The 69,653-nt window shown below is 43.2% G+C and overlaps 5 protein-coding genes and 1 long non-coding RNA gene across 9 annotated transcripts in view; 3 read left to right on the top strand and 3 right to left on the bottom strand.

The window, feature by feature from the left end:
- Positions 1 to 1,950, top strand: part of LOC101158320 (methylmalonate-semialdehyde dehydrogenase [acylating], mitochondrial) — an 8,987-nt gene extending 7,037 nt beyond the window's left edge. The window contains exons 11-12 of the mRNA XM_004083326.3: positions 989 to 1,087; positions 1,161 to 1,950. Coding sequence (XP_004083374.1) covers positions 989 to 1,087; positions 1,161 to 1,265 — 204 coding nt within the window. The 3' untranslated portion in view covers positions 1,266 to 1,950. The remainder of the gene's footprint in view (positions 1 to 988; positions 1,088 to 1,160) is intronic.
- A 737-nt stretch (positions 1,951 to 2,687) lies between these two features.
- On the top strand, positions 2,688 to 8,825 carry LOC101158069 (ectonucleoside triphosphate diphosphohydrolase 5). 2 transcript variants are annotated; one of them, XM_004083325.4, is made up of 14 exons: positions 2,688 to 2,783; positions 4,691 to 4,917; positions 4,987 to 5,066; positions 5,157 to 5,300; positions 5,394 to 5,469; positions 5,788 to 5,823; positions 5,969 to 6,057; positions 6,147 to 6,229; positions 7,119 to 7,180; positions 7,257 to 7,358; positions 7,451 to 7,594; positions 7,670 to 7,726; positions 7,806 to 7,921; positions 8,568 to 8,825. In XM_004083325.4, exons 2-14 carry the CDS (start codon positions 4,701 to 4,703, stop codon positions 8,649 to 8,651), a joined length of 1,290 nt encoding a protein of 429 aa, XP_004083373.1. In that variant the 5' UTR covers positions 2,688 to 2,783; positions 4,691 to 4,700; the 3' UTR covers positions 8,652 to 8,825. The 2 variants fall into 2 exon arrangements, with proteins under 2 accessions (XP_004083373.1, XP_011489709.1); XM_011491407.3 differs by lacking the exon at positions 2,688 to 2,783 and adding an exon at positions 2,810 to 4,610.
- Positions 8,702 to 16,290, bottom strand: LOC101157825 (zinc finger protein 410). Of its 3 annotated transcripts, XM_011491402.3 has the most exons (12): positions 16,000 to 16,290; positions 15,837 to 15,907; positions 15,713 to 15,764; positions 15,496 to 15,628; positions 13,893 to 14,072; positions 13,342 to 13,563; positions 11,102 to 11,261; positions 10,843 to 11,024; positions 9,803 to 9,892; positions 9,535 to 9,717; positions 9,225 to 9,344; positions 8,971 to 9,096 (listed from the first exon to the last, which is right to left on the bottom strand). In XM_011491402.3, exons 3-12 carry the CDS (start codon positions 15,743 to 15,745, stop codon positions 8,996 to 8,998), a joined length of 1,404 nt encoding a protein of 467 aa, XP_011489704.1. In that variant the 5' UTR covers positions 15,746 to 15,764; positions 15,837 to 15,907; positions 16,000 to 16,290; the 3' UTR covers positions 8,971 to 8,995. The 3 variants fall into 3 exon arrangements, with proteins under 3 accessions (XP_023808575.1, XP_011489704.1, XP_011489706.1); XM_023952807.1 differs by having other exon boundaries at positions 8,702 to 9,096; positions 15,837 to 16,290; XM_011491404.3 differs by having other exon boundaries at positions 9,595 to 9,717; positions 15,837 to 16,290.
- LOC105357133 lies at positions 14,072 to 15,841 on the top strand. Its single transcript, XR_911160.3, has 2 exons — positions 14,072 to 15,384; positions 15,458 to 15,841. It is a non-coding gene; the product is annotated as an uncharacterized LOC105357133 (long non-coding RNA).
- Positions 16,291 to 17,813: 1,523 nt separating the features above from the next.
- On the bottom strand, positions 17,814 to 21,777 carry LOC101170972 (CLOCK-interacting pacemaker). Its single transcript, XM_004083376.4, has 4 exons — positions 21,624 to 21,777; positions 21,023 to 21,133; positions 20,765 to 20,943; positions 17,814 to 20,005 (listed from the first exon to the last, which is right to left on the bottom strand). The coding sequence occupies exons 2-4, from the start codon at positions 21,129 to 21,131 to the stop codon at positions 19,169 to 19,171; spliced, it is 1,125 nt and encodes a 374-aa protein (XP_004083424.1). The 5' UTR covers positions 21,132 to 21,133; positions 21,624 to 21,777; the 3' UTR covers positions 17,814 to 19,168.
- A 7,405-nt stretch (positions 21,778 to 29,182) lies between these two features.
- On the bottom strand, positions 29,183 to 69,158 carry LOC101157583 (endothelin-1-like). Its single transcript, XM_004083323.4, has 4 exons — positions 68,268 to 69,158; positions 47,967 to 48,120; positions 31,852 to 31,962; positions 29,183 to 31,774 (listed from the first exon to the last, which is right to left on the bottom strand). Exons 1-4 carry the CDS (start codon positions 68,320 to 68,322, stop codon positions 31,672 to 31,674), a joined length of 423 nt encoding a protein of 140 aa, XP_004083371.1. The 5' UTR covers positions 68,323 to 69,158; the 3' UTR covers positions 29,183 to 31,671.
- Positions 69,159 to 69,653: the final 495 nt, after the last annotated feature.

Raw genomic sequence — 69,653 nt, 5'->3', positions numbered from 1 at the left:
TGGGAGATGTAGTGAAATAACAACTGCCGAATGCAGACAGACTCTCTTCTCTGAGCGTTATTGTTTTGTTCACTGTTTCCACGGTCTGATACCAGATTCTGTGGAAAGCTACACCGCTAAAGACGAGCTTTAGCTGCTATTTTTGTTGGAACTGTGAGACTTTATGAGCAGAATCAGAACAAGGAAGTGAAGACTTTAACCACTTCTGATTGGTCAGACTGATGGCGTGTGATTAAGCCTCCAAGAATGATTGGTGGAGACAGTTAAAGGGGCGGGACTTTTCCGAAAACAGCTTTAGCTGCAGCTAAATCGCGGTACCGTCATTCTTATCAAAATGTCTTTAATAGAATCCAATAAAAACAAAGAAAAAAGTATTTTACGATCTTTCATATTCCTAACTACTCAGTGTTTTATCAGGAGATGGAAAATGTTTTTAGTTCAGTTAATGAGGGCAATTTCCTGCGGCACACTGGTTGAAAAACACTGGTCTAAACCCCACTAGACCTTTTTTCTTCAATGATTTGTGATCTTCACTGGTGTCCATGGATTACATGAAATCTCTCCACCTTTATCCACCTTTGTCATGGTAGGGAGAACACGTCAATGTAAGGGTGGATAGCACATAGGATAGCACAAGGGTTCTGGACTGGACTGAGCCTCACTCAGTGTGAAGTACTGTTTGTGCCGCTCTGCCTGCATCACCCAGAGTTATATCTGAACCTGATCTTCTGATCCTGTTTTGTCTCTGATTCTGTTTGCCTGTCGGCTCTCACCTGGATCCTGACTACCCCAGTCTCTTATTTGATGCTCCAAAGCTTGTTATTGCCTGCCTGACCCTGATTCAGCTTTGTGGACTTTTAGCTGAGCTAATAAACCTGCCGTCTGCTTGTTCTTGTGACAGCGCCTTACAGTGCAGAAAGTACTATATGTAAGTTGTTACAAACACGTATTATAAGTGAAAACAGGTTAAACTGATTCTTCCGTGCAGATTGGTGTGAACGTCCCCATCCCGGTTCCTCTCCCCATGTTTTCCTTCACCGGTTCCAGAGGCTCGTTCAGAGGAGACACCAACTTCTACGGCAAACAGGTGAGGAAATGAAAAAAGGCAGCAAGGAGGAACGTCTGTTCAAACCCCTCTGACCTTCTGCCGCCTCCAACAGGGCATCCAGTTCTACACTCAGATCAAGACCGTAACCTCGCAGTGGAAGGCCGAGGACGCCACAGTGAGCAGCCCAGCCGTTACCATGCCAACCATGGGACGCTAAGCTAAAAATGACTTCTTATGTAAGCCTTAAAAAGAAAAAAAAAAGCCTGAAGAGGGAGAATGGATGTACGTAGGAGACTGTTTGAATCTTTCGTAGTAGCAGAAACATGGAAGGATGTGGTTGAGTCTTCCATGGAGAACTTGTTTTTCTGTCTTGATCTAAACCGACCGGGACGACACGGGGAGTCGTCGATGTGTTTTATCCCGTTTTTCACTTCATCGTGGAAGCAGAACGTCTTCCACAAGCTTCTACTGAGGTTCAGGAATCTTCATCAGATTGTTCTGCTGAAGGATGGGATGTCATCTGCTTTTGTTTAAAGGAGGAAAGAAACATGGGAAGGTTGAAGCCTCAGCGAGACGGTCTGCTGGGTCCTGGAGAAGGGTTTACCTTTCTCCATGTGTCTGAGGCCTGCTCCACCTTTTGGTTAGGGAATTATCTTCCAAGAAGTCGTTAGGGTCCTCAAGTGTTCCTGTCGAAGGGTTTTAGGTGGTGTTTTCTCCAATACATTGAACAATCTCCAGAAAAGACGGTTCTTTTTTCCCATGGTGGTAAGATCTCTGGAAAGGTTCCCCTTCCGCTCTGAGGGGTGGGGAATCAGAGCTCCTTCCTGTGAGACGATGCTGTGAGGATTCTTCAGCTGCTCGCCGTTTAATAAAGATCACAAATTGAGTGAACTGAACTGTGACTCGCGTCCAACTCGTTCTTTCGCACTTTTGCCCATTAAGATAAGGACTTTGCTCTTTAGTTGACTGAGAGGTTAGAGGTGGAAATCTGCTGGAAATGAGCTCAGAAGACGTCAACAGACATCTCTCAGCTGGTCTGAACCCACCGAGAATGGAGGGAAGGAGCAGTTTGTCTGTGTTCCTGCAGGGTCCCTGCTTTGGTGCTGCTCAGAAAAACATCACAAAATGTCAGGAATGATTTAATTAGCTGCACTTTAGCTGGAAATGTTTTTCTTTTTGATTGGCAGGTGGGTGGGCTTTAATTTAAAGTAGGCGGAGCTAACTAGGTCTGGATAGTCATTCCACTTCAGGTTAGGTTTTCTAGACATCTATAGCCAGTGTTGGGAGTAACTCAATACAAAAGTAATGTGTTACAGTTACATTACAGTAGTATTACTAATTTTTTGAACTCTTCACAACATATTGGGTAACGGATTACTTTTGAAAAAGAGTAATGTGCTACAACCTATAAAACAGTTGATCACAGAGATTATTTTAAAGGTCAAAGGTCATACACAAAACAAAAAAAAACATGATTAAAAAATGTAAAATTGTTAAGTATCAATTTTTTTTAATAAACTAAATTCTTCATTGGTTTTAGTAGAATTCCTTCATAAAAAGACGAGAAATGCTTTGATTTAAGATGTTCAAAAATAGAGGGCGGGGCGTGTCTGGTGGGCCAATGGGATGGCCAGTAGCTGCCCCCCTCCCATCCCCCTTTACCCAGCTAGCCTAGCCGTGGATGACGTTACCTCTCGTCATCACCAGTGGGAGGAGCTTGCTGTCGGACACCATGGTGAGCTACGTTCTTTTGTTGCCGGTGTTTCCCGCGTCAGAAGCCGCTTTTATGCAGCGTGTCCCGGTCAGAATCGGGAGTTTTACCCCGTAAGGAGGCTGAAGGCCGCCGCAAGCTCGCGGTGTGACGTCACGGCTAACATTAGCACGTGAAAAGTCCCCGGTTAGCATCAGTAGCCGCTAACATCCAGCTCTCGCGGTTTAACCCATCATTGTGCGGTATTTTTAACCCGGGTTAAAGAGACAAACGGGCCGGGACTTAGGTTGTGCTGAAACACACTTTTTGTAAATTAGACGTTAAATTCAACAAAGCAAGTTAACAGTATTAAACAGGATTTCCAGCTGTTTTCAGTGACGTCACCTAAAAAAAGCTATTCCAAGAAATTTCTACATTGATATATAACCTGCTTATACTTTTTAGTATTTGCTCTACCTTTATTTTTACTTTTAGAATCAACAAATAATATATATGTTATTATTGCGCCACATTCTCCTTAAATTATAATATTCAAGTAAGTTTCGATTTATTATTTGTTTGTTTGCGTCTGGAATGTTTTTCATGATGAAGCTTTTTTTTATTGACCTTCGTTTGCTCCTTTCAGCCAGCATTCAGGGTTTTCTGGAGAATTGTATCCCTAAAGTCTCTTTAACGCCTCTGTCAGAATGAATCAGTCAGTATTGATGACAAAGAGGTTCCATTTATATTTATGTGATCCGCCTGTATGATGGAGGGTCAGGGTCACCATAAAAACAAACAAATAAATAGAAATATGGGAATACAGTCGTAAAACTGTAAGAAAAAAGTCACAATCTTTGAAAATAAACTTCTAAAAATATGAGTAAAACAGTCAATTTTGACAAGAATGAAGTTATAATTTTGTAATCTGAGAATTTAATAGATTATAGACATACATTTCTAAGAAAATAGAAAACTTTATTTTCCTTTTTCTCATAATTTTACAAGTTTATTCTTTCTTTCTACTTTTACGGCTTTGTTGTCATTAGCTGGTTGTTATTTGCACACATGCACCCACGCACAAAAACTGCACATTGCTGCATCACCTTCACGTATTTTAACCCTCATTTCATGTCTCTTCCTTCTCAAATTCATGAGTTTCTTCTTTTAAAAGTAAGACCTTTTTCTTATGATGTTACGATTTCATTCTTGTAAATGTTTGACTTTTATCTTAATGAGTTTATGCTTGTAAAATTGCGACATTTTCCTCATACTTTTATATATTTTTCTTTATGGTGGTCCTAATAATTATTAAGCTAAATGTTTTTAATGTACATCATGGAAAAAAAAGCAACGAGCGATAAAAAAGATAAATTACAGCAAAACCAAATGGAATGTGTGTTTTTTTTTTTTTTTGCATTCCTATCATTTATTTGAAAGGATTTCTGTTAAATATGCAGATGACGCCCCGTTAATGTAAACCATTTAAAAATCGAGGTCATTTAAGGTCAGGACTGATGGAGCAGAACCGCAGGTCCCGGTTCTCCAGCAGGTGAACCAAAGGGGATTCTGGGAGCTGTCTACTTCCTGGCACTTCAGTGCTGCAAAGTTTCTGGGAATTTCTCCTCCGTTTGGCTGAGCTTCAGAATATTTAGTAATGATGGGCGAGACGTGTTGAGACATTATGGGATGTTTGAGCGTGAGATGATCGCACTGAAGCTCACCGCATCAACCCACATGTTTGCGTAAACGTTTGACCCGTCGACTCAGCAAACGCAGGGGCTTTTTTTGGGACGTGCTGCGCGCCGGGACCCCGGGGCGGGGCCAAACACGGAGGCATAAATAGGTTGAGTTCTCCTCGCCGGCCACATGGTAATTTAGCAGCTTCAAACACTCATTATCGGCGTGACGGAGGTGGAACGACCTGAACCGGCTTTCTTTGACACCTGTAGAGCTGCAGACATGAAGCTCGCCGCCTCCCCGCTCCTCCTGCTGGTCCTGCTGGCCGCTGCGGGCCAGAACCAAGCCCAGCTCGGGCGCTCCCTCCTGGACCTGTCCAGCTTCCTGCCCGCCCTCAGCAGACCCGCCAACCACAGCCGCATCTTCCACGCAGTGATGTTCGATGCTGGGAGCACGGGGACGCGCATCCACGTGTACACCTTCATCCAGGGGGACTCGGGTAAAAGAGGACGACCCGTTTTTGAGGTGAGCTCTGCAGACGCCTCTCTCACTGTCCCACGTGTTTCAGAGCCGCTTCCTGTTCTGGACAATGAGATGTTCCACTCCGTGAAGCCCGGTCTGTCGGCGTACGCCGACGCCCCCGAAGTGGTGAGTCCAGTGCTGGCCGTTAGAAACGCAGCCTTCCTCTGCCGTGAGGAAGACGAGGCCGGATGGGAGCTGATTGTTGGGTTTGAACAGGCCGGCCACACGGTCAGGATGTTGCTGAAGGTGGCGAAGAAGACGGTGCCTCGTGTGGACTGGAAGAGGACGCCGCTGGTGCTCCGAGCCACGGCGGGACTGCGGCTGCTCCCCGCAGAGCGGGCGCAGGCTCTCCTGGACCAGGTCTGTTCTGGCCCGTGGCGGAGGTCCAAGCATCCACCTGCAGGGGGCGCCTCTGAGGGAGTTTGTCACATTTTCCCCTCTCTCTGCCGCCAGATCCAGCTCGTCTTTGACGAATCTCCGTTCTTTGTCCCCGACGACGGCGTGAGCATCATGAACGGCACAGACGAAGGTACCGCGGCGGTCACCGTAACGCCCCTTACTCGCCCTGGCAGGAGGGGTCAAAACGTAAAACAGGAACAACGGCGTCAGTGTGCTTCGCTGTTTCTATAAAGACCTCGACTTAATGAAGGCGTTTAACTCAATTGCTGCAGATTAAGATGTTTTTTTTAATGCCGACACCTAAAATAATGAAGGCTTTTCACCACAGAGTCATTTTCAGCCTAAAGGCCAGTAATTATCTGGTGACAAATGCTACGTCTGGCGCGCTGCAGCATTAAGGGTTTAGCTTTGTCCTCTTAAAATGACCTCTGTGTGTCGACATTTACAGGAATCCTGGCCTGGGTGTCTCTGAACTTCCTGACAGGTGAGTACAGTCCTTGCTTTCACCTGGAAAGAGTTCTCTGTGATCCTCCTCTGACCGAACACTAAAACGCTCCTGGAGGAGGTGCATCATCCCAGTGCGCTGCACTCTCTGGATTAAAAGGGAAAGTGTTTTTTTGTTTTTTAAGGTCATCTGAAAGCACAATCCAAGAAAACGGTGGGGATTCTGGATCTAGGAGGCGGATCCACACAGATCACCTTCCTGCCCACAGTCAGGGTCGGCGCTTTGTCTCAACACACAACCGTTTCTGCACAGGTCTGGATGTCAAACCAGTTCTGACGTGGTTTCAAACTCTTCTTCTGCAGAAAACCATTGAAGATGCTCCTGCTGCAGATTTTGTTGCCAGGTTGGACTTTCTGAACACGACGTTTGAACTTTACTCTCACAGGTAACTCTCCCAGGGTACCACACACCTGGTACCCTGGGAAAACGAAGTTTAGACACAGTAATCGACCCCACCCATAAAATGATGACATCACAGCGGGAGAAACCGTCAACAAGAATGAAACCCACCAACGAAACCAGAACACACGTGTCAGGGATAGCCAAAGGGGGGTTTTGTAATTATTATGGGATGGCCAAAGGTCATTTTGTGTGTAATTTGCAGATGTTTACATTTTTGGCTAATGTGGAGAAAAGAAATGCATTGATTGAGAGATCGTGCTTTTGTTGACCCTTGACCTCAGGAGGAGGCCGCCCTCTTAATATTCCCATAAAAAAAAAAAAAAAACACCGGTATTTTATCCTACAAAGGTAAAGTCCTTTTATTGATTTGCAGCTGTCGCCTCATCTTTGGGCGTTAGCGTAGCGAGCTTACAAATGTAACGTGTCGCACATTTCTTCAATCAGAATATTGTGAAAATGTAATTTTCGACTCCTTAGCTCAAGATGAACGAATTCATATAACATACAAAAGGAACGTATTAAGAATGTGGGCGTGGCTAATAAAAACCTCCGTTGTCAAGGTAATCCAAAAATGTACTTTTGCAGATTCTTCTAAAAATGACATCGATCTGTTCGTCACCCACAGGCGACCAAAAAAGTAAATGGTTGCTATGGAGATAAAACCAACAGAAAAGGTGCCATTTTGAAAAAAAAAAATCTTTTTCTTGATGGATTTTTATTGGGTGGCAAAGGCAAGGGGGAGGAGTCAGAGAGGCTTCTAAGTGGACATTAAAAGAAGAAACTCTATGACATCATGAAATAAGGTCTGGTTGTTCTTATACGAGATGTTCTAGTCTGCAGTACTTCTGTGTTTTTTTTTTATTTTGGTCCAGTTATCTGGGAAGCGGGATCATGGCGGCGCGGCTCTCCACGCTGGGCGCTCTGACCACAGACGGTAGGAGGGCGTCGGCCGTCTTCGCGCCGGTCGGACAGTCTGATGCGCGAGATGCTTTACGTCTGTGTTCCCACAGAGTCGGAGTGGCGCGTTTTCCGGAGCTCCTGCCTCCCCGGCAAGTTCAGGGATGAATGGAGCTTCGGAGGGCTGGTCTACCGAGTGAGCGGAGAGCCGGGCGGTGAGATCCTGTCAATCTCCTGACAGATTTGTTCCTTCTTTATGGTAAAAAAGCACAAAAAGGGACTTTAGTAAACACACTCTCCCCTTCAGGCCCAGAGGGATACAAACCTTGTTATCAGGAAGTCCTGAAGGCGGTGAAGGGGATCATCCATCAGCCATACCAGCTGGAAAGCGGCGGCGTTTTCTACGCCTTCTCTTATTACTACGACAGAGCCGTGGACGCCGGCCTCATCGGTTAGTGTCCACGCCTCCGTGCTGTGAAAGCGCTGAAAACGAGTGAACGTAAAACGAGTCCCATCATTGCTGCAGATGGACTGACAGGAGGGACGGTGCAGGTCAGAGACTTCCGGAAGAGAGCCAAAGAGGGTGAGATGGGAATAGGACCCGCAACCCCCGCCATCACCTGAAAGGCGTGACCTGACGGACGTCTCTTCCTCCTCTCCAGTCTGCAGCGACATGACCAAGAACCCCCCCGCCAGCCCCTTCCTGTGCATGGACCTGACCTACATCACCTGTCTGCTGAAGGACGGCTTCGGCTTCAAGGATAGCGCCGCCCTGCAGGTGAGGCTCCGCCCAACGGCCGTAAAGTGTCGCCATGGTCTCGACAAAAAGAAGTTCCGGTCGTGTATCTTAAGCGTTCTGTATCACCGCACTGGCCAAACTTTAGCTTCGTCATCGTGAGAGGTGAACGTTCTCTCTGATGCTTTATATAAACACATCGTGATCATCAGCATAGATGTCGCTTTTCTTTGCTGCGCCGGCTGAGAAATAGTCCGCTTTCCGTGGAAAAAAAGGGATCCCAACCGTAAAAATAACAAGAATGAAGTACTAAAAAAACTGGTTAAATATTTGTTTCTTTTGTAAGTGACCATTGGCCTTCGTAGTGTGCATTATCAGAATTAACGCACAATGCACAGTCCGTCGGCCATTAACCCTTACATATTACGTAAATGCTCAAAGAGATCCGGTAGTTCCAAGAACGCCAACCCTGGAGCTGAGTCAAAATGGGGGCGATGCAGTTACAGCAGCTGCTCTGTTGGAGGCGCTGTTTACATGAAGTCTTTCCACCTTTATCCACCTTTGTCATGGTAGGGAGAACACGTCAATGGAAGGGGGGGGGGGGTCATAGGATAGCACAAGGGTTGAACTCAGAAAATTGACCACAAATGTGAAAATCTTTTTCAAATCATTTTCTATTTCCTTCTAGTTGACCAAGAAGGTGAACAACGTGGAGGCCAGCTGGGCTCTTGGCGCCGCTTTGGACCGTTTCCACGAGCTGAAGATCCACTGAGAAGATGCTGAGTCATGTGGTTTGTCTTTAAGGAATGGTCAAGGCTGAACTCGTTATTTATAGTATTTATACACAAAACTGGCAGTTTTTCTCATAGCATCTATATACACACTGTGTGTCTGGTACAGTTAAATGTCATTGAGGTTTTTCTTCATCGATTACGTTTCTCTTAAACCCGTCATCCGTTTTTCTTTGGAAGTTTTTCACCAAAACCTGGAGGGGGGGGGGGGGGGTGTTTTTGTACAAACTCGCCAAAATAAAAGCACCCAAATATGTACAGATGTTTGTAAAACGTTCCGAATCCATCCAGCGGGGGGGAGGGGTTAATCACGATGCGGGCGGGGCTACAGCAGAGCAACCACGTCCTCGGCGTAAGCGTGGCCCTCGGCGGTCATCGCCACCAGTTCGTGCGGCTGAGAGAGGACCACCACGGAGTCTGCAGAACCTGCAGGAGGAGGAGCAGAATCAAACCTCTGTCGAATCTACGTTTGCGGCGGACTCTACACCATTTGGCCGCCGAGCTGGAAGTCGCCGCGCGGGTCGACAACACGCCGGGTTTCAAAAATGGCTCACCTGGCGATCTCAGCATGGCGTGATGAAGACTCATGGCTTCCACCGGTGTTGCCATGGCGACCATACCGCCTCCATTCTCACCGTCTGCCTCCAGCAGGCTGCTTTGTGTCAGAGCCTCTCCTGTGGGTTTCAAACCAGACGTTAGCGCCTCCAAAGCAGCGAGGCAGGAGGTTGTGTGGTTGTGTTAACACACACACACAACCGACACAAAAAGAGGCTGCCGTTCCCGATCAGAGCTGTGATCATCTTCACGTCCAAACTCTGATTAGGAATCAGTCTTGACGGTTGGAGATGCTGAACCCAGGATCACCTGAGCTCCAACCAGCAGCTCCTCTGCAGGTGTCGGACACTGACTGAGTGAGACAGGAACCTGTTTCTCTGCCGCCGCCGTCGCCAAGCCCCTCCTCCCCGTGCCTTTTCCTCATGTGGACGTTTCTGCTTCCCGACTGAGAGAAGGTCTTCCCGCAGATCCCGCACAGGTGAGGCTTCTCACCTGTGGGGGCAAAACACAGACGGACTAAACAAACCCGATGGAGGGCGGAGGCGGGGGTGCAGGTGTAAAACGCGGCGCCGCTCACCAGAATGCACCAGCATGTGTTTTCTGAGGCTGGAGTACTCGGCGAAGGACCGCCCACATCCGTCGGTCTCGCACAGAAACGGCTTCTCTCCTGCAGAAACACAACTGTTGCTGCACAAATCATCGCAAACGAACGTAATACTTTCACCTCAACCTTGTGTCGGCGAGTTTCTGTACGAATGTGGCGTTAAAAATAAATAACTGTCGTCAGACGATGAGGTAGACGATCCTTCTTAGCGGCTTAAGGGGGAAACGACAGCTTTGGTGCAGCGTCCGACCTCGTCTGAGGTTTGTAAACCTATAAACTTGGTTTGTCTCCATTTCTAAACTACAGGGTAGATTTGGAACAGCATTAGCGTGGCGAGCTCGCCAAGGTGGCGTTTTTTTCCATTAATCGCACTTTTTTTTGAACCAGAATCTTCTGAAAATGGAATTTATCAAGCGCTGCCTCAAGCTGAACAAAACGATACGACAGACATACTAGGAAAGTGGGCGTGGTCAATAAACTGGCTGAGTTTCGTCTCCTCCTGACGACCCAAACGGTCGACCCAAACGTGCAGTGGAAACGTTTGAACGTTTTTATGGTAAATGGCGTATACTTGTATAGCGCCTTTCTTCCTACAAGGACAAAGCGCTTTACAGTCACAGACCCATTCACTCACACATTCACACACTGATGGCGGCTCCGCTGCCAAACACAGGCGCCCGCCTACCACCAGAGGCAATTATTTATTATTATTAATAAATTATTATTTCATCTGAACACTTTCAATATTTGTTGTAAAACAAAAACTTTTTGTCCTCAATTTTCACAGTAAAAAAATGACATGGAATACCTGGAATTGTGTTTTAAGGTAGAGTTTCAGTAAAAGTGAAAGAAGCTGGAATTGTACTAAAAATATACGAGTATATCTGCAAAAAATGAAAGTGTTCAGAACCGCTCAGAAAGGCCGGAACGTCCGTTTTCTGTTCATGGAGGATCCTAAACCCTCACCGGGGATCAGCCAGAGGCCTGCCGCTGCCCGGCTGCCTCTTCTTCACCTGTGTGTATGCGTCTGTGGTTCTTCAGGTTCCCCGCCGTGGTGAACTTCTTCCCACAGTTCTTCTCCTTGCAGATGAAGGGCTTCTCTCCGTTGTGGGTCCTCATGTGGACCTGCAGCCTCTGCAGCACGTAGAAGCTCTTCCCGCAGCCTTCAGCGCTGCACCTGAACATGCGGTCGTTCCTGAAACGGCCCAAAGGTCACGTTTCTCCCCTGACTGTGTAGAAACTCTGACTTTAAATGTCACGGGGGGGGGGCACCTGTGCGTTTTGAGGTGGTACTTGAGGTGGGCCGGCCAGGTGAACGTCCTGCAGCAGCCCTCGAACGAGCAGCGCAGGATCTGCTTGCCCAGCGGGAGGCTGGTACGAGACGGCGCCTCCTGCTTGTCCCCGTCTGCCAGCAGACTGTGCGTGTGGTCGCCTAGGTAACCGTAAAGGGAGGGGGATTTGTGCAGTAATCAATGGGATGGAGCGAGGTGGCCAGCCTCTGGAGGCTGACGCCGTAAAATCAGCGGCTCCGGGCTGCAGGAAGGAGAAAACAATGCGGAGCTGAATGCAATCACCGCCTTTGAACCCGGTCGGCGCCCCGCTTCCAACGCCTTCAACCGCCGCCAGCCGGCCCTTCAGTGTGGGAGCAGCTGCCCGGCCCCTCGCCGCTGGAGGGACGGCGTGTAATCTAATGGGGTGGGGTGGGGGGGTTCAGCTGCTGCAGCCTGAAATCAAGCAGTTTCACTCCAGACTAAGTCTTGTTTATTTGCAACTTGAATCCTTTTACAAATGGCTTTTTCTACACAGAAGCAGCTTGTAGAACCAAACTCGTGTTCCTAAAGAGGTCTGGAAGGTCCTGGTGCTTCCAGAACCACGTAGAAGCATCAGATCAGGATCCACTACAGGGAAATACCTCACACAAATGAACGATGGTTCTTTAAACGCCTTCCAGATAAACAAAAGCTGACGTCAAAGTTTGGAAATGATTATGGGATGGCCATTTCACGGCACAGCGTGGCGATTTTCACATTTTCATCATAACACTTCACACGCCATCAGGTTAGGTCTGCAACCACAATCGAAGTCCCATTGACCTTTGACCTTTGGAAGAGGCTGTCTTGAATATATCAATAGCAGTAATAATCAATGTGAACCTCTATGGATTTCAATCTTTCACCCCTGACGCCACTTTGTCAGATTTTGAACAGCGTTAGCGTGGCGAGTTCACAAAAGTGGCGTTCTCCTGTTGCTCCCACTTTTCATTTCTCAAATTTTTTTAAATGCCATCAACCTGTTGAGAACTATGGAAACATTTCTGTAGCATCATTAAAAATAAAAGTCAATAATAGAAATGCGTTTTCATTTTCTTTTATGTCATAAAATGAGCGGAAAGGGAAAAAAACATTTTAAGGATTGATTTTTTTATTTTATTTTTGAGTCATTTGATGCATTGTGAAAATCAAAAAGCATTTGTCCATTTTAATTGTCAATTTAAATATTTCTAATTCAATTTTCTGCACATTTACTAGAAAACATTTGAAAATGAAATTTCAAATACTACTTTATCATTTTAATGGAGTGACAGAATGAGCGCTGTTGAAGAAGAAAATTGATTTTTCTTAATAATTTTGAGTCAACAAACGCAGAATTTCTGGTATTGACTTATTTTTAATTATGCTACAGAAATGCTTCCATATGGAATATTTACCAAAAAAATAGGTTTTTCCATTAATTTGTCTGGTGAAGCCAGTGAAAGTGGGTATAAGGGATCTAAACAGAAATCTACATGTATGTTTTCATTTATACTGCGTTTTTGAGCTGCTTTACATGTAAGCTGTTGTTATGAGGATCAAACGGAGAAACGGCTTTAATCAGGACAGGAACGCCGCTTTCCAAACCTCGGGCTGCATTTCCACTCAGAACTCGTACAGAGATCAGAAATGTACCCGGGAGTCGGAGGCGCCTGAACCGTCGGGGAGAAATGAACGGAGGAAGGGAAGCAGCCTGCAGAGGAAATGCCGGACGGTTGGCGGTGCTGGAAGTTCACGGCCGTTACAGATCAAAGCAGCCGCTTCGCGGTGAGATAAGAGGAATGCACGGGTCTGTAAATAAACACACCGGCGTGCAGAGACGGCGTGCAGGCGGGTGAACCATAAAACATCCAGCTGCTTTTCCTGCTTTCACAGCTCTCCTAACCGCCGTCCTGCTCGCTGCGCACGGCGTCAATCCAGGCTTCCACAAATCCTCGGCTGCAAACGCTGTAATCTTTCCGTTTGCTCCAACAGACAAAAGTACAAATTCACTCTGACTGGGAGCCTCCTGATGACAACCAGCTGGAGTCGCGCCTCATTAAACGGCGTTTCATCTCCTCCCTGACCTCATTTCCAGCCCGTCTTTAATGTCTGATTAAGAAGATCTTCACAGAACACGGCGGCCTTCCGGCTCTTCATCTCTCACTGCGGGAAACCTCAGTTTGACGGAAAGCGCCGGGATTTTCACCGGCCGTCACTCACCGTTGCCGACGCCTGCAGCTCTGCTGTCCTGGCTCGCTCTAGCATCTTTGGCCAGCTGTGCCCGCGTGGCGGCAATCAGGCTGTCGTGGGCGAGTTCCTGCACCCGCAGATACCAGGGAGCGTTGCCGTCCACGCCGTAGTCCCCCGGGGAGACGCCCTCGTCTTCATCCTCCTCGCCTCCGTCTGTGGTGAAGAGCAGAGACTCCTCAGAGGCTGTGATGCCTGAGAGGAGAAGGAAAGTGGATAATTTAACAGGAACAAACACCTCCACACTTCTGCCCAAAAAGACCCAAACGAGGTTCTGACTGATCTTCTCCTTTCTGGGTTTTCCTCCAGATTCTGCTGGGAACCCCTCAGCTGACAAACGTTCCTCTCAGTGCAGCAAACCAAACGCTGAAGCTGTCGTCTAGGTTTTAAACTGGAAACAGGGCTGTCAGCCAGAAAACCGAGGCTTTCTCCTGCTCCCAGGGATCAACCTGGACCGGAAGAGCCAGAACCGACTACGCCGCGACGCCAAAGCCACGAGCGCCGTCGGTTTAGCGTTGGCTCACCTTTAGCGAGGTTCAGCAGAACGTAGGAGCTGCTGTCCGGCTGCTGCAGGTCGTGCAGAATGGCTGGAGGGCTGGGCGAGGTCCGCGGTTGAGAGTGCACGACCAGCGCGCTCGGCTCGGACTGGCACCCGAACCCCGACAGGGAGACGGGGGTCCCAGACTCATGGCCTAAACCTCCGTCTGAGGACACAGAGAAGCGTTAGGTGGAGACGGTTCATGGTGATCGCCTCCTGGAAAAGACGCCGTCACTGATTTCTGTCCAGGCGCCGCTCCACAGACGGACCGAGGACATCTTTGGCAGCTCCCCGACTGAGCATAAATAAAAAAAACTTGACTAATTTTGTAAAAATGTTTTACTGAAGGTTTTATGATAAATTTCTTTGTGTGAATGCAAGCTTTTATATTTCCAGTCTATTGTTCGTTTATTTACTTATTCATATTCATATTTGGCCAAAAAAGAGGGGGGGGGGCAGAATCGTGCAGAGTTTCATCTTTTTAAATAAAATATTTCTTTTGTATGTTTCTGTTTGGTTATTAAAAGCATCTGAACGATCCTGAGAGATTCCAAAACATTTTCCACATCCAAACTTCACTTTTCTGAATCCTTTTCATCCCATCTGTTAAGAAAATCACTACAGCTGCAGACCGTGTCCAATAATCACTTTAGACTTTAACGCAAACACGTTTTCTTGTCAGGATAAAGGTTTGGAAATGGAAAAAGGCCACCGTCTCTTTTTAATTTGTTTAAGCTGATTTAAGCTTTAAAATTAGAATTTCATTTCCTGTCATGAGGACTTATGTTTAATATGTTCTTGTATTACGGTTCTCTTCATGAAAGAAATAATCAGAACAGATTGATAATATTAAGTTACAACAATGTTCTCAAAAATATGTTCATTATTTTCTCACTAAGTCATTAAAAGTTAGAGAAATGTTGTTTCTTAGAAAACAATTCAAATGAGCGGTTTTTGGTAGTTGACTCACTCGTGTTCAAGTTAGCATATTTTATTATTTTAACTTTGGCCTCAAAGAGGTTTTTCTATTAACTTTAAAAAAAAAACTTTTTCTTATTTGAACATTTATTCTTTTAAAAAAAAGATATTTTTCATGTCAAACATTATAAAACTAATGAAAATCTGCTTGATTTTAGCCAAATTCTAATTTCCATCTACAGGATCCTGGCAGGGTCATGTTGAAGAAATCAAACAGATTTTCGGAGGAAGAAAAAACAAAAGATTATAAAACACAAGTGTAAAAAAAAGAAAAATACAGGATAAAACTAAATCAAATGGAACACTTTAAAACCATCGTCAGTTGAGTAATAATGTCTTTTAAAGACGACTAAACTTGGACTTTCTTTGAATGTAGATGCTGTTCCAGAAAGTAAGGAGAATGAAGGGGGGGCCACAGTCACTCTGGAAGGTTTCTGCTGGCAGTCGGCTAACGACTAAATATACCGGATGGGATCCCTGCATGTGTCTGTCCCCCTCTGGTCCGTCAGCACCAACAGAACGGTCAGCGGTGGACCAATTCAGAGGGCCGGTAACAGTTGGTGCTCTATGCAGGTCTTCCCTGGGGGGTTCTGCGGCAGACCGATGCTGACCTGTGAGCTCCAGAGGAGCGCAGAGGGGGCCCTCAGCCGGAGCCAGAGGAGGCAGGCAGGGGTGTTTGGACTCCGACTCCTCCAGACTCTGCACCAGCCGGATGGAGGCGTTCTGGACAAACTGCACCAGCAGCTGCAGGGGACGTGATGCAGAGCAGAACCCGGATTTAGTTAAAGCCGGTCAGTCTGAATCTGGGAAACGGAGCCAAAGGTTTACCTCTGGTTTGGAGTCCAGCTCATCAGAAAGCATGGGTCACCCGGAGTGAAACCTGGAGGATGGAAAGTAAAGATTACGTTGTGTTTTTGAAGCGTTATGATGACATAATAAATAACAACCAAACCTTGAGTCTGAGCTGCTGAATGTGACGGTCTGTGCGGGTCAGGAACTGCTGGTCATTTTTCGGAGTCCAACCCGAACTCAGCTAACGAAAATAAACGGAAACTTTGAAGTGTGCACACTTTAATCACAGTTTAAATTCTAAATAAAGCATGGAAGGTGGATACGTTGTCAAAAACTACATGGAAATGTGGTTTAGACTTTGCGGATAAAAAGATGCGATCATTACTGGCTAGCTTTGCTAGCAAAGTTACCAACATAAAAGTCCCCCCGACACGGGTTTTCCGCGAAAACCTTGTCTTTGGCTATAAACTCTACGTAAATATGAATCATTTAAATACCAAAAACGTGACCTCAAACTCTCTTAAAAATGTCCCGAAACTACAAAGAACCGTGGGAGAAACCTAGCTTGACTCAAAACAAGCAGCTCTGTTCTACGGAATCTTATTTGGGTCAAAATTCCGTCGCTTCCGCGTTTTGATATGCGATGGTAATGGAGTACCAGCGTCGTCTAGCGGTCAAACTTGGGAACTAAAAATATTAAATCTTGAAATAATGAATAATTAGCCTTGTTTAGTTTAAATAAATAAAAAAATCTAAAGAATATTCTTAAAGTACAAGTATGGATTGAGGAAGAGAGAACTTTTAATTCAAAAAAAGTGTCTATTTTTCAGACAACTGTCTGACCTAAAAAGCAGGTTTGCAGCTCCGAAATGAAAATGCACATGGCTGCTCCTGCAGTACGAGTCCCTCTGGATTCTTCGCAGCAGCTCGATGAGGAAGTTTCCTTCAAACTAAACCAGGACATCCCACTGAGGTTTTCAGGCTCCAGGAGCACGTCAGTTGTCTCGGGTTGGACAGAGCAGTTCTGGTGACAAAACTTTCTCTGGAATTTCACATCCTGACGTGTGAAAACGTGAAATTGATTTAAGCTGCTTAGGCCTCAGAAAATTCCCTTTATATGGAGGGAAAAATCCAGCTGAGGAGGTCAGAGGTCACTAAAAGATACAGTTGACCACTGAATTTTACTACAACCTCTGAAATCTTGGGTTGGTTTTTCTGGCACAGTTCTTGACTGGTTTTATTTTTATTTATCGGACAAGTTTTTTGATGATTTCATCAGCAATTCTGGCTCATCCAAGGTGAAAATGACGTGGCGTTCCCCAGGGTTCGGTACCGGGACCTCTATTATTTCCAATTTAAAGGCACCGGGGGAGATAATATGCCGACATAACCTTAATTTTCATTTTTATGCCGGTGATAATCAACTTGACTTATCCTTTAAACCTGGTGACCATGGTCTTTTAAAGAATCTCAATAGCTGCATTGCTGATATTAAAACCTGGATGGCCGAAGATTTCTGCAGTTGAATATGGACAAAACTGATGTAATTATTTTTGAGGCCCGAAATGGTGAGGCTCAGAAACTGGAGTCTCTGTCTAACTATGTTTCTACAAGCTGCAGAAATCTGCGGGTTAAATTTGATGCCGATTTGAATTTGGAGACACGTTAAATCTTGTTTCTGGCAAATGCATAGATTCTACAGGATAAGCCCTTCCTATCGAAGAAATGTCTACAGATGGTGATTCACGCTTTGATTTTTTCCCCATTTGGACTATTGTAACGCACTAACATGCCCTTCACAGCAGACTGTGCATCAACTCCAGTTAGTCCAAAATGCTGCCGCCAGACTCCTAACCAAAACCAGAATGAGATCGTATCACTCCAGTTTCAGCGTCTCTGCATCGGCTCCCAGTTTACAATAGATTTTAATGATTGCTTTTTTTTCTGATTGTGCGGAATGTTTTAAAGGAAAAAGAAAAGCAGGCCATGTGACGGCGTCGGCCTGCAGAGCCGCCGTTCGCCATGAGGCGGTGGTGCAGTGCAGCAGAGAATGACGACCAGCGCCCCCCCCCCCCTGCATGAATCGCAGCATCCATTCAGGTCCGTGTCCACAGGTCTCAGAGGTTTCAGATCAAACTTCAAATTACAAACCGTTTATTCACAAGACCAAACTACATTTCATGTCCAGAACAATCACGACGACACCTTTTCAGGTGATGATGAACCCGCACTTCTCTTCTCTGAACTTTTACACTTGAGCTGCTGAACAAACCACAGAAAGCGAATCTGTGCCGATCATGAAGACCAAACGCGTAAAACACCACTGACATCACAGATGACGTCATAGCTGCCGTTCCAGAGTCATTCCTTTTAGTGCAAATGTTGAAAAACAAACATCCACTTTGGATTTTAAGGCCATGATTCATAATAAAACATAAAAAAATGAACAATGGTAATAATGTATTTAAAACAACAGCGTTCTGTTTTGAAGTGTAAATAAAGTTTTGATAGAAGACGTTAAAGTTGATGCACAAACAGTCCTTAAAACGTGACGTAAAAAAAAACCAACACAAACATTTACCGCGTGTAAAGAAAAAAATGAATGACAGAAATGTTAGGCTTTAAAAACGTCTACATTAAAAGAGCAGTAAAAAAAATAAAACCCTTTTTTTATGATATGAACTATTGCTAAGCCAAAGGAAGCATCAGCTGCTGCTGAATCCATGTTCGTCCGTCTGTGGACACATCCTTCAGAAATTGGCTTTTTGGAATGATTTCATATAAAAAATCTGACTGGAAACTAGAATACACATAAAATCAGACAATGTTTTAATAACAAAACCCTTTTCTGCTTCTTCACAACTTGCATTCAGCATGAAAAAGGTCTCAGGACTTGTACTTATTGAGCAGGAACAGGAATGGAAGACCTGTGATGCGGTTCAGGTCCTTGAGAACCGCTTCAGCCGCATGACCAAAGGATTTACAATTTTTAAATTATTGCGGTGCTTTGCTGCACAGGAGGACAGAAACAGCAGCGCAGCAGGAAGATCCTGTAACGGGTCTGGTCTCCTGGCATAGATGGGGGGGCAGAACAGGCATTTATGGTGGAAAGAAAACAACCTCCTGTGTTTGGTCAGAGATCTCCACTCCTGCAGGATTCCTCTTCTTTCCAGAGGTTCCAGTCAATCCCAACGTTTCCTGTAAATGTACATCCAGCTGCTTTCTGGAGCCTCTCGAGTTTGTTGTAGGCAAAAATCGTCAAAATGTCTCAGACGGTCTGCAGTTCGATGCCTCTGTGAGAAGCCTTGGGTGTCAGGGCCACCAGCAGCTGAATGTAGGTCACTCCTCACTGCCAGCGGGGGCGGGAGCGTGCTGCGGGGCTAATTACTTCCAGCCCATCTGTCTGTGCACACACCCCGGTCCTGCCCCGGTGGTCCTTTCCCTCTAAGTGTGAGGGATTCCTGCCACACCGTCACAGCTCTGATCAGCTCTTTAGCCCATATGAACGGCCTTCTCCCGCTCCTCCTCCTGGAGGCTGGCCTGCAGCTGAAGACGCAAGCTGGCGTCGCCGCTCTGCAAAGCGCGGAGGAAGAGGTCCGTCTGCTCCCTAAGGCGGTCCAGGTCGCTTTGGGTGTGCCGGTTCTGCCGGAGGAGCTCCTTGGTGCGCAGAGTGATGTCCAGCAGGCCGGACTTGCTCAGGATGTTGTAGGTGTTGCAGAAGCGCTTCCTCTTTGCGTCTGAATCACAGTCACTTAGGCTGCATTGATCGGAGTCGTTGTTTTCCCCGGAGCTCGGACGTAGACGGGAAAGGGCGGGGTCTTTGGAGCCAGTGGTGGGGGTCAGAACATCAGTCGATATGACAGCTGATGAAGGCTTCTCCCTTCTCGGACTGCTGCTGGTTTCTGTGGTTTGGAAGGACGGCCTGCTCTGGTGCAGAGGAGACGTGGTACCGGGCGTAGCAGGACGACCGGGCGTGGTCGAGTCAGAGATGCTGCCACACAGAGTCTTCTCTCTCTGACCGGCCTCCCACTGGTTGGAGTTCAAGGAGCTACTGCTCCTCCCTGACCCCGAGGAAGAGGAAGCAGCTCCTCTCCCGGAAGAACCACTGGAGTCACGTGGATATGGGGCGATCTTGGGGTAGGATTTCAGAATGGGGAGGTACTTCTTGGAGCGTTTGCGTCTTGAAGTGCACTCTTTGGAAGCGGAGGAGGTTTGGCCAGAGACCACAGGCTGGATGAACACGAACGGAGGCTGCTGCACCACCGGCTGCACCACCTTTACTGTGGGATTTACGCCCCAAGGCTTCATAGCTGGAGGATTATCCGCAGGCTGAGGAGACAAAAACGAGACCTTCAGAAACAGTCATTAGTCTAACTGCGGGTGTCTAAGGAAAGTCCTAACAGGAGTGACTGATCACAAAGTCTGTGCTCTGACCGGTGCAGGAAACATGTCATTTCACATTTCAGTGACGCTGATAACCGTCATCTGGGTAAAAACATCAGATGTAGTTTGGGTTTAAACGGTTGAAATGGTTGTGGATGCATTTCCAGTCCTAGTCTGTCCATCTTTTAATCTATTTTAAAGTGATCCTTTCATTTTAACTAAATAAATATTCATGAATTTTCCTTTTTTTCCTTAATATATGTCCTCCATCATCAGAAAAAAAATGTTGAAAACACAATTTTCATCAAAGTTGGTCTTTTTTTAAACTGCAGACAAGCATCGAGATGAAAGCTCAGTTTTTTTGCATCCCTGCTCATTTACAACCACAGTAAGTGTGAAATGAAAGAAAAAGGAAAAGATTTACAACCAACTGAAAGCATGTCAGAATGTAAAACACGTAAAATAAAACAAAGTTTTCATTCATTTGTTTCAGCTCTAAATTAAATTTATTCTTTAAAACCATTTGTTTCATTTCAAAATGCTTTAGTCATGCCACGTGGGACTAACTTCAGCTGTATTAGAGAAATAAAATCAAAACAATGGCCAGCTGATCAGTAAAAACAAAAGTGATCATGAGTGTCAAACCCCAAAAAGTGACTACTAAACCTATATTTCAAAAAAGTTTTTGGTGCTAAAGTCCGTTACCTGCTTGAGAAGGACGTTGTTCATGATGATCATTGGAGAAAGGCTGGAGTAGGACCCCCCCACCACAGCCAACCCAGAGGACACTGACCCGGCACTCCGGTGACCTTGTCTGACCGCTGGATGAGGGGAATCCTCGGAGTCGGTGGTGTCCATGGAGCTCGTCTGCTCTGAACTGGCATCTGTGAGACAGACAGACGGAAGTGAGAGTCAGCTGGAAGGACGCATCACACACGTCAATCGCCAAGAAGTAGTCGGTACCGGAGAACCCGGAGTCTCTCTCGGAATCCGGCCGAGAGGTTCTGGACTTCATGATGTGGACTCGGTCTCCTGTCCTCGGGTGACCGGCGGCCTTCCTCTTGGTGCTCATCTCTGTAAAAATCAGAAAAACAAGAGGTGACCTACTTAGACAAACAAGTTTAGCATTAGCTCGTGCGTTTTTAGGTGATTAGCATAAAATGTTTAATTTGGAAATCGCGAATATTAATTTTGGGTAATAGAACTACAAACTCTGATCTATATTTTCCTTTAATCCGTTTACTTTATAAACAGACAGCTAAAACACAAACAGATCAAGGAGAACATTAGCAACATTAGCTTAACGGGTACCGAGCACAAAGTTTACGACGCAAAATGTAGGTTTTACGGGGCTCAGATACTTAAATACAAAGAGATAAAAGAATCTAAAATCGAAACATTTTCTTTTACTGTTTTATCAGTAATTAGAATAACAACGTTTATACATAAGGGTGAATTATGCTAAGTAGAAACAAGCTAGCAATAAGAATAAGCTAACGAGCGATAAAGTAGGACAAAATTATCTGAGGGAATAAAGTAAACGACAAAAGAAAAAAGAGCTTACTTCTTTTTTTTAGGTTTTGTTCCTACGTTTCGTTTCAAAAGCGGAGAATCCGGAGCCTGCCTTCGGTTTTCCGTCGATGTCTCCTCTCCCTCGGCTAATGCACCGCCCAGTACCGTAGACAGAAGCGCAGTGTCCCACGGTGGCGGACACGAGACAGCCCGCCCCTCCCCTGCTCGCGGGGTCATTCACGTGCAGAGCACCGTGGCGAAAACCGTCCCCATTATTTTTATTGTTTGCCCTAAAACTCAACTAAAACAAAACATACACTACATAAATATGTATCTTTATCGATAAAAATTAAAAATTAAAAAACTAACCTAAAAATATTATATCTGTTAAAGTCGGTCTGCCAAATATGGTGTGTGTGGGCGTGACTTCATCGCGAATGCGAGCTACGTCACATTTTTAAGGCGGTACCGTCCGCCCATTTGTTGTTGTCCAGACTTCTGATTGGTCAGCAGCGCAAGCAGCAGGAAAACGTGACCACTGCCATGTGTGGCGAGGACATCAAACATCGAATAAAAAAATAATAAAATACACAAAACAAATCAGGAAAACGGGAAACCTTTGATTTATTTAATAAAGTCATCGATTTAAGATTGCAGTACAACACAAAAATACATTAGAATGTCTTACTTTGTGGGTTCTAATGTCATTCTATTGGTTATTTTTGTGTTCAACATTTAAAAAAAAAATCAGAATTATCAGATGTAATCTCAGTAAAAATGGGTTAAAACACAAAAGTCTCTCATGAAGTTTGTAACTTTAAGTGGGTGGACTTTAAGAGCAAAGACTTTCTAGAGAATTCCTTATCTCCTTGTCTCCTCTGAAGTCCTTTTTAGACTAAACGTTTGGGCCGTCAGACCTTGGGTAAACTGTCAGAGGCCTCATATTTCTGAGCTGCAGAAGCGCCCCCATCATACATGTCCTAAACTGCAGGTCTGCAGATGTAAAGGATGAAACAAATCTTTGATTATTCTCTTCTGTCCTTGGCAGATTGAAGGCGGCTCTTCTGCTTCTCACTGACCTGCTGAAAGAAAAGAAGTGACAGAAATGGGTTAGAAAATACTCCAGATGTGACCTAACTTTGTGTGAGAATTTGATCTTATTTTAAGTAGTTATTTATCACTACTTACTAATTTTTGTTTAACTTTTGAGCAAGAAAATCCTGCAGAGGGATGTTTTGTTGAGTTTGTCAGCAGCAGAATCGGAAATGTTTTGAATCTTTATTTATTTATGGAGGATTTTACCTTGCAGAAGACATTGAGATGAATTAAATTTAAAAAATACGAGAAGTTTCTGTTCAAAATGCTTGTATTTTGGCATCAAAACCTGAACAGAAAGGAACTTTTTGGCTTTCATCTGTCAGTCACATAGCTCCCCCTGGTGGCTGAGAAACAAACTGACTCCCACATCCTTGCAGGTGAAAACTGACCTGGAAAGAGGAGATAAAGACTGAAATCGAGGGCCAGGGATTCAAATGTGAGCATCTCTGTTACACATATGGTTGTTTTCTTCTGTCTTTGATATTTTCTGTAATAATCCCATTAATGTGGGAGAACAGGAAAAACACACAGTGTGTGTCCAACTGAATTTTCTTTGATAGATATTTCAGATGCAAGTGCGCCTCTCAGAGGATTTAGACATAATAACAGCAAAGAAATAATATAAAAAAGATGTAATAGTTGACATAAGAATCTGATCTGCTGTTTTGCAATGATCTCCCCTCATTTTGTGTGAATTTTCTTGGTATTTTCTCTCATTTGTTTATGCCAGTGGCTCAGGTCAATGTTATTATTCCCGTGGGTTGAATCCTGACGGCTCTGTCTGTGATTTAAAGGTGCATTTGCAGCGTTTCACCACTTCTGTTCGAGGAGAGGCCGTTGCAGCATGGCCGGCCCTCCCTATACGCGAAATACGCAGCCCCGTAGGGCCCCCGCCACCACCAGGGCCCCGAAGTGGCGAAAAAAATTAAAAAGAGCCAAATCTGGCCACCCATTTCATAGCGCGTCCGTACCAACGTGCGCTCTGAATGTTGTGCAAAAGAAAGTTGGCTGCACTTTAATGATCGCCCCCTTCCACACACCTGACCCAATCTGGCAACCCAAATGATGACGTTACGCCACTCTTAGCAACGATTGGTCAACATAGTTTCATCTACGCCTGGGACAGTGTACATTTACGAGCGCATTTTGTCACGTTGATCAAGGCGACAACAAGAGAAGTTTATGCCAAAGAGACTTTATCCATCAGGAGCTGAAAACAGATGAAGAATTGAAACATCAGTCACAAGGGAAGTTTGGAGGATGTTGTATTCTTCTCCTGCCTTTCTGTGCAGCTGCGCGATTTACGTAAAATACTAATCAATCCGAGGTGAAGATTGCACAAAACTGTCCAGTTTGTCGTAATTTCCAATGGAAAACTTGAAAATAATTCTGATACCCAAGTTTCCAAGATGAGGTCAGACACAACCTTCCAAAACGGCAGAGAGCAGAGAAAAGCAAATAATGACAACGGCGGCTGATAAACAAAACACTTCCGGTGAAGCAGCAGCAACTGGTGATGTGAGGTCGTCAACTGTCAATCAAACTTCAGCTTCAAGGTTCCACTGATGGAGATGAAAGGAGACAGTAGAGCAAGAAGGTGCTGGTTCACATCCCAGAAAGCACCAGATGGAGGAAAAATGGTGATCGACAAAGTGCTGACTGACGTACAGAATAGTGCGATGGAACTGACTTGATCTCCAAAGCAGAGAAGCGCTGGTTCAATTCCCCGTCTCAGTTTTGTTGTTTTCGGGTTTTGCCGCTCCTTGACAGTCATCAGCTCAAAGGAACAAAGCAACACAGTTCTGCTGTAGACAGATTAGCACAGTGGGAGTGTTTCTGTCCTTGAAGCATGAGAGTGCAGGTTCAAGTCCCAGTCAGGAACATCGAGGTGTTCAGTCGCCTCACAATTCAAGCTGCGGCTAGGAGGAGTCAGGACGTCCGGAAAGGGGGGCTTCATCTTTGCCCCCCCTCCCTGAGGAAGGAGGACCAGAAGAAGAGGATCCCTAGAAGAAGATGTGCATTTAGATAGATCCATGCAGAATGCAGCTTGGATGTGTGGAGGGTCTGCATACTGTAGATGCAATACAGGTAGAGCAACACCTGGAGGTGGAGGGCAGGTGAGGGATGGTGGTGTAGGTAAGTTAAAACTTTTATTTAGACAATTAATTTAATTCTACAGACTGCAGATTATTACAGATTATTAATAATAATATCCTACAAGCACCAACTTTTAGAGTTGGAAAGACTAGATTTAGTAAGTATAGTACCATAATGTAGTGTTTGTACCGTGAAGGTACTATGATGATCTAGTTGCATTAGAAAAATCTACACCCCGTCCCGTTGATAGTTAGTCTAGCCCTCTTGTCGGTTCTAGTCTTCTAGGTACCTGTCGCTCTACCAGTTAGCTGTAGCTCTAATATCAACCTTCATCACCTATCTTATAGCACAGAAGTCGTTGATCTCCTACCAGACTAAAGATGAAGCCACCCCCCTTCCCAGCATCCCTGACTCGTCCTCACCCCAAGCATGAGTTGTGATGCAACTAGCCAGGACTTGAACCTGCACTCTTCTGCTTCAAGGACAGAGACACTCCCACTGGGCTAATCTGTCTACAGCAGAACTGTGTTGCTTTGTTCCTTTGAGCTGAACACGCTCCACATGTTTCAAAAATCAACAATCAGGTTTAAAGACACAGACTATGACATCTACTTCCTAAGGACCCTTATTCTAACTGGGAATTGAACCAACACATTCTCAGTGGAAGCACAGAGACACTGCCACCACACTACTCTATCTGCATCAGAGCAGGGATTCTGGTCCATGAAGGATCTTCACGCAGAGTCAGCTTTCATAGCGACGGTTTGTTAACGAGTCGGGAATTGAACCAGTCACTCCCACTGTTATGTTTTTGCTTTCATGTTGATGCTAAATGTGGGTAATTTTGGAGCCAAAGAATGCACATTTATTTTTGATGCATATTTATATGCATTAAGGGATGAATGCATCGTTTTTGTCTATTATTCAGGATATATACTTATTTATTTACCTTCTGTCATGGTATAGTTGGGATGCACGAGCAGCATTCCAAGGAAACGGATATCCAATCTTGGAAACGTTCTGAGGGTATGCACGGATTTCAGGCAGCAACACCAGCTTTACATGTCAAAATGTAAATTGTTTTCGCTATTCTACTCACAAATATCATAATGAAACACTCCAAAACAGTTTTGGGAGGTTAACTGTATATATTTCATACTGAAAGAAGTTTAAAAAACATTTTAGTATCCAGTTGTTCTCAAATAAAACACTTAAATTTTACTTCCGTTCAAAGTTTGTTTTTTTACTTGTTGGTATTTGCATTAAATGACATTCCAAACAACTCCTTTTTTTCCCAATTTTATTTGAGATGTATGTACATAATATGCAAAGTTTGCTGAACAATAAGTTGGCATTGCTTTGTAACAATTCACCCTCCACTCAGCAGGGGAACGTCACAACGCTGTTCTACGGCTGGGGCATTAAATATCAAGACAATCTGCTCTCTAACATTACCAAGAAAAAAAACCATTACAGTTTGTTGGTGCTGCTGATCAGTTAGAGGGCCAACAAATTAAATTTCGCTTAGGGCCCCCGGAAGACCAGGGCCGGCCCTGCGTTGCAGAATAACACAAGTCAACAAATTCCACTTTATTTGGTCACATCCGTAGTACAACATGTAGTGAAATGTCTTGCACGACTGTCTGTCAGAGTACAAGACCCAATAAGAGTGGTAAGTATAAAAAAAGCACAAAAGGTTACATGACTAAGTATATGTCAGGCATCATACAACAGGGAAAAACAACACTATTTTCAAAGTGGCTGCTTTTCTGTAGGGTTATTTCCATGGCAACCATTTTAGCTTTTGGTCGCCTGATGTCAACAAACAGGTCTACGTAATTCTTAGTAGAATCTGCAAAAGTACATTTTTGGATTTCCTTGGCAACAGAGGTTATTTTTGTTAACCACGCCCACATTTGTACTATAATACATGACATATTGTTTTGTTCATCTTGAGCCAACAATTCATATTTTAGATTTTTACCATATTGTGGAAGCAACAGGGAAACCCCAAATATCGCGAGCTTGCCGCACTAAAAAAAACAACAACATTTTCTAATTCCAACATTTTTACCAGAGCAGCTTTGAAGTCAGGAGGTGATGGATAGAAATCCCTTGGAGGAGTTTACATTCATAGCTGGTACTAAAAAGGATATATTTTTTAAAGTCAAGATGGTGGCCCCTTCCAAGTTCAAAGGTCAACAAAACTTTGGTTGTGGATTTAACCTGGTGGTGTGTCAAATTTTGTGAAGATCGCTGAAAGTAAAGTTTTCTTTTTGTGGGGAAATGTGAAAAATGGAAGAGGAGGATTTTTTTTTTGACATTTTTGCACGTGTGACCTGAGCTGACCCTGCTTTACGAGGCAACAGTGACCGCTGCTTCACCTGCGGGCGGCGACACCAGCCAGGAGCCGCACCTGCGACCTTCGAGCATCTCTGTCAGCACTCCATCTGTTTCACAGGCTGACGGTGAGGCTCCAGCGCGATGACGGACTAACGTTTCATCCCACAGACAACGACGACGGACCTCTGAGCTCCTCCATTACACGGTCTGCCGAACCCTCAGCTGGAGCCCAACACCAACTCCAAGGTGATAAATCCCACCACTAAAACCCGATCGACACTTCTCGTCATGCTTACATAATGCGATGAATGATGATGACTCAACTGGAATGATGGATTAAAGGCCTCTTATGAAGACGCGTTTCTGAGCAGCTGCCGGAGAGATTTAGTCTTTTTATGGAGAGTTTTGTGTTTCAAATATCTGCGGGAATTGCCAATAACTGTGATTGTTTGTGTTGTAAGGAAGAAAGTATGTGCAGTGGCCTTCAAGTGAACCAAATTTCTGCTGAAACAATATTGAAACGGTCTCCACAAACTATGAAACACTGTCTTTGCTTAACCACATAAATATGTCAATCACAGTTTATACAACGAATTGACTCGGTGACCCCTGAAAAGGCTGAAGATGTAATAATTCCATCAATATTTGTTTTGTAAGTTTGATAAAACATGAAACACTTGACGCTTGGTTTCTCTACTGGCTGGAGGTCAGAGGTCAGAGTTGAAAGAAAACACTGATAATTGCTTCCACGTCTTCTGCTGCAGCGTCTCAAATTATTCACGCCTACTGTGGGCGGACGGCGCTCTGAGGGTCACCAGGTGCAACCAAAAGCAACAACAACACACTTTCTTCACTATCAACTACCGTTTGCTGAAAGAAAATGGGTTTTCAGCACATAAAAATACATTACTAATATAATAAAACAAATAGAAAAAGTCATAAAAAAGACAATATTTATCAGAAACACGTATTTTTCTCTAAACACAGAAAAATCATGCTTTAACTTGAAGAAACACTGATAATTCTACAAAAAAAATCAACGGACGCTTTTGTACATGTGGACCTTTCTGCCACCTAATGGTCAACTTTGTAATTGCAGTGCATGATCAAATATTGCAGTTCTTCTACAGACCACTAGAGGTCCAACTTTACAGCAAAAACGTTCAAATTTGAGATTTTTTTGTTTATTGTTTTATTTATTGTTATAATATTTATATTATTAACTAAGGAAATTGATTCAATTATTATTTAGCTAATTTGTTTTCATAAAGCTTATGCATGGACGTTTTTAGTTCAGACGTTTTCAGTTCAGTTTTATTTATTTATTATTATTTTATTTTTTTATTGGGGTGAGCTGTCCAATGGACCCAACAGAATCTCAGATTTAAAGGACCCATTGATCAAAGACCCTACTCCACGTCAGGCTTCATGGGAAGGAAACAACAAAAATCCATTGCAGCGGTTGAAACACCCAGATGCTAATTATAACGAAATGCCCCTAAAAATGAGCAAATTTGAGCAAAAAAAAGTCATGATTAGAGAACAATGCATGATTTATCAAAAGTATCCTTTAAGGTTGACTGAAAATGTCTGCTTCTGGAGTAAAACCTGACTTTAAAACACGCTAATCAGTGAAAAATCTGCAAATGCATTCCAGTGTTTTAGTGGAACTGCAGCAGATGCTACTTCCTGGTTTGAGTTACTTTACATTTTTCAGTCACAGTTTTTTTGTTTTTTTGCAAAATAAGAATTTTTACTGGGTTACTGGTATTTTGGTAAAAATAATAAAAATTGTAAAACCTTAATTTATCCCACCTGTTTGTCAGTCGTTCTGATTTGCCTCCGTTCTGGGCTTTTTTTGTTTGTTTTTCGTCTCACTCGAGCATCACTTTTCAGCTGACTTTCTGCAGAAATGCGTCCAAAACAAACGTACTGTTTTCTGTAAACGCCGCAGAGCGAAGCACGCCGTTGTTCATTAAAGTTTTCTGGTCGTAAGTCGGAGCAGAGTACTAACTTTTCGTCAAAGACATAACAACAGAGAGAATACACAGATTGAAATGATGAAGCGACCAAAATAGTAAAGCTTCATCTATTTAAATATCACTTTAGAGTACACTTTATATGTGCAGTAGAGAAACAAAATAAATACTTTATTTTTACAGTTCCACATCAGTGTGCATCCTTTGGTCCGAGGTGCACGTTGGAGGAAGAAATGAAGGTGCAAACAGGTAGAAATACAGACAGCAATGTGGTTACTGCGTGTCACATGCATCCTAAAGCAAATACAGAGCGAGATCCTGCAGAGCAACAGTGACAGAAACATCCCATTTACATTCACACCACCAAACTCTGGCAAATGACATGAAACTCAAACTTCATCATTGTACCGTTGGTTGGACATGCTTTTGAACTTTAGCTTTAACAACAGCTTATTTCAAAGTTGGCCTCACTTTAAGACTAAAACAGACAAATGCTGAAAACAGAAAACTTTAAATCTGCTTCTTGTTAGGATAAAATATTACAATGTTATTTCTTAAACTATCAGGCCGTGTCCAGATTGACTCCCTGACCCCTAAAGGAGGATACAGTGCATCCTGTCCTCTGGTGTTCTGATGATAAAAACGTTGACATTTCATAGGAAATAAATGTGAGTACATGTTTTTCAAATGACAAACCATTCAAATGCAATGCATTGTGGTCTATATTTACCCATTTAGACATCTGGTAAATTTCCAAGACACTGGATTTTGGACGCCAGATGCCCCGAAAAAATGGTAATATGCAGTAGTGCATTAAGGAGTGAGTAGTAAGGGACTCTGGACACAATTGAGTTTTTGTGTTTGCCACAGAGCCCTGGAAATGATATTAAAAAACAAAAAAAATGTACTTACAATAATCATTTTTGGGCACAAATTACTATTTTGTGGCCTCAAATCTGCATTTTAGCATCTTAAATTCCTACTACTAATTTGTAACCACAAAATACTAACTTGGGCCCAGAAAATTCTTATTTGTGTCCCATAAATATGAATTTGCGCCAACAAAATACTAACTCGTGCGAGAAATAGCAAATTTGTGTGCACAAAATTCTTATTTGTGTGCACAAGATACTAATTTGTGCCCTCAAAAAGCTTTGAATATTTTGTAGCTTTTGTTGAGAATAAAAGAGGTCAAACCTTCAGCTCATCTCAGACCGGGATCTGACATCTCATGGAGTAACTGGTTTAATGAAATGATGTTTGAAATCCCCATATGAAATTGAGACACGTTTGAGACATGTTTGAGATGTATTTGAGACATGTATGAGACATATTTTAAACATGTTTGAGACATATATTAAAATATGTTTGGGACATGTTTAAGACATGTCTGAGACATATTTGAGACACGTTTGAGACATGTTTGAGACGTTTTTGAGACATATACTGTATGAGACACATTCGAGACATATTTGAGACATATTTTAAACAATTTTGAGACATATTTTAAAGTATGTTTGGGACGTGTTTAAGACATGTCTGAGACATATTTGAGACACCCGCAGGGACTCAGTGGCTGGTTAAACAGAGTATACGTCTGTGATCCTAAAATATCCACATGAATCAAAGGAAACAAACGTTTGTGACTCACAGGAGGAAATGTTTTATGGACTCCAAACATTTTGGGATATTGCCAGCAGTGACAGTCAGATGTTTCGCTCAGCTGACAGTTTTTTTCATTAGAAACATTTGGTTTTTTAAAAGTAGGAGATCTAAGAGGCTAAACTGTGGCTCATCAGAGGAATCATTGTATTTTAGTGATCAGAGTTTAAATGCAAAATATATTATTATAATTTTGCCAAAGGTTTTTGGGGGATATAAAAATAAATCAAACCATTTTGGGGGGGGATTTATAAAATAGGTAAACATTTCACATTTTAGATAAACATTTCATGAGTTTATGGAGGTTAAAGTATATTTTGCTGCTCTTCAGACATATAATCTACCAAACATACAATATTTTTTCCAAGTGTCTTTTCCAATGCATTCATTTCAGTCTTTTGAAATTACATTTTTGTCATAAACATCAGCAGATTTTTGCATCTGACGTGGCTTTAGAGTTTGAAGCTAACGGGTCGATGGAGGAAAACCTCTTTAGCCAATAGGAAGTTGTTGTTTTTTGGAAGATGACCCTCCACCAGGTTGTTTGAAGTTTGTCTCTTACGCTGCACCGTACTCATGCTGGAAGCCATTGAGGTCTGCTCCTTCCCACCAGCATCATAAAAGACACAGCAGATCCTGAGGGTGGCCTGGATTTTACTTCAAAACATAAAGTCCAAACCACCGTGAGGTTTTGGGGGCTTCAGCGGCCTTTATGAGCTCAGTGCGGTGTCCCTCAAAGTCACAAATCAACAAGATCCAACACTTGGAGGAACTAAGAATAAAACATCTGCTGCGAGTTAAAAAAGCTTCTAGCACTTCATTGTCATCATCACATTTACATAAGCTGTGCATGACCAAACCACAGGCCCAATATTTGATGTCTCGGATGAATCCGTTCTCCTCGTTCGATGCTCCTCTTCCTCAGGTCTGGGCTTTGAGGGCATGCCTGCTCCGTTTTTCCCAGAAGGCAGCTCTGTATCCTTGGAGTTTGTCGCTCTTGTTCTTGATGTCGGCCCCTTCATCCCTGAGGAGAAGGAGAGCACAGCAGCGTTAGCGATCCGTCGGTTTGCTCAGGCGCTCCCGTGGCCGTGCGGCGCCGACCTCTGAGACGAGCAGAAGGACCAGCACGCCGTGTCCTGGGCGTCCGTGCACAGGCAGCGGCGGAGTTCCCGCCGGAGACGCACCGACCCGAATCCGTATGGCACCACTCGGCTGGGAGACAAAGACACAATCGAGTCAATCCTTACAAACAACAAGTCGATGATCCCCTTCTGGATTTCCCACTGTCGCCCTAATAGGCTCAATGGAACAGTAAGAACATTTAAAGAAAATGTATTTCTATTTATGATTTATATAAACGTATTTGCATTTCATTGAGGGAAATACGTCTTTGAACCCTCTTGCTTAGTACCCTCAGAGGTCAGAGGTTTCTTGTCGCTGATAATCAGGTTTCTGCACATATCAGGAGTTTTGGTCCACTCTTCTTTACAAATGACTTCTAAATTATTCAGATCTGGTGGCTGTTGCTTAGCAACTCTTAGTTTTAGTTCTCTCCATTGAGGCCGCTCCATGCCAGTGATCTGCTTCTTCTTCAGCCGTTCCTTGGCTGTAAGATTTGGGTCATTATCCTGTTGGAGACCTGTCCACGACACATTTGAGGAGGTTTTCACTCAGGCTTTGACTGTATATGGCTCCGCCCATGCTTCCATTCACCCCCAAACCATAATGGTTCCACCTCCATGCTTCCCAGTCTAGATGCTGTTCTTGGGGTCAGTTGAGTTGACACCAAAGAGCTCCGTGTTGGCCTCAACTGACCACAGCGCTTCCTCCCAATCACTCTCTAAATCATGAAGGTGTTCACTGGCAAACTTCAGGTGGGCCTGCACACGTGCCTCCTTTAAGCAGGGGGACTTTGCAAGCTCTGGAAGATTAGGAGCCACTGCGGCGTAGAGTATCACCAATGCTTTTCTTGGTGACTGTGGTTCCAGCTGCTTTGGGATCATCAACTATCTCCTGCCGTGTCGTTTTTCTCTCTGTTCTCATGATCATGGAAACCCCAGCAAGTCAAATCTGGTTTGAAGCCCCAGACTTCTAGGTGGATTGATGGTCATGTTCTTATATTTTGGTACTGAACCCCAGCTTCTTGCTGATGGTCTTGTCCATTCCGGTCTTGAGCAGGTCGACATTCTTCTCCCTCAAGTCTATTTGTCACACAGCCACTATGTACGTTTTGCACACGGTATAAAATGTCGGTCTTTCGTGATTCATGCGTGATTATATGTAATTCATTAGTTAATCACATCCAGGCCATAATCTAGAATTTTGTATGACATAAACAGCGAGTAGAAATTCAAAAACTTGTGTTGTTTTCTAGGACATAGTTTCTGCTGATCGGCAGACATTTTTCTTTATTTATTATTAGAGTGTTTCTTTATTTGAATCGTTGTGAATCAGGAGCAGACGAGAAAATGCTGTTTAAAAAAAAGTCGTCGTATTTGTGACGTAGAAAATACTCTGAGTGGGCAACGAGCTCCCTGCTGTCAGCAGCAGGGAGGGGAAGGGGGGCGGGGTTGCTCCGCACCAACAGCCAAACCTCAGAGGTGAATTGCTAATGAACTCCTGCCGCTCTGCAGAAAATATGTTCTAGAAAACGACACAGGTTTTTTGACACGGAAGTTATGAACCACCACGCAAGCGGCCGGACGGAGAGCATATCCTTGTTTATGAATGACTTAAGACGTGAATAATTATTTTGTTCGCACTAATTAATTATTTTGTGGGGAACGAAGTAGTATTTCGTGGGAACAAGATATTAATTTGTGGGAACGAGATATATTTTATTTTTTCCATGTCAGGACACGGGCAAAGTACACAACAAAGCATCGGAAATGAGTGAAACTGTTATGAAAAAGTAAATATTTGTTACGAAAAAAAAAGAAAAATATCATCATTTCTTCCAATTAAAAATCAATCCCAGGGTTGAATCTGTACTTTACTGAAAGCCATGTCACACAGTTTAGTGATACATGCTAGATGTAATTCATAGGTGTTTCTTGCTTTTGTCAACGTGCGCAGATGTCCGTCGAGGGTTTCGGTCGACGGGTCTTTACGCGAATTTGGTTTTTGGGCTGGTCAACATTTTTAGTTGGTTCAAAATTACACAGTTTATGCATATTTTATGTAGTTTATACGCAATTATTACGTAAATCTAACCCAGTTGTGCGTGATTTTTGTGAGATGTGAATTTGTGTCTTTCCACGACCGTTCCACATTTGTCTAACGGACTTTTCATGCATGAACTACCGACATATAAATTTATGTCGTGTATACGGCGCACATATCACATTAAAATTATGTAATTGATGCATGAATCACTAATGAATTGCATCTAAACAATAATCATGCACAGTTCATGTTCTACACAGATTTTCTTTGTATGGTCGATACGTTTAGATGAACCTTCCATTAGGATGTCAGACTGACAATTTTCTTATAGGTGGACAAACCTATAAAATCAGCAAGAATGAATAGTTTCCTCCACTGTTTGGGGGGGTTCACAGCTCCCCAGCAGTGCTCTCAGCATCTTTCGTGGCGCCGTGGCTGCAGCTTTATGTCACTGTGCGGCTGCATCCAACAGCAGGAACAGCCTGGACTCAAATCGCCGCGTTATCGTCGTCCAAATGTTTGACATGTCTTTAAGAATCAAACACATTTGCAGCAAACGTGTTTGATTCAGTGATAACGGCACTGAAGGTCTTCCTGGGTTCTTGTCTCAATTAAACGGCAGCACATCTGGTCCTCATTTCCACCATGTAGCTGGTGATAAAGTGCGAAGCTTTCATCCGCCGGCCCTCCTCCATCTGCGCTCCGCCCGCGTCATTTATTTCCCTCTTTGCTGCCTGTTGACTCCGTGCTGCTGTTTTTCTAACTCTGCTGGCTTCACCTCCACCTTTTAGCATTTGCTGAAATGTCAAAGGGTTAGTGAGCTTCTTTCTTTCTTGGGTTACAGGGATGAATAAATCTGTGCGACCTGAACTATTGAACTGGAGCTTGCATGAGTAATGGTTCCACTGCACACTTGATGGACTCCTCGGCTCCATCCTTTCAGGGCTGTGTTTATATCGACTTATCTGTCTTGTTCTGTCCCGCGATCAGCCAAGATCCAGCAGGCGGGAGCCAGCACTTTTTCTGCTTTGAGCGGCAGGTACTCCTCTGTTTGGGCTTCGGCAGAAACAAACATGATGGATCAGCTAAGCACAAAGTTTAATTGTGTGTTTGTGATGGAACAGGAGTTGGACTTGTGATCCGGGGACACCCAGACACCCACACCCCAAACCTGCTGCAGGACTCCGCTGCCAACACAAACATGCGAACGACTGCAGCTGCAGGCAAAAGTGCGAGACGCTTTCAATTTTGTTTGTTTCATATTTCGTTTGGCAAAAGCCCGAAACCATCAAGGTTAAGCAACTGTGACAAAGTGTTTGGTGAACAAATGCACCAAACATTTGTGAATTCTGACAAACTCCATCATGAAACTGCTGGGATTGTTGAATCCGTCCAGGCCCGGAAGGTTCACGTCTAGACATTTCTGGATAGTTGGTCTTTTTTTATGCCTGATCCTTAAAAAGACGAAACATATCACATGAACTGGCTCTTTTTTTGTACAAGCAAAAACAAATTTCACCGCTTTTCTTTTTTTTTTAATGAAACATTTCATAAAAATTTCCTTCTAATCCAGTTGGATCTGCCTGTGGAGAAAAATACACGCCTTCTTGTAGCCCTTGTTCTATCCTAGGCACTTTACCATTGGGAGGTGGGTCATCTAGACCCACTAGACAGTGCTCTGAACCTTTTTTCTTCAATGATTTGTGATCTTCACTGGTGTCCATGGATTACATGAAATCTTTCCACCTTTATCCACCTTTGTCATGGTAGGGAGAACACGTCACTGGAGGGGGGGGGGGGGGGGGGGTCATCCAAGATAGCACAAGGGATATACAGTCAAAGATTTTGTCAATCTGGGGACTTATTGTGAACGCAGCATGAACGACGTGTTGGATATGTAACAGTTCATATTGATGATTGATTTCAGTAATACCCATAAACAACAACAGATCTTTTTTTTGATCCATCAAGACTAAAAGGTATTCCATTCCATTCCTTTTCAAGAAAATTGGTTTTATTTTTAGTTCTTAGATTTGACCAGAGAGACAAAAGATCCTTCAAACCCTTTAAAAATCATTCCACCTTAACAAGATGTCCTTATTTCAATGGAACATTTGCTTGATCCGTAGTCTTTGTCTCTGCAAACAGACCAAAACCTGTGCAGTTATGAAAAATCAGAAGGAAGATGGTTCACTTCTGGACTGATCTCAGTGATGTCAATCATTTGACGTCTCTGTGAAGAACGAAGGAGAGCAGATGTTTAATAAACCCGCATCTCCAAAGGTGGGCTCTTGAAGAAGTGCTACCTTTAGATTGATCTGATGCTCCTCGCTGTTTTCAGTCCAGCTTAAAACATGGTGGGGGGTGGGGGTCTGATTTAAAAAAATAACATTTACTCTGAAAGTAGTGGATGGTTTCTGTTATCTTCATGTGAGGAGCAGCAGCAAGCTGGACGGCCCTCCTAAAGCTAAATTTGAAGTAACTGGACATTTCCAACAGTCCAAGGAAAACACAAAGAAACTTATCTCTGAGTAACAAAAGATCTGCAGAAAAAACCTCCTGGATTCTGCTGACAGCACACATGTGAAGCTGGAAAAGTTTCATAACTTCTCCAGTTTTCAGGAAATTAGCAGGAGAATGTCTCATATTTGTTGGGGAGAACTTGAGGGCTAACAGCAGGCTTCCCTGTTCGGTATGCAAAGCTGGTCCAAATGAAAAATATGCTCTGAAAGGAAAGTCTTTGGTTTCATGGCTCTGGAGATGGGCACAGGATTCAAAACGACATGTCTGGTTCTAGAGACAGAACCGCAGCAGGACGTTCAGTCTGAGAAAGAACCAGAAGAACGTTGGCGGGTTTTGATCATTTTTACGTTTTAATCAACAGTTTCTGAACTAAGAACATGTCAAAGGGAATATGGAATGGCCAAATAATCCCAGTTAATCACATCCAGGCCATAATCCAGAATTTTTTATGACATAGAACAGCAAGTGGCAGAAACTGATTCACCTTCTTGTCTACATAGAAAAGTCTAAAGACCATTTATCAAAATCATCATAACTCCTGGTCTGGTCTATTTGCAAACATTCTATGTGCTCTTTTAATTCTGATTATGCTGTTTCTATGCAAAATCAAAAAACGTGTCGTTTTCTAGGACATATTTTCTGCAGAGCGGCAGGAGTTCTCTAGCAATTCACCTCTGAGGTTTGGCTGTTGGTGCGGAGCAACCCCGCCCCCCTTCCCCTCCCTGCTGCTGACAGCAGGGAGCTCGTTGCCCACTCAGAGTATTTTCTACGTCACAAATACGACGTTTTTTCCAACAGCATTTTCTCGTCTGCTCCTGATTCACAACGATTCAAATAAAGAAACACTTTAATAATAAATAAAGAAAAACGTCTGCCGATCTGCAGAAACTATGTCCTAGAAAACAACACAAGTTTTTGAATTTCGGCTAAAGACGGCATCACCATGATAATAAAAAAAAAACTCACTGGGAACGCTTTGAAACTTGATCAGAAGATGATCGGAGTGGGACTTAAAGATGCAATCTTCACAACCAGTGTCCGGTAACCATGGAGACCGAAAACAGGCCGTCTTTGACATTTATTGTCTGTGAAACCGCTACACACAACAAAGCATCGGAATTGAGTGAAACTGTTATGAAGAAGTTAATATTTGCTACGAAAAAAAAAGAAAAATGTCATCATTTTATGTTGATAAAAATTGATGCCAGGGTTGAATCTGTACTTTACGAAAAGCCATGTCACACATTTTCCACGTGTGAAATACATAATTTATACGTGTTTCTTGCTTTTGTCGATGTGCGCAGATGTCCATCGAGGGTTTTGGACTATTTACGCGTGAACCACCAATGTCTAACTTTTATTTCACGTATACGGCGCAGTGTTTACGTGTTCTTTGCGTGGTTTATTCGTTCTTCTTCCTTGGTTTTGATGTGGTTCATTCCTTTTTTTTATTTTTATTAATTTTTATTTAAGTGAGACAACAGAAAAAAACAAAACAAAAACAACAACAAACAAACGACAATACACTGGAAAAAAACAGACCTGACAAACAAAGACAACTACCAATACTAACACACAAAACAGGAGGTAAAACAAAAATGTAGGGATACATTATTAGAGATTCATGTAAATGGATAGGAAAGGCTCAAGACATAAGTATGCATTCATTCTATTCTTGCTACTAGAAAACTCAATAGCAGTAACCATCATGAAACCCACACTAGAAATAATCATCTTGTCTTTGTTACAAAAAAAAAAAATGAATAAAAATAAAAATATTGAGAGTAATTACCCATAACTATCAGACGCCTGCAAATGAGATGAATAGGGTATTGTAGAGAGAAAAAGGCGGGGAGACAACACCCCATAGAGGCCAAGACAGTCACATATTTGGTTCTCAGATGAAACTTAATGTTCGTTTAGGAACTCAATGAGAGCTGACCATACAGATAGTGGTTCGGTCGTGTCAGTGGAAGAAGGTAATGAGTAAATGTATTCAAGAAACATCGTGTCCTTTGGTTTCCAGATCATGAAGATGTTTTTTTAGCTATTGTTATTGCTACAAGAATACATTTATTCTTAGACGGGTCAAGATTTAAATGTAGTTCTGAAAGGTCTCCTAATAGACACAGTGAAGGTGATGAAGGGATGAGGCAGGCCAAGAATGGGATAGATAAGGTTTGGGTAATTTCTTCCCAAAATTCTTTAATGGGTGAGGAGTCCCAAGTTGCATGGATATATGTGTCTGGGGTATTTTGAGTGCAAAATGGGCAGATCTCTGATTCAAATCCCATTCTTGAAAATTTCTCTCTTGTGTAGTGAATTCTATGGAGGGTTTTGTATTGTATTAGTTGTAAATTTGTGTTATTTTTGTCATGATATGGATGTTTTTACATATTTGAGCCCAGAACTCAGTGTTACCAGGAATAGAAAGATCGTTTCCAACTTTGTTTTGGGGAAGTGATAAAGACTCATCTGAGAATATTGTCACGGTTCCTCCGGCTGCTACTCCTCCCCTCCCTGCCCCTTCATTGGAACCAGCTGACCTGCATCATCTCATCACCTGGCAGACCTTCTTAAGGAGATCCATCCCAGCATACTACGCCAGTCCGTTATACTCACTCCGGTGATCACGCCTGGCCTCAAGTTAAGTTACTCTCGCTTTAGTAATCCTAGCTTGTACTTACCGTCTGTCTCACGTCTTCAGGTCTTCACTCCATTGGTCACGCTGGTTCCTCGCTCCACGCTGATTACATCATCCTCGACGTCCTCGCCTTGCCTCAAGCTGGTTACGCTGTCCTCAGCGTCCACGTCTCGCCTCAAGCCGGTCACGCCGCCCTCGGCGCTCCACCACGTCACGGACTGTGAACGCCGTCCTCGGCGCTCCACCTCGCCACAGCAGTTTCCTGCATCCACGACGTCCCCTGACTTCTATAATTAAAACATCCTGTTAAATACAACGCCTTCCTGAGTTTCTTCCGGGTTCCAGCATCTGGGTCTCCCTAGTAGTCCGATCATGACAGAACGGACTGGCCATTACCCAGACCCAGCTGACCCGGAGGGACTCCGCTTGGCCGTCACTCACCAAGGCATCGCTCTGGGACGGCAAGCTGAATCCCTCAACCAGATGGCCGCCGCCCAGCAGGATCTTTTCCGTCGCTTGGACGGTATTTCTCTGGCTCTGACGGATTTAACCTCCCGAGGACCTACTAACGCCTCAGCCAGCAACACGGGTTCCGCCACCGGAAGCCCGGGCCCCGCTACAGACAAAGCAGCTCACGAAAACATCCGGCTCCTTCCTGAGCCTTTCCTGGGTGACGTAGGAGCCTGCGGGGGATTCCTCCTGCAATGTCGTTTGATCTTCCAGCAGGCACCTCGGCACTATCATGCAGACCACAGCAAAATCACCCTTATAGTGAACTCTCTCCGGGGTAAAGCGCTTCAATGGGCTCAGGCTTACCTGACCGCTAATCCCATCTCTCAAGTTCCTTTCGAACGCTTTTTAGGCGAGTTCCGGCTGGTTTTCGACCAACCCCGCAAGGAGGAGGAGGCCACCCGCCGACTGCTAGCCCTCAAACAACGCCACAGATCCGTGAGTGACCATCTAATAGACTTTCGGATTCTAGCTGTGGAGGCGGGTTGGCCGGATATAGCCCTTAAAGGGGTGTTCTACCAATCCCTTAATGACTCGATTAAAGACCATTTATGTTCGCAACCCGAGGCTAGCTCTTTTGAAGAGCTCGTCACCGCGGCCTTGCGGTCCGACGTGCGTCTCCGTGAACGTCATGCTGAGCGCCCCTGTCAAGACAAGAGACTCCTTACCAGTGCTTCTCCTCCATTCCCTGCTGCTAACTATGTTCATGTTATGTCTCACGATTCTGTCGGACTCTCCACAGAGGAACCGATGCAGATTGGACATTCTAAGCTCACCCCTGAGGAGCGGCAGAGACGAAGAGATGAGGGGGCGTGTTTCTATTGCGGCCAGACCGGTCACCTCGTTCATCAATGTAAGCTTCGTTTAAACTCCCGAACCCCCCGTTAGAAGGCAGGCCACGGGCGGGTCAATCTTCTCTCTCTACCGAGAGACCTTTTCTTTATTTACCTGTCAAGTTAAGTTTTTCTTCTAGTGTTTTTGAAGGTAGAGCCCTTATCGACTCTGGAGCTGAGCAGAGTTTTATTGATGACTGTCTTGTTTCTGAGCTTAACATTCCCACAGAACCTTTGGATATCCCTGTCAGGGCGGCCGGATTGGGTGGTCAGGTCCTCACTCACATAACCCACCGTACTAAGGCCGTTCGTCTCATCACGTCTGGTAATCATCACGAACTCATTCAGTTTTACATTACCAAGACCCCCCAGTCTCCCATCATTCTAGGGTTCCCCTGGCTTCGAGCTCACAACCCCCAGTTCGATTGGGTTAATCTCCACGTTACCAACTGGAGCACTACCTGCATGGCTAATTGTCTTCGTTCCGCCATACCCTCGGTTTCTCCTCGTTGTGATCCAGATCCTGAGGAGATCGATCTTTCTAGGGTTCCTCCGTGCTACCACGATCTTGGGGCTGTTTTCAGTAAGACCAGGGCTGGTTCCCTTCCTCCCCACAGGCCGTACGACTGTTCCATCGAACTAGTTAAAGGCGCTACGCTGCCTAAGAGGAGGCTATTTAATTTATCAGGCCCTGAGAAACTGTCAATGGAAAAATACATCCAGGAAGCCCTCTCGGCTGGTCATATTCGCCCCTCATCTTCTCCGGTCGGTGCGGGGTTCTTCTTCGTCCAGAAGAAGGACAGAACTTTGCGCCCATGCATTGATTACCGCGACCTCAATCAAATTACTGTTAAAAATAAATATTCCCTTCCGCTTATTGACTCTGCTCTACATTCTGTTCAGGACGCTCGAGTCTTTTCCAAGTTGGACCTCCGTAACGCTTATTATTTGGTTCGCATGAGGGAGGGGGACGAGTGGAAGACCGCCTTTAACACCCCACTCGGTCATTTCGAGTATTTGGTGATGCCTTTTGGGCTCACCAACGCTCCTGCTACCTTCCAGAATCTCGTTAACGATGTTCTTCGTGATTTTTTGAACCGCTTCGTCTTTGTTTACCTTGACGACATCCTTATTTATTCACGCGATCTGGATGAACACACCCACCATGTCCGCCAGGTTCTCTCACGGCTTTTAGAGAACCGACTATATGTTAAAGCCGAAAAGTGCGAGTTTCATGTACCCACCATTTCATTTCTGGGTTTCATCATTGACTCTGGTAACATTCGCCCCGATCCGGCCAAGATCGCGGCCGTCACCAGCTGGGAACCTCCCACTTCCCGTAAACAACTTCAGAGGTTCCTCGGCTTCGCAAATTTCTACCGTCGCTTCATAAGGAACTATAGCAGCATTGCCGCTCCGTTGACTCAACTCACCTCCGTTACTAAACCGTTTCTCTGGACCCCCGAAGCTCAATCCGCATTCACTAGACTTAAGCACCTCTTTACTTCCGCTCCCATTCTATCACAGCCTGATCCTCTCCGACAGTTCGTTGTCGAGGTCGACGCTTCCGATTCTGGTGTGGGAGCGATTCTTTCTCAACGGGAGGTTGGCTCGGGGAAACTGAAACCATGTGCGTTCTTCTCTAGGAAGCTTTCTACGGCGGAGAGGAATTATGACGTCGGTAACCGCGAACTCCTCGCCATTAAACTCGCTCTGGAGGAATGGCGTCACTGGCTCGAGGGGGCTGAACATCCGTTCATCGTTTGGACGGATCATAAAAATCTCGCCTACCTACGTACAGCTAAACGCCTTAATTCACGTCAGGCCCGTTGGTGCCTTTTTTTTGACAGGTTTGATTTCACTATCACCTACCGGCCGGGTAGCAGGAACATTAAACCAGACGCCCTCTCACGTTTATTTTGTTCAGGGGATGACCAGGACAGCTCTCCCATTATTCCCCCCACATGTATTGTGGGTAATTTGACATGGGACATTGAGAGCAGGGTCATCCAAGCTCAGGGAGAGGAACCTGACCATCCTCCGGCCCCCCCTGGAACTCTTTACGTCCCCTCCTCCCTCCGCTCGGATGTCCTGGTTTGGGGGCACACGTCGCGTATTGCTTGCCATGGCGGCATTCATAGAACCCTGAGGCTCGTGCAACGTAGATTTTTCTGGCCTTCCATGGCTCGGGACGTGAGGGAATTCGTTGCGGCTTGCGACGTCTGCGCCCGCTCTAAGTCTTCCAACTCGCCGCCTGCTGGTCTCCTCCATCCTTTACCTGTTCCGCAGCGGCCCTGGTCCCATCTCGCCATGGACTTCATCACTGGGTTGCCGGCCTCTCAGGATAACACCGTCATTCTTACAGTGGTCGACCGTTTTTCCAAGGCTGCCCATTTCATTCCCCTTCCCAAGCTGCCCACGGCCACCGAGATGGCTGACGTCTTGGTTCGAGAGGTATTCAGGCATCACGGCATCCCCAGTGATATTGTCTCCGACCGCGGGCCCCAGTTCATATCCCAGGTCTGGCGGGCTTTCTGTTCTGCTCTGGGTGCCACGGTTAGCCTCACATCCGGTCATCATCCCCAGTCAAATGGGCAAGCGGAGCGTGCAAACCAGGAGCTCGAGGCCGCCCTCCGTTGTGTGGCCGCCCGAAACCCCTCCAACTGGTCTTCATTCCTGGCATGGATCGAGTACGCCCACAACAGCCATCCGTCTGCTGCTACCGGTATGTCCCCGTTTGAAGCGTCCCTCGGATACTCTCCACCCTTGTTCCCCTCCCAGGAGCTGGACTTGGCGGTCCCGTCGGTTCAGCATCACCTGCGACGCGCCCAGCGTATATGGACTCAGGCCAGGGCCGCTCTCCTGCGCACTAGAGAGAGGAACTGCAGGATCGCTAATCGCCACAGGGTGGAGAGCCCCGCCTACCAACCGGGACAGAGGGTTTGGCTGTCTTCACGGGACATACCGCTCCAGGCCACCTCCCGTAAACTGGCTCCACGCTACATTGGACCTTACCCCGTCGAGAGGGTCATAAACCCCTCCTGTGTGCGGCTGCGGCTCCCGGCGGCGCTTAAGGTGCACCCCACGTTTCATGTCTCGCAGCTTAAGCCTGTCCAGGAGAGTCCTTTGTGCCCGCCGTCCGCTTCCCCACCGCCCGCCCGGGTCATCGACGGCGCTCCTGCCTACACCGCCAGCAAGGTGTTGGACGTCCGCCGCCGGGGGCGCGGTTTCCAGTTTCTGGTGGACTGGGAGGGTTACGGTCCGGAGGAGCGCTCATGGATCTCCCGCTCCCTCATTCTGGACCATACCCTCATTGACGATTTCTTTCGGGCCCACCCTGATCGTCGTCCGGGACCGCCTGGGGGCGGTCGTTGAGGGGGGGGTACTGTCACGGTTCCTCCGGCTGCTACTCCTCCCCTCCCTGCCCCTTCATTGGAACCAGCTGACCTGCATCATCTCATCACCTGGCAGACCTTCTTAAGGAGATCCATCCCAGCATACTACGCCAGTCCGTTATACTCACTCCGGTGATCACGCCTGGCCTCAAGTTAAGTTACTCTCGCTTTAGTAATCCTAGCTTGTACTTACCGTCTGTCTCACGTCTTCAGGTCTTCACTCCATTGGTCACGCTGGTTCCTCGCTCCACGCTGATTACATCATCCTCGACGTCCTCGCCTTGCCTCAAGCTGGTTACGCTGTCCTCAGCGTCCACGTCTCGCCTCAAGCCGGTCACGCCGCCCTCGGCGCTCCACCACGTCACGGACTGTGAACGCCGTCCTCGGCGCTCCACCTCGCCACAGCAGTTTCCTGCATCCACGACGTCCCCTGACTTCTATAATTAAAACATCCTGTTAAATACAACGCCTTCCTGAGTTTCTTCCGGGTTCCAGCATCTGGGTCTCCCTAGTAGTCCGATCATGACAAATATGATTATTTTATAAATTTTAGATAGAATTTTTTTGGTTCATTACTGATACATCTGTTAAAATTTCAGTTAAAGAACACAACTTTTCTCACTTTTCCCACGTTTATTCAAGCATAAGCAATTTTCCTCCTTGCAATATGCGCATAATGTAGGTTATAGCTGTGACATGGCCTTAGGGTTATTACAGTAATACTTTGTAAAACCATTAGACATCACTGAAACAAAAAAAACAACGCATTTCCTTTGAAACGTGGGGTTTTTCTCAGCTTCAGGGAGTTTTTCCACCTCAGATCTGCCCCTGAAGAAGCTTCAAACCGGGGTTATCAGCACATGCTGGGGGGGCAGCTCCCTTCAGCCCACACAGTTTAGTGGCATCGTTAGTGACAGTGGGCACTGCTGTTTAAAGCCCCTTTACCGTGTGGGCAGGAGGATTTCATTTGACCACACTGCTATGTTTAGACTAAACCAACAGACTGCGAGGGTCCCGGCGCTGCTGGAGCCGTTTCTGGAACCTCCGCTGGACCTATTTTGGTGCCTCTTCTGTTAATTCAGTTCAGAAGCCGCAGTACAGTTTTCAACCTAATCATTAGAATTTACTGGATACTCTTTTCCAACATTAGCACCCACTTTTTTTTAAAAGTTGTTACCAATTTGGACACAGCCAAACAGGAAACCTGAGCACCGACTTGTGTGATCATGCGAAGGCAGGGGGGGTCTGTCTTTTTACAGATAGGAACAACCTGATGGGATCGGGTCAAATTGGGGTCCAACCTTAATGTCTTTAGAGTCTTGTGGTTTCTGGGTAAACCAGCCAGAGGAAAACTGCAAAAGTTACCCTTCTTTTAGATAATGGTGCTTTCTTATTAGCTCCACCACATCTGACTTGTTCCTCATTGCTTGTGCACACTGAACTAAAATGAAGTTAATTGTTGGGAAGCTTCCTTTTTTAACTCTTTAAACATGTTTTGGGTGTCTTGTAACTGTAAGTTTGAGCAAATTATGGCTTCAAATTGTTAAACTATTTCAGAAGTTTGTACTTTTAATAACTTTTAAATTGTGTTCTATTATTAAACTTCTTAAAATGAAATAGAAGCGCTTTGAATTTGTCTGTTCTTTTAACTTCTTTCACATATTGAAGAGAGAAAGTTGAATTAACATTTAAATTCCATCAGACATGACCTGTATGTGGTTTTCAAAGTTCATCATGGTTGCTTGCTGTGCTAAGTTTTTTTTTTTTGCTTTCTTTAATTTTCTTATTCTATTTTGGCATCTTACATTTAGCGAATATTTCAAACAATTACATGTTTTCTGACTTCATCTTCTGAATGGTGAGATTGAGGCCTAATGTGGGACGCACACATCAACCCTTTAACACCGGAGATGTCGTCGGCGACACCTCAACAACAAAATGCTCTTCCCATGGACGCGATCGACGTAATTGCAGCAAATTAAGAACGCAGCTGGAACTTTTTTTTAAAGTGTTGAATAACAGCGCAAAGACAAAACGAGACACAACAAGACAAGAGGAGTTGAGATATAAGAAAACCAGACAAGACAAGAGGACAAGACAGGACAGGACAGGACAAAACAAGACAAGACAAGAGAAAAAAGAAAGGACAAGACACAACAACACAAAAGAAAACAAGACAAGAGGAGTTGAGACATAAGAAAACCAGACAAGACGAGAAGAGACAAGACAAGACAGGACATACCTTATTTAGCCCATTATGGGGACATTAAATCAAGTCTCAAGGTGCAAAGGGGGAAATATTAAAAAAACAAAAACAAAGGAAACAGCAGTGCAGTGAACGTTTCGTCATCAATAGACTGTTGTTTGCAACCTCAGTGTGTTGGATTTATGTTGGAAGAGTTATGGTATCTCAAGGAAAGTCAACACTTAAGGTTAAGCTCTGGTGTTAACGGTTCAACTGGAGCTAACTCAGTCCACCCCAAGAATGGGAAAACGGCTGTGTGGACAGGATAATGGCTCCCCCAACCAATAGCATCGTCCCTCTATTATTTATTGTTTGTTTTTATACATTAAGTCAGAATTTTTAACTCTGGGATGTCTTTCCGACACCAGCCTGCAGTGGTCATTTGAGGAACTGCAGCATTTGGTTCTTCAGGCTGTGGGGATTTGGATTTTTGGATTTTTGGTAAGTGGCGTATGCTTATATAGCGCTACCTTGTTCAAGGTCCAAAGCGCTTTATATTCACAGTCCCATTCACTCATTCACACACTGGTGGCGGCTCCGAACACTGACGCCTTCCTTCCACCGGAGGTCTTGCCCAAGGACACTTCGACACATGGCCGGAAATGCGAACCCGTAATCTTCCGATAGGAGGTCGACCACTCTACCACTGCACCACGGCCACCCCAAATTAAAGGCATCGGTCAACATTTGTGACTCATTTTGACTACTGATAGAATAAAAACAGAGGTTCTCTGTAACAGTAGGTGCAGCTCAATTTCTGGATGAACCTTCTAACCTTTTTTTGCATTTTTGTTCAGTAAAAATCACAGTAAAATCAAGAAAAGGCAATATTCACTGGTGAATAAAATAGGATTGCAGCCTGTTTTCATGAAAGTGAGATTTGTTCCAATAAAACCCATATTTAACAGCGATGAAAATAGTCTAATAGTTTTGAGCATTTACCCAAAAATGTGGAGGAGGGGAGGGGGAGGATAGCTTTGCCTTTCCTGTTCGCTTCTCCAACTCTCTGCAGACGTGTGTCCAGTTATGAGGCAGGGATTTGGGATGGAGCAGCTGTCCACATCTTTGTGTGTCTTTTATTTCTCTTCGGGGAGAGTTATTTTTAATAAAAATGAACATCTCAAAGCAAATTCCTTCTACCTTACATTCCGTTTGTCCATTTGACGGCTCCAACGTACCGAAACATTTGTTTTTGCATCCAGGACTTAAGAACTTTTCCATTGACATCAACTGAGAGACAAGGACTGATTTACAGCGGGGTTTTTTACTGTCTACTTTTTTTGTATAATAAAATAAAATCACAGGAATATGAGGAGTGCTCCAAAGTTGATTTGTGGTGTTTTGTTTTCGTGGTTCAGACCTATTTGACTCCCTTCTATCAGATTTCTTCTGACCACCTTTGTTGCACATGTGTGTGTAGTTTTGGAAGCATGAAGGTGTGACAAACTAATGACTGCATTGTGGACAAAACAAAGATAAGTGCTCATTATGGGACTTTTTTCAAATTAAATCGTTTTTATGGAATGTAAAAGCAACTTAAAACAAAATGGGTTGAAAAGAATGTCATAAAAATGTTAAAATATGGAAAAAACAAAGAGCCAGTACAGCAGGAATCAGGTTGAGATAACCTCTCCAAAAGTTAAAAAGATTTGTCAATAGTCTGGAAACATGATGAACAGATTTAGTGAAATCCCACTCTCAGATTTGATAATTCCTAAACCTCTGACCTTGCAAATAGTCAGTTTATCTTAGTTTTGGACGGCAGTTCTCCATTGAAAACCTCCCAACTACTGTGGTGGAGTCTTGCGTTTGTTATCTTTTATCATCACACATTACAAGAGGAGCTCCAGCTCTCCATTCCCGCAAAAGCAAACTCTTTAAATGTTTAATTTTCTTCTCACCTCGGGGTGTTGACCCAAACGATTCCAATGTGACAGAAGAAAATACACTCTTTGTCCTTCTGGTTCTCGCAGGAGCAGCGTTTCTCTCTTCGGTGGGGGGTGTGGGTGAGCTGCATGGCGGCGCCTTCTTCTGCTGCAGGGCTCATGTCTGAAGCTGGAAGGTACGGGGATAAGAGAACCATAAGACTTGGTGGAATTTGACATTTCTCGCCAGCAAACAAGTGTTAGGGGCCCCAGATCTGAGAGGGCCCCCAAGGCCTTTCGGTCCTGTTTGCAATGACAGTTAAAAATAAAGAGCCTCTATCTGGTATTCTGTAGGGCGCAGGTCTCATGTAAACACACAAGCAGACAAGATGATGTATGATTAAAAAAAGAGATTTAGAATTTAAATCAGAAAAATCAGCTAATAAAACCTGAAATTAACTAATACGATCTGAAATTAGCTAAAATCAGATTACATATCTGAAGTTACATACAATGATTTAAAATAATCCAAAATCAGCTGCAATCAGCTAAAATCTGTCTAAAATCTGCTAACCTAATCTGAAATCAGATGAAATCCTATAACAATCTGAGATAAAGACAATAATATAAACATCAGATGATCTAAAATCAGTGATGACGTGCAAAATATGTAAAATCAGCGAAAATAAGCTAAAAATCAGCAAAAAATCTAAAATATTCTGAAATCAGATAAAACCAGATCACATATCTGAAATTGAATAAAATAATCTAAAATTAAATGAAATATAATTTTAACTAAAATCAACAAAATGTGTAAAATCATCGGAATTCACCTTAAATCTTTAGAATATCTAAAATCAGATAATCTAATCTGAAATCACCTAAAATTTAGATAACATAATCTGAAATTAAATACAATAATCTTAAATATTATTATTTAAAATGAAATCAGATAATTTAATCTAAAATCTGCTAAATAAACTAATGATAATATTAATAATAATCGGAAATATGATAAGATTGGCAAAAAATCTAAAGTCTGCAAACCTCATTTATTAGGGCCACCAAAAAAAAAAAAAAAAATAGAGCCACCAAAAAAAAAAAAAAAGTAAAATTACGAGATTTTATCTCGTAAATTTAGGAGATAAAAACTCGTTAATTTAGGAGATAAAAACTCGTAAATTTAGGAGAAAAAAACTCGTAATTTTAGGAGATTACAGTGGAAGTGAGCATGCAGAGCAGCAGGTGAACGCCGTGCAGCTGCAGAGAAGACCGACTAAACTTTGTTGAACAGGTGAGCTGAATGTTTATTGATAACGTTCCAAATGTCTGGAAGGTCATTTGTTTGATTTCCGATTCATTAAAGTTTTATTTATTGATGGTTGGTTTGCAGGATCTCTGCAGCCCGATGAAGCCGTCGTCTACGACGGAGTTTTAGGGCCACGGTGAGGAAAAAAAATTCTGGCCAACGTGGCGAGATTAAAGTCGTCATGTCGACTTTAATCTCGTCATGACGAGAAAAAACTCGACACAAAGTTTCGAGAAAAAACTCGTCTTGTCGAGATAAAAGTCGAAATAAAGTTTCGAGATTAAAGTCGCAATGTTGCGCGCGAGAGAGAAAAAAACTCGTAAATTTACGAGATTATTGTGGAAGTGAGAATGCAGAGAAGCAGGTGAACGCCGTGCAGCAGCAGAGCAGACCGACTAAACGTAGTTGAAGGTGAGCTGAATGTTTATTGATAACGTTCCAAATGTCTGGAAGCTCATTTGATTGATTTACAAGTTATTAAAGTTTTATTTATTGATGGTTGGTTTGCAGGATCTCTGCCTCCATACTCTGCAGCCCAATGATGAAGCCGGCATCGGGTGTCCCTGCAGCTGTTTGCTTGAAGCACTTTTTGCCTTTTTCAACGTTGTAATGCTAATATAACAGACTATTTTCATTGATCTTTGTTTTTTAATGATCAAACGGGTCGCTTCATCTGCAGGAGGGGGCGTATGTAACACTGTTTACTTCCGCATTGGTGATCGGATGACAGATTCGTGACGCAATGTGACAGATAAACTTCAGGTTATGTGAATGAAAAGGAGAATAAAGGCTGCAGCGATTGTCTACACCCAAACGTGTCTCTGAGCTCCTTATTTTACAAATACCCGGAAAGACGGCTCCACTAACAATAATCTGATTTTGAGTCGCCAAAAGGTTCAGAATCTCTTTGTTTTAAACCTATAATCCGAAAATAAAGCTTCACAAAAGGCTCCACATCTTTCATCTTCAAGATAGGCTCCGATAAACAGACAACTTCGGGGTTTTCTCCTTGTTAATCTATGACTTTTTTCCTGTAAATTTACGAGTTTTTATCTCCTAATAAAATTACTTTTTTTTGTGGCCATAAAACTCTGTCGTAAACTCTTAAATACAAAGCCACTAGCTCACTAACATTAGCCATAACACTGAATACTCCTGAAAGACTCAGCTTCACTGCTCTCGCGCAACATTGCGACTTTAATCTCGAAACTTTATTTCGACTTTAATCTCGACACGACGAGTTTTTTCTCGAAACTTTGTGTCGAGTTTTTTCTCGTCATGACGAGATTAAAGTCGACATGACGACTTTAATCTCGCCACGTTGGCCAGAATTTTTTTTCCTCACCGTGGCCCTAAAACTCCGTCGTAGTCGTCGGTGTCCCTGCAGCTGTTCGCTTGAATCCTTTCTTCCTCCACCAAAGACAAGACTCTACGTTTGTGTGACGCTTCCGTCACACAAAAGGAGGAGCACTTTTTTGGCATTTTCAACGTTCCAAAGCTAATATAAAACACTATTTTCATTCCTCTTTATTGTTTTATGCTGAAACGGGACATTTCATCTGCAGGAGGGGGCGTTTGTAACACTGTTTACTTCCGCATTGGTGTTGGGATGACAGGTTCATGACGTAATGAGACAAATGAACTTCAGGATATGTGAATGAAAAGGAGAATAAAGGCTGCAGCGATTGTCTACACCCAAACGTGTCTCTGAGCTCCTTATTTTACATATTAAACTCCGTTTTACTGACACTGAACCCCGGAAAGACTGCTACACGGAAACTAATCTGATTTTGAGTCGCCAAAAGGTTCAGAATCTCTTTGTTTTACACCTATAATAATCCGGAAATGAAGCTTCACAAAAGGCTCCACATACTTCATCTTCAAGCTAGGTTGCGATAAACGGACAACTTCGGTGTTTTTTCCTTAATCTACGACTTTTTTCTCGTAAATTTACGAGTTTTTATCTCCTAAATTTACGAGATAAAATCTCGTAATTTTACTTTTTCTTTTTTTTGGTGGCTCTAATTTTTTTTTTTTTTGGTGGCCCTAATACTCCGTCGTACAAATCAGCTAAAGTCCAATAACATAATCTGAAATAAAATAAAATTATGTAAAATCAGACGACATAATCTAAAGACAATTTATATAAAATAATGTCAAACCAGCTAAAATATGCTAAAAATGTGAAATATTCTGAAATGAGCTGAAATCTTAAAAAACATCTAAAGTTAGCTAATTTAATATGAAATTTTTAGATTAGATTAGATTAGATTAGATTAGATTAGATTAGATTAGATTAGATTAGATTATTTGCACCAGTATCCACATATGTTCACACACCACAAAGCAGATGGAGCCCACAGACAGGCTTTGATGTTGCCCGCCGTGCACACGGAAATGCTTGTGCATCTAAAACGGGTTTAACACATCTGACACATGGGCACAAAATAGCACCCCTGCTCACCATGAATGGGTTCGGTCTGTTCTTTTTTTCACAGAATCAAATATTTGAGGTTGTTGCTCATCTCGAGCTTCTAAAGAAGCTGTTATTTGGTCCAAAGTGGAACCAGAATCCTGACACACTTCAATCACTATGGACAAGTTGGGGGTTTCCTTTTTGCCTTTTCTTCCTGTAATGGTTCAGGCAACAACAGCAGAAATAACCAACAGTAGTTCTGTAGCTTTTATTAGGGATGGGTTTGTGGTGGAAGTTAGTCAGCTTGTAAAAATGTCCCCCCCTGTAAAGAGATTGTTTTGGCTGGTTTTGAGCAGCTTCCACCATGATGGTTCAATAAAAAAAAGGAGAAGAACTTAGCTAACAAATGTGAGTTTCTGAAGGCTTCTAGACAGTTTGTAGTACACACTGCTCTCACTTTACGCACACACGCATAAAAAAACTCTTTATCTGGTTACGTTTTTTCAATTTATTTCAACGATATGTCTGTTTCTCAGAAAGCACGAGTCAGAGATCTCTTGGTGGATTCACACTGGGCACATTTGGTCCACTTAAAGTGAACCAGAGTCCGTTTTCCCTGATAATCAGGAACAAATCTTCAGTCTGAATAGACCCAATGGACCCTGGTCTGGGACCAGGAACCGCTCTCGGACCTATCTTTTGAGGTGGTCTAGGTTCATTTCCAATCGGACTGAGCTTCGGTTCGCTCTGAATGAGAACAACTGAACCAAACTGGCCACCGAAGCCAACGTGAACAGAGTAGGAATGAAGCGACAGTTTCCTTCCTTAACAGAGTTCTCTTAAATACAACACGACAACGAGGAGACACAGCATCTCACTGAAACATGGTCTAATGAGTTCCGGCTCATCCAAACAACGTTTAACATTCATTTTTAGTGATTAGAATTTAATTCAGTCCAGATCCTTACAAAACAGGCTAAATCAACGCTGTAGCTGTATGATAGCTGTATCATTAAGGGGTGTGAATAAGTGGTCAACAGGTTCTGTCAAGTTTTCTGAGGAGGAAAACTCCTGAATGAATGAACGAATAAATGAATGAATGAATAAATGAATGAATGAATCAATGAATCAATGAATGAAACATAAACCCAATAGCACATCTGTTCTAAGACAAAGCTGTGATAAGTTAGTGACTGCAAGAAGGATAAATGGGTAGACAATAAAAAGTAGAAGCAAGGAACCTGAAGTGGGAGGAGCTTGTTGATTGTAGTTTAGTCCGCCCACATCTGCTCCAAAAATGGGCGGGAAAAAAGTAAAAGGAGTTTCTCATTAGGGCCGCTTGTCTTATCTGCCTATCAAAAAAACAAACAAACCCGTAGTAATAAATTCAGCTTTAAATATATCAACAGAGTGATTAAATGAATTACATCAAAAAAATGTTTAGAGCTAGATGATAATACATTTATTCATGGTGTAAAATCTGACTTTTTTAAATGGGAGTAGAAAGGAAGTGGCTTCCTGTTGAAACCTGCCTCCGGTGGTCATTTGAGGAACTTGCTTCCTAACCGAAACATGGGCTTGTGGTTCCGGCATGAAAGGCAAAGGTGAGAGTCCTGGACTATAGTTGTGGACCTGGACTGGATTTGCTATAGAAAATCAGGATCTGCTCTGAGGTCTAGATGTGCTCTAAAAGCCTGGATCTGCTCTAGAAATCTAGATCTGCTCTTATAGCCTGGTTCTGCTCTAGAAAGTCTAGATCTGCTCTTAAAGCCTGGATCTGCTCTAGAAAGTCTTGATCTGTTCTAGAAAGTCTGGATCTATTCTAGAAAGTCTGGGTCTGCTTTATAAAGCCAGGATCTGCTGTAGAAAGTCTGGATCTGTTCTAGAAAGTCTTGATCTGTTCTAGAAAGTCTGGATCTATTCTAGAAAGTCTGGGTCTGCTTTATAAAGCCAGGATCTGCTGTAGAAAGTCTGGATCTGTTCTAGAAAGTCTTGATCTGCTGTAGAAAGTCTGGATCTGTTCTAGAAAGTCTGGATCTGCTCTAGAAAGTCCGGATCTGCTCTAGAAAGTCTAGATCTGCTCTAAAAGCCTGGATCTGCTCTAGAAAGTCTAGATCTGCTCTAAAATCCGGGATCTGCTATAAAAGCCTGGATGTGCTCTAGAGAGCCTGGGTCTGCTTTTGAAAGTATGGCTCTGCTCAAAAAGCGCAAATCTACTCTAAAAAGCCTGGATCTGCATCTAGAACGTCTATATCTCCTCTAAAAGCCTGGATCTGCTCTAGAAAGTCTGGATATGTTCTAGAAAGTCTTGATCTGTTCTAGAAAGTCTGGATCTATTCTAGAAAGTCTGGGTCTGCTTTATAAAGCGAGGATCTGCTGTAGAAAGTCTGGATATGTTCTAGAAAGTCTGGATCTGCTTTAGAAATCCTGGATCTGCTCTAGAAAGTCTGGATCTGCTATAGAAAGTCTAGATCTGCTCTAAAAGCCTGGATCTGCTCTAGAAAGTCTAGATCTGCTCTAAAATCCGGGATCTGCTATAAAAGCCTGGATGTGCTCTAGAGAGCCTGGATCCGCTCTAGAGAGCCTGGGTCTGCTTTTGAAAGTATGGCTCTGCTCAAAAAGCGCAAATCTACTCTAGAAAGCCTGGATCTGCATCTAGAACGTCTAGATCTCCTCTAAAAGCCTGGATCTGGTCTAAAAAGTCTGGATATGTTCTAGAAAGTCTGGATCTGCTTTAGAAGTCCTGGTTCTGCTCTAGAAAGTCTGGATCTGTTCTAGAAAGTCTGGATCTGCTTTAGAAGGTAAGCGAGACAACAAATATGTTTGACCATTTTAAAGAAATGTCACATCTGCTCAAGTTGTGACCTTTATTTTAGGTTGCTAAGTTGTGGAGTTTTAGGAGTTTTAAAAAAATGTGAAAAATGTCTACAAGAAGTTCCTCACACAACTAATGTCCATGAATGCGTTTCTGCTGCATTTCAGTGGCGTCAGGAAACCAGTGAGCAGAGGGGAAAATTGGTAAAGCTGTCAAAAGTTAATGCTTTGGTATTGGCAGGATAATCTTTTGAATGTCTCCAGCCTTGGAGCTGCCAGCAGAGGCGTTGACTTGTTTCAAGAAAAGAAAGATTTAGAAGGAGAGACTCGCCAACGAGACAGTGTTAAATGAGAGCAGTAATAAGAGAAGGATATAGGAGGGATTAAAGCAAAATCGTGTCACACAGTTCACTCCACTCTTTGGTTTGTCCAAATATTACCATAAATTGTTGAAAGGATAAAGGTTTGAATGACCTTTGCTGAAGCTCTAAACTCCCAAAGTCCTGACAGTTTTTTCTACATCTTCAATCTGCAGAAAACGGCTAGAAACCATAAAAACCACCAAAACCTCCTGAAAGAACTCAAAGTTGGTGAACCTTGCATTTTCAGATGGGGATACCAATAGAACTGGGGAAAAAAATGTTCAGGTCAAAGAAACATTAAATAAATCTGCCTTAATGTGTGGCTGAACCGTGACTTCAAACAGGCAGTGAGCGGGTCACCCACATCCACCTCCACACGACGAAGTTTATAGCTCTCCCCCCTTTGGTTTGTTTGAAAAACAGACTGGAAACCGACCCACAGACCCTGAGACTTGGTGTTGTGGTTAGAGGAAACACCAAATGTTAATAAAGCCATGTTTGTACAAGGAAATCTGCAGCAGAAAAACAATGAAAACACTCCTGGAATGAGGCACTAAACTAGCAAAAGTTTCGCGAGGACAAGTATAAACACTTAAATAAGGATTGACCTTGACCTTCGGGGAAGACCCTCCTAATGTTTGAAGCAGGAATGTCAGTCAAACGGTGTTGATGAGTTCAGAAACTAAGATTTTCATCAACTCTTAGTGTAAAAGACCATTTGAGAGAGGTTTTAAATGGTTATCTGAGTTATCTCCAACCCAAACCAACGTAAACAAATGTATCCAAATGTTTAGGACAGAATTTAATCAATTTTCCTTGCATATTCTTTGGTGATCATCCATGGTCGTTGCATTTTTCCAGACACGCAGAGCCCCATCCCATGCAATATCCGTGTTTAATGTTTGTTGTTTTTCAGGCAGTTTGAAAGGAAGGGTGGAGGCTTGGATCCACATCTCAGCCTTGGGGCAGCCCAAAACCTTTAATCAGAGTTGGGACAGGTCTCACTGGGGTTGAAGAACTTCAATCTACCTCCTCTTTACTGTGATAATTCTCAAGCTGTCTCAGAGATCCCTCGGGGTCGGTCTTCATTTAGACTTCCATCCAAAAAACAAATCTGAATCGGCCATCTTGTCATTTTTCTGAACTCTTTTGAGACGACCAAAAAACCTCATGTCTTGGGTAAACCATCAGTCGCTGTTTTTCTTTCACTTAGAACAAATAATTCAAAGACCTTTACGTTAATCTTTGATCATCAAGTATCTGGGTAAGCGTTTAACCATTTATTTACTACATTCTTATTATGCTCAGCTGTTTGTTGGTTGTTGACGTGTGAAAAATGTAGCAATTCAGTGAAAGTTTTCTGTCAACAACAATAGTTGAGTCAACAACCATCTAAGTTCTTATCAATTTGATGTATCAAAAAAGATGTACAAGGAGCTTCACACAACACTACAAAAAGGTCCACCAAATCTGGCACATTTTATAATCTCAAACTGAGAAACAGACAAAAACACTGGAACGTTTGTTGGAAGACAAGAACGGCTGGTTGGTACAAACAGGAATGATAGAACAGATCCCAGAACAACTGTAACATCTGACCGATAAAACCTGCGTCCCTGTTGGAGTTTACAGTAAAATGGCTGACTAAGGCCGAGTCACATGCATCCCTACGAGGGGTGACCCGTACGGGCGCTGCAGAGTTTTGGTTAGTCTGGGTCTATGAAGGGTCGTGGAGAGGAGCGTCTTAAGAGGTGGGCAGGTGTGTCCTACAGTTCCCTTGAGGTTCGTACGGCCACCTCAAGGGACATAGTGAAAATGGAACATACCACTGTCGTGCTTGTGGTAAGTGGGTCGAGAAGGATTCGTACGAATAATGCTGTTGTATGGTGTCCTTATGCCACACTCTAGTCATCAGTATCGTGCGACTGCTGGGTCCTTACTGATCGCACACAAATGGGGTGTGCCTGTGATGCTGATGTATTGTACGATGTCGACATAAACTACACTGTTTGCCTCATTTCCTCAATTCTTATAGTCAGACTGAGGCAAGGAGCGTTTCACGTGAACAGCACTAACGGGGCTCCTTGTGCTGTCGGCAGGATTTGAGGGGTTGAAAAAATTAAAAATCTGTACAACAAACCTGTGTATCACCTACTTCCCCCTTACGTGTTGTATATGTGCTGCAACCTGTCGCCTGGAGCATGAGCTTGGAAAATAATGCGCGTTAACATTTTCTCTCTACAGGTTCACTGAGCGGTATATACATCCTTAACATTTTGTGTGGTTCACCTGTGTGCCCCATCTTTCACCTGCAGACACCCTGTGGCCGACAGTAGGCGGCTTAGGAGGTTGGGCGTCAATCAGTTTACTGGTATGAATGCAAACTGTTAGTTCTCACTTATAAATACATATTCAGCTGGTTTCTATGGTATCCATATCTGGTATGATATCTGGCATCCATCCATCCATCCATCCATCCATCCATCCATCCATCCATCCATCCATCCATCCATCCATCCATCCATCCATCCATCCATCACACTTTCCTCTGTTCTGCTGCAGTCAGCAGGTCAGCTGGCTCCCTCCAACCCTAAGATCATCCCAGAGCTCTTTTGCTGCCATCAGCTGTTGCCATTAGTCTTTCCTCACCAACGAATTTAAAAATCAAAGTTAAAGTACCTTTCATCGTAGGGGACTTGCTCCCAAAAATACTAGTTTATGAGGTTGGAGAAAGATCCAGCTCCAGCAATGCCGACACGGATGAAGCCGGTTAAGATGAAGAGCCTGAGAAGGTACAAAGACTCTTTTTTCATGAAAACTTTCTTATTTTCTGTCCCGCAAGAAAAATATTAAGAGTTTTTTGGCAAAATAATGTTTGTTCATAGAAAACATGTCTTGGTGACTTGAATCTTTTTCTTAAAATATTCAATAATATAATTAAACACTCTGATGTGAACGAAAATGAGCTGATATCAATTGTAAATGAATTCAAGAGTAAAAACAAAAGATTATGAGGATATTGATATGACAGTGGTGAAAAAGGTCATTAATAGTATCTCTAAGCCTCTAACATACATATGTAACTTATCATAACAAACTGGGAGATTCCTAAACCAAATGAAACTTGCAAAAGTGATTCTTATCTATAAGAGTGGAGACTAACACCAATTTACAAACTATAGACCCCTCTCTTCTTCCACAATTCTCAAAATTTTTAGGCAAAATATTCAATGATAAATTAGTTATTCATAAATTTAACATTATAAATGTAAACTAATATGGTTTTAGAGAAAACAGATCAACCTCATTGGCTATCATTGATGCTGTGGAGGAAATCCCAAACGCTCTGGACAAAAAGAAATATGCAGCTGGAATTTTCATTGTCTTAAAAAAAAGCATTTGACTCTCAATCATGACATCCTACTTGACAAACTGGAAGTGTCTGGGATAAGAGGACTAGCGTTAACTTGGGTCAAAAGCTATTTAACGGGAAGGAAAGAATTTGTCAAGATTGATGAATATACATCAGAAACCAAAGAGATAAGTTGTGGTGTCCCACAAGGATCAATTCTGGGCCCCCTGCTATTCAATATTTACATAAATGATATATTCAAAGTTTCAAAGCTTACGAAACTCATATTATTTGCTGATGACACAAACATTTTCAATTCTACAGACAATCATAGGGAATCAATGTGGTAAACACAGAGTTAACCAAAAATTAAATCATGGAGGGATTACAACAAACTATCGTTGAACCTAGATAAAACCAAAGTGATGGTTATTGGTATCTACAATGCCTTAATTGAAGTAAATAATGTCCTAATTGAAAGTGTTACAGAAATCAAATTTCTAGGGGTTTTTATCGATGACAAACTAAATTGGAAGCAACATATCAGACACATACAAACTAAAGTTTCAAAAAGTGTTTCAATCGTAAATAAATCTAAACATATATTAGAATGCAACAATAGATATTTATTGTGCTGCTCCTTAATATTACCATATTTCACCTACTGTATATAAATTTGGGTAAATAAGTATAAGAGCTCACTACATCCTCTGTGTTTACTTTAAGAAACGATTCATCAGAATTATAAAGCCGGATATCTTGATCATACAAACAATTTATTTGATCAATCTAGACTTTTAAAACTGTATGACCTTGTTGATTTTTACACCAACAACTTCTATACAGAGCCAGTGGGAAATCATTACCGTTCAATCGCCAAAAAAAGTTCTTAGAAAATGAAGGAGGCTACAGACTGAGGGGATGTAGGAACTTCAAGATCAAATTGATAAGAACCACAAAAAAAAGTTTCTGTGTGTCGGGGTGTGGCAATAAACTTTGGAACGGGTTCAGTAATGAGCTCAAACAATGTTCAAATATCCAAATATTCCAGAAAACGTAGAGAGAAACACTGATTTCAGGATATGAAGATGAGAGGATTTAGGGATCAACAGGTGATTGAATAATTCCAAATACATGTGTGAACTAGATTGTGGTGAAATAATCAAAGCTCTTTTACTGTGCTAAAAGGTAGGGACACCAGCTGGAAAAAAATCCACTTTAAACATTGTCTAACCCTTTAACCTTTTAACCCTTGTGCTATCCTAGGCACTTTAACATTGGGAGTTGGGTCATCTAGACCCACTAGACAGTGCTGTGAACCTTTTTTCTTCAATGATTTGTGATCTTCACTGGTGTCCATGGATTACATGAAATCTTTCCACCTTTATCCACCTTTGTCATGGTAGGGAGAACACGTCAATGTAAGGATCGGGTCATCTAGACCCCATAGGATAGCACAAGGGGTAGGTCACCAGAAAGAGCAAACACGGGTTTCATCCTTCCGTTTCACTTTTTGCCCACCAACCTCTCAGTCTGTGTTTTAAGGCTTTTCTGCAAGTCCAGTTGGATTCAGACGGTCAGAATGCAAAGTCCACCGCAGGAGACTGACTGCATCTCTGTCGTCTGTCACCAGCGTGACCACGGTATGTGCTGCAAACAGTTAGAAGGGGCAAGCGTGAATCCATCAGTGGGTTTTTGGGGGCCCCAGGGGAGGCAGATCGAATGGACATAACGTTTGATTTAAGGCAGTAAGAGTTAGAACTCTGGAAATGACAGAGTTCAGACCTAAAGGTGTGTGTTTTCCAGGTCAAAATAAAAAGCAGTCTTCCTCATGGGGGAGGAAGGTGACATCAGACTTCATGCTGCATGACGGCACTTTATTGTTTCCTTGCTGGCGGCATCAAGTCATTTTAAGGATCTTATATGCAACTTTTTTCCATTTTACAACCTCAGTGTTCCTGTCTCCACTTCTGGAATCCATTCAACCCCCCCCCCTGCAGCTTTCGGTGCAACCTCGTCTTCCTCTCATAGAATTTCACTTTGGGTTCTGTGGGGTTTCTGTAAGCATGTAAGAATTCAATGTTTGAATGTATGTTTCCTGAACAAAAGCAAAATGTGGGAAAAGGCTGTGGAGCTAATCCCAGAGCAGGCTCCTGCGTCGTCTGGAGACAGCCAAAGAAAAGTTAAATCCATGCCTTGTTATGAAAGCGTCTGGTTGGCTCCGCAGGGTTCGACATTATTTGACAATATACAGGTGGATCAGCCGCTAATCCTGGAGCTGGCTGTTTGGACTGGCAGGCCTCGGTCAGCAGGTAGGAGCCTCTCAGAGTCCAGAAGGTTCAGTTAACGTTTAAGAGTTTTCTTGGTGCTTATTAGGATGAATTGAAATGAAACGCTGGTATGCGGCGACAGTAAAACACAGTGTGGAGTTTGGACAACACGTTTATTGTGTTGTTCTGCCCTGAGCCCAGTAAAGACTCTTTGGAGTTGGAAGAGAGTTGTCAGCCGGCGGGATGGCCAACATAAACCTCTCCTGGCAGAAATGGACTCTTTGAAACCTTGATGTCTGCAGCTTGAATGTGCAAAGATGCTGAAGGAATCCGCAGCTCTGAGGGGGGTGAGAAACACTTTCCCCTGCAAAAACAACCCCCCGGTGAGACACTGAGGGCAGTTAACCACCACGAGACCTGCTGCAGTGCAACCGGCTTCTGACCTTCACTCAGAAACCACCGACACAAGGACTGCCAGTTTCTTTGCCCGGGTTTACTGTTCCACTGCGGCCCAGACCCGTTGACGTTTATGTCTCATAAAAGCTCTATTACTTAAGATAAAAATGACAGAAGTGACAACTAGCTGCTAATAAAAGCTAATTGCGGCGGTGAAATATGGGTAGTGGGGGGAAGAACTCCTCTTTTGACACACGGATAACTTCTGGGAAAAATTCCTGTTGATTAGCCATGAAAGATGAGCTGCTGTGGGTTTTCTTCGTAAATCATGAATGTTTTCTTGAACAGATTGCTGCTTAAATCGGACACTTTAGCAGTAGATTATGTCCAACCGTGTTTCCTCGAGGTGATTTGTCGTTTGTTTTACACGGGGCCCTCCTGGAACTGCCGCCGCCGCCGCCGCACAACACATAAAGAAGAAATGAAAAGTTCATGAGTCAGACGGCTGTTGTTGTTTTTTTTACCCCCATCGATGAGAATTTATATATTTCTTGCAATCCAAGTGGTGAGTAACCTGGTCACCTGGTTAATCCGTGGAAAACCAATAAAGGAGCCCTTAACGAGAACCTTAACGACGGGTTAGCTCCTGGTGCTTCTCTGCTTCTGTTCTGCTGTGTTAGAAAGCAAAATAGTTCCATTAGAGGCAGGAATGAAATTGGGTCAGATTTCTCCCGGGCCGTATTTTTCACTTGGTTATGCTTTATTTCCTGAATTCAATGAAATGAGAGAAGCTTGAGGACTCTGGAGCTCTGGAGGCTGGTGTCAGAGGGGAGCAATTCCCATCGCCTTCCACGTTAAAAAGTCATATTTAACCCCAAACCTGTGGTCAGTCTGGTTTCAAAAACCTTTGAAATGTTTGGGTGTCATTTGGATTTTACTGCAGCTCAAATGTGTGCATTGGAGACGTGTTTTCTATAGGTGGATCTATATGGAGTGATATTTCTTCCCCCACGTTGCACACAAAACTTTCTAAGTTGCAAATGACAATGTTAAATATTTGCTTTTCAATTATTATTTTTTTGCTTTCAAAAACTTTTTTTGCGTTTGCAAAACACATGTTTTCGCATGCGTTGTGTGTCAAATCTCGCTTTTTTCCTATATCTGTGATTTTGCTGAGTTAAGTTTCAGTTTGACGTGACAAAGCTGCCATCAAACAGCGCTCAAAGTAGTCAGCAAAATCAAAGATAAGACAAAAGCGAGATTTGACAACGCATGCAAAAACATGTGTTTTGCAGACGCAAAAAAGGTTTTGGAAATAAAAAAAAAATTTGAAAGCAAAATAAAAAATAATTGAAAAGCAAATATTTAACATTGTCATTTGCAACTTAGAAAGTTTTATGTGCAACGTGGGGGAAGAAATATCACTCCATAGATCTATAGGTGGATTAAATTTCAGTGTAGCCCTTGTGCTATCCTAGGCACTCTAGCATTGGGAGTTGGGTCATCTAGACCCACTAGACAGTGCTCTGAACCTTTTTTCTTCCATGATTTGTGATCTTCACTGGTGTCCATGGATTACATGAAATCTTTCCACCTTTATCCACCTTTGTCATGGTAGGGAGAACACGTCAGTGTAAGGGTGGGGTCATCTAAGATAGCACAAGGGTTAAAGAAAAGAAAAAAAGGTCTTCATCAGCACACATTTCTCACATCCGGCTGTCAGCATGTTCTCCGTCTCTATTCTGCTATTCCACCTTGGCTCTGGCTTTTCTCCGCTGTGTTTGTGCATCACAGCAGGACATCTGAGCTTCATTAGAGATCGCTGCAGAAAACAACACCTTAAAAACACAAATCCTCCCTGAAGAGTCTTTGCTCAAGCGCACAGGCCCCCTAAATAAAACCTGATAGCCCATGAAAGTACAGGAAAACTCTTGGAATGGAAAAACAAATCCTTTAACACCGTCTGTCTGTGTCATCACAGTTTCTGAACATGCTGACATCCCAGTGTATGGCTGGAAACATGTATCATTCATCTGCCACTTTTCTCTTACCATATTTTCCACACTATAAGGCAAACTACAGTATGGAGTGATATTTGTGCCATTATTCCAAGCGCAACACTCACTGAACGTAAAACTTACAATTATTTTGCTCTTAAAACTAAAAAACATTGTGCAATTAAAACAATTTTCACTTGAGAGAAATTCTCAGAGCAGGGCACCGCATTGGAAATGTGCCACAAAAGTCAGCCAGTCACAGACATGGAGGTAGGTTGATGCTGATTGGCCAATAGTTCTTCCAATTGCGCTCAAACCTGATCCTGTCTACAAACTGATGGGAGGAGTTTCTGACCAATCAGCATTAACCTTCATGTCCATGTCTGACTGTTTTTGTTTTTATGTGTTACTAACAAGGTTGGGAGTCATAGGTTTTGTGAATATGCTATCGTGGGTACACGTCTAGCGTGTTACTAACAAGTTCTCATGTTATCGTGAACACGGTTAATAAAGTCTGACTGATGCACTTATTTCTGATTCTTTTGACTCGCTAACACGACGTCACAGTTCAGAACGGCTTAAATATGACACAAGTTGGAAAATAGACCAATTATTGAAGATGCGCCTGTATAATGGTGCAGAAAATACAATGAAATACAAAAACACAACACAAAAGTCATAAACTGGCAGCGTGGAAACAGGGGGGTATTCCAGAAAGCAGGTTATGTTAGCTCCCACGGTAAGTTTGAGGCTAAGGAAGTTGATAACCTCAGCTTTCGGTTCCAGAAATGGAGGTATGTTTCAGGGTAGGTCAAGTTGCCATAGCAACTCATGCTCTGAACATAACCTGGTCGGGAGTAGGTTTAGTTGAAGGTTAGTTTGTTTACAGAGAGGTGAAGCAGCATGGCGTGTCCATTTGAAGATGATTTAGTGGATGAAGAAGCTCAGATAAAACTTTTTCCCCCGTGAGAGGGTGATAAGACCACATATGGATGTTGGAAAATTCAACTTTTTTACTTTGATCAAACTTAGTTATTTGCTTCAGTTAAGATAAATCATTTGTTTGTTAAATCAGTTTAAAAATAACACGTAGTTATCAGACAGTCATTTTACTTTCATTCAAATTAATTCAATTAAGTAGGTGTAACTTTGGTGCTGCTGTCAGGTCGGCACCGCAAGGGATTGTGGGATACCATTTCCTTTGCCTTTCTGGACGGATTTTGGTTTAAGTGTGGCTTTTTGACCAAATGTGTTTAGTTGTTTAGCTGTTTTACTGTGTTTTTCCATGTTTTGCTGAGTTATTTTGTCCTACTATGCTTATGTCTCTGCACCATGAGTGAGAGTGAAGGAGAGGATGATGAGTTTATATAGCACCCCTACCGAGCATTGATGTTATGACAATGACGGAGAATTCTTTAATGAATTTGTGCGCCATGTGCATTTTTTTCTCGTCCTTTTTATTGTAATAAAAATGAGCATATATGCCGGCTCATACTTAAAAATATGAGAGATCAAGAAATATAATTAATTAAGATGGAAAAAATACTAATTGAATTGGAGTAATATGACATTTAGTTAGATAAATACATAAATTCGAGTTGTATAAACAATTATTGAGTTTTATAGACGTAAGAAATTAGGTTGATTAAATTTAACTCAATTATTTGTTACCAATAGAAGTAATTCATTTAAGGTGGCAAAATTGGATAAGTTATATATATATGCGTCACAAGGAAAATGGAAACAAGATCAGAAACTTGTGCGTTTACTTTGTCTGTTCTTCTACTACAAGCAGAAACTCTTTCTTTTGATGATGCAGCCGTGTTACTTTTTTGATGGACGTATAATCTTCATACGCCGTCATTAAAATCTCAGACTCCGTCTCACTAAAGTATTGCGCTCTCTTTGGTTCTCCACGCGTTTCCATGGTGACTCCGGAAATCGGGGATCTATTGAGAATGTCTTTTTGTACCTTCTGTGCACGTGCGTTAACCCAGGGTTACTAAGTCGAGCGTAATCACGCCAACTCGTATCCGGTCTTCTGGAACCGACATACCCAGAGTAAGCAAGTTCAGGCGGATTTCAGCCAGAGTTCAGGCTTAAAGTCAGGCTAGTTTAAACATGCTTCCTGGAATACCCCCCAGCTAAACAGTTCATATGTTTCTGGTTTCAATGTGCCGTCATATCCACAATCATTATGCAATCAGCCATGTTGGATTCAGCCAAAACAAACGTGTCCCCTTGACTTCAACCATGACAACCACCTCTACCGACAATATTTGGAGCCATTGACTGTACACGAGAACTGGACTGAGTGGTCACGCCCCCCGGGGTTCCAAACAGGAAGTACCGCTGGCTCCAAGAAGCCACAGACTTCTATAGAGACATAAAGAGCTATTGTTGATCCAATACCTTGTTTTAAAGTTGTTATTGGTAATGTTTTTTTCCTCATAATTTTTCCGTAGTTCAAGTTACTCAAGTTATAAGCTAACCAATCTGACGCCTCAATAAAAGCAGGTGGAGCCTGCTGGCCCCCACGTGCAACGTTCAAATCCCTGTTTACTGACGACGTCGGGCTCCAACATGGTGGTAAAAAAATGGTGGCTGGATTAACTTTATTTATACCATGGTCCAGGTGAATACTCAATTCTGATTGGCTGCTGGGTGTACATTAAAACGTGAAACCCCACATCTAAAAAAGTAGTTCCGGTCACATAGCCTAAATATTCTGTATCACTGCACTGGCTCCTTTAAAACAAACTTTATCTTCATCATCTGGACAAAGCAGGAGGAGGTGAACCTTCTCTCTGAACTGATGCTTTACTCAACCTGTCGTGATCATCAGCATAGATATTGCTTTCCTTTGCCGCTGCAGTCAAGATCGGAGGTCGGAGCGCATTGTCACGGTTGTGCTCCGCCGCACCACATAACAAACAGTCCGCTTTTTGTGAGTCAGAAGTAAACCGTTTTCTTCGGGTGACGTCACATTCATTCAATGTTTGGAGCCATCAAACTTTATTAACACACAAGAGTAAACGTCCGTCTGTCTTGACTAAATCTGCTCCTGTTACACATTTATGCACCTCGATTTTCATTTTTGTCTGAAATCCGTCACAAATTTACTTTCAGAGAGTAAGAGTTTCAGAGAGTTTTCTCACATTTTTTGATCAAAACCTGAACTAAGATGGGAAAAGTTTAGCTTTTCATTTCAGGACAACGTGTCATTTGTCTGAGTTTGCTTACAGTGACACTAGTTTGTTTTTGTGGAGGCACATTAGGCACTTTTATGTGAAAGAGTAAAAACAAACTAGGGTCACTAAGTAGTGATGCTGGAACCAAAGAAACCGCTCCAGCCGGAGTTTTCCTGGAAAACATCAGGCTGTCTTCTCCAACCTGTCATTTCTCTGCTGCTGTGGAAATAAAAACACCAAATAAAATCCTTTAAGAGGTTTAACCTTCTGCTTTTATTGCAGGTTAGAAGATGACGTGAAGGTTTGAAAAGAGCCAAGATTGTCACTAAAACGCCAATTTCTAAAAGTAAGGGAAATCTGGTCCTTCAGAAACCAGATGGACGTTACTCTAAAGCTCCATTTTATGATTAAAACAGGAATCATGAGCGATATGAACCTATAAATAATAAAAAAAAGCCAAATAAATGTGTTTTTCTATGCAATTTTAACCTAAAAAACATCATTTACCTTAATGCAGCCACAGTAGCACAGATAAAATGGGTAATATTTGAAGTGGATTTAAAAGAAATGGTAACATTACAAACAAATTTAATCTTATTCTGCATTTGTTGCAGTTGTTTTCTTTAAGGACTAAAATTCAAATGTTTTGGCATCAAATGATGCGATTCAATTGTGTTAAATGAATCCAAACATGGTGAAACTGGATCTGGGCTCAGTCGGGACAGAGAAACGGGGATAAGATCAGGGGTCAGAGCAGCTTTGCTTCTTCATCTAATAGGCGTGTAATGAGCAACAGGCCCAAATATGCAGGGAATGTGGGGCAATTCAAATTCATCAGCAAGAACAATATGCTGCTGTAATTCTTGCAGAATTGCATTTTTTAATTAGTAAAAAATAGAGCTTGAATTAAAAATGCAACTTTTAATATTAATTCTCTGCAGAGCATTTATGGAGATTTTTCCTTTTTTGGGGTGGAAAAACAATTTGGACATTTGTTAAGATTTGCATGAAATAATACAATAAAGTCAAAATGCTTTGCTGCTCAGACAGTCAGGGCCTGTGAATGTATGACTGAATATTTCTGTTGCACGTAGCCCGCGGTAGCAGTCTGAGAAACTCCTAAAGTAGGGAGTGGCACCCACAACTCATAAAGCCCGGATTACACAACAAAAAAAAAAGCTGTTCCTAATTCTCCTATAGCTGGATGAACATTTGACATTTTCTGGAACTGTTTTTGACGTGACGCTGATAGACTGAGGGAGGTTTTCTCTGAGTGCGCCGTGTTGACGCTGAACGGTGGAATATTAACAGCACAGGGAAAGAAATCCTTTCCTTTTTCTAGCTTTAAACTGAGGAATTTGACCAAAAGGATCCTCAGATTTACAATGACAAAGTCTGCAGGTCAAAAAAGCATCAAGTCCGCCTGCCTGAACCTAAAAACCACTTCTGTTCGTTTTTATTCCCAGACTCCTGGATAAAGTTCAAAACATAAAACAATAAAATGCTTCTGGAAAAACAACATTTACAGAAAAAAGACCAAACATTTCTGATGAAAGAAATGTAAGGAGGTTTATGTTCAACGGACTGTCAGCACACTGATTATTAGTTTTCATTGGGGGGGGTTATGCTAAGGATGAGCCTGGACTTTGTCCACTGCATATTTAGTTTAGCTTTAATGAATTCATAGTTTTATTAATCTTGGTGCACCACAGAAGACAAAAACTTTGATTTCTTAGTATAAACATAGGAAAGAAACCAAGATGAACGTGTGATAAAACATTGAAAAAAAAAGGCTTCTCCTCTCTTAAACGCTCGGTTTTTATTCAAACTAATGACGGTCTGCACAAACCTTTGCCCGTTTTCGGGGCTCAACATTCCTGGTTTGGGATGGTGTACCATAAAGTTGTCAGACTACGTTATCCAAGACAATAAAGCTGGTGTCAGAAGCCAACACTCTTCAGAAGAATCCATCCCTCTTTTAGTGTTTTCCTTTGCTAATGCATCAGAATCTCTGTCAACTAATTCAAATGAGGTCACCAAATTGGCAATTGTTCATTTTCTTTTGTCCTCTTTTCCCAAATGTGCTCCAGGGAGAGAAGGTGCATGCTGAAACAATTTAAAATTAAAACAGAGGCTGCAGGAAGTTACAACTGTTCTGCCATGAAGTAAGCGCCTCACCCATCCTAAAGAAAGCCGTCCTCTCTGCCGTTAGAGAAACAGACAACTTTACCTTGGTGGATCAGCATAAAGGTTGTGGCGAGGAGCCAAAGGTGTATCAGATCCATGCTGCTTCCCTCCTTAGGATCCACGTGTGAAATGAAAGACCAGAAAAAGCCAGATCTTCACTGCAGCGCTCCTCCAGCTGCAGGAAACGCCAAAAACGAGGCTCCGATTGGGGCAAATGGAAGTGAAATGTTGGAGGGTTTACAAGCGTGTCCGCTGGATTGCCTCAGGTGAACCGCTTCTGCCGCCTTGGTGCTGAACTGAAGTAGTTTTCAGCTCCTGGGGGCTGTAAAGGCTTCAGTGCTCTCCAGATGCAGGGAAGATAATGTGACGGCTTGGAGCACAGCTGTGCTCCACTCTATCAAAACAGATGAGGAAAGTGAGGAGCAGGAGGACGAGGAGGAGGCTTGCTCTGCTGGGAGACACCTTCACTGCCTCATAAATTACAGCCGTCTCCTCCTGCAGTTCATCCGTGTCATGCTCTCATGCCTGCTGAGTCTCTCACTGTGGTCTGCTCTTTGTTTTTTTTCGCTGCTCTTTTCTTAACCTGGAACCTGGACCAGCTCCTGTCTGGGACCTTCTGAAACCAAGATCTGCTCACGTGGAGCAGCCCTGTTCGATATATGTGCAGCAACAGATGGAGATGATGCAGATCCCACAATGCATAAGGGAAGCTGGGGAGGCCTGTTCACGTTTGGAGCTCATGTTTAATTGCTGGGTTTGATCTTCAAGCTGCATCATGACAGCAATTCTTCAAAATAAGATGTTCAAACCCAAACCTTTTTGGGACGCTTCAGCTCTTGCGGGAACAGTATTTTGTGTTCGCTATAGACTGAGCACGTCAAGTCGGTGCAGTGGAGAGTAAAGAATGAGCTCAAAGTAGGAGGTGCTGTTGTACGGTGGCCCAGAGGGGCAAGAAGGTGCAAGACACGTTTACATTTAAGACAACAACAAATCCCAGTACAAATGAGCAAATCACGAAACACAACAGGAAATCACGAAACACAACAGGAAATCATGAAACACAACAGAAAATCACGAAACAACAGGAAATCACGAAACACAACAGGAAATCACGAAACACAACAGGAAATCACGAAACACAACAGGAAATCACGAAACACAACAGGAAATCACGAAACACAACAGGAAATCACAAAACACAACAGGAAATCACAAAACACAACAGGAAATCACGAAACACAACAGGAAATCACGAAACACAACAGGAAATCATGAAACACAGCAGGAAATCACAATACACAACAGGAAATCACGAAACAACAGGAAATCACGAAACACAACAGGAAATCACAAAACACAACAGGAAATCATGAAACACAACAGGAAATCATGAAACACAACAGGAAATCACGAATCACAACAGGAAATC

This window comes from Oryzias latipes, chromosome 24 (genome assembly GCF_002234675.1).
Source record: "Oryzias latipes chromosome 24, ASM223467v1".
Classification (NCBI taxonomy): domain Eukaryota; kingdom Metazoa; phylum Chordata; class Actinopteri; order Beloniformes; family Adrianichthyidae; genus Oryzias; species Oryzias latipes.
Note: the sequence above shows the minus strand (reverse complement) of the source record. Positions and strands in the feature narration are given on the sequence as shown.

Excerpts from the sequence above, each read along its gene's own strand:
- LOC101158069 (XM_004083325.4), top strand. The coding sequence starts at position 4,701 with ATGAAGCTCGCCGCCTCCCCGCTCCTCCTGCTGGTCCTGCTGGCCGCT. Across the intron at positions 7,181-7,256 it reads GGGCGCTCTGACCACAGACG|AGTCGGAGTGGCGCGTTTTC; the intron begins GTAGGAGGGCGT and ends GTGTTCCCACAG. Across the intron at positions 7,359-7,450 it reads AGTGAGCGGAGAGCCGGGCG|GCCCAGAGGGATACAAACCT; the intron begins GTGAGATCCTGT and ends TCTCCCCTTCAG.
- LOC101170972 (XM_004083376.4), bottom strand. The coding sequence starts at position 21,131 with ATGAGCACCAAGAGGAAGGCCGCCGGTCACCCGAGGACAGGAGACCGA. Across the intron at positions 20,944-21,022 it reads GAGAGACTCCGGGTTCTCCG|ATGCCAGTTCAGAGCAGACG; the intron begins GTACCGACTACT and ends TCTGTCTCACAG. Across the intron at positions 20,006-20,764 it reads ACAACGTCCTTCTCAAGCAG|CCTGCGGATAATCCTCCAGC; the intron begins GTAACGGACTTT and ends TTGTCTCCTCAG.
- LOC101157583 (XM_004083323.4), bottom strand. The coding sequence starts at position 68,322 with ATGGATCTGATACACCTTTGGCTCCTCGCCACAACCTTTATGCTGATC. Across the intron at positions 31,963-47,966 it reads GTTTGGGTCAACACCCCGAG|CCGAGTGGTGCCATACGGAT; the intron begins GTGAGAAGAAAA and ends TTTGTCTCCCAG. Across the intron at positions 31,775-31,851 it reads TCCTTCTGCTCGTCTCAGAG|GGATGAAGGGGCCGACATCA; the intron begins GTCGGCGCCGCA and ends CCTTCTCCTCAG.
- LOC101157825 (XM_023952807.1), bottom strand. The coding sequence starts at position 15,745 with ATGCTTTCTGATGAGCTGGACTCCAAACCAGAG. Across the intron at positions 11,262-13,341 it reads AGCTGCAGGCGTCGGCAACG|GCGACCACACGCACAGTCTG; the intron begins GTGAGTGACGGC and ends ACGGTTACCTAG. Across the intron at positions 9,345-9,534 it reads AGCTGCTGGTTGGAGCTCAG|GAGAGGCTCTGACACAAAGC; the intron begins GTGATCCTGGGT and ends TGAAACCCACAG.